This window comes from Vicia villosa, linkage group LG3, assembly GCF_029867415.1.
Source record: "Vicia villosa cultivar HV-30 ecotype Madison, WI linkage group LG3, Vvil1.0, whole genome shotgun sequence".
NCBI classification, from domain to species: domain Eukaryota; kingdom Viridiplantae; phylum Streptophyta; class Magnoliopsida; order Fabales; family Fabaceae; genus Vicia; species Vicia villosa.
Window position 1 is genome coordinate 120,333,594 of NC_081182.1, and position 72,089 is coordinate 120,405,682.

At 35.0% G+C, this 72,089-nt stretch overlaps 1 protein-coding gene and 1 long non-coding RNA gene across 5 annotated transcripts; both read right to left on the reverse strand.

Annotated features, from left to right (window-relative positions):
• Window positions 1-50,502: 50,502 nt before the first annotated feature.
• Window positions 50,503-55,607, reverse strand: LOC131658881 (protein FAR1-RELATED SEQUENCE 5-like). Its single transcript, XM_058928131.1, has 2 exons — window positions 55,584-55,607; window positions 50,503-52,671 (listed from the first exon to the last, which is right to left on the reverse strand). Exons 1-2 carry the CDS (start codon window positions 55,605-55,607, stop codon window positions 50,503-50,505), a joined length of 2,193 nt encoding a protein of 730 aa, XP_058784114.1.
• Window positions 55,608-55,919: 312 nt separating this feature from the next.
• Window positions 55,920-57,961, reverse strand: LOC131656598 (uncharacterized). Of its 4 annotated transcripts, XR_009300186.1 has the most exons (5): window positions 57,706-57,806; window positions 57,499-57,589; window positions 57,169-57,219; window positions 56,647-56,890; window positions 55,920-56,552 (listed from the first exon to the last, which is right to left on the reverse strand). It is a non-coding gene; the product is annotated as an uncharacterized LOC131656598 (long non-coding RNA). The 4 variants fall into 4 exon arrangements; XR_009300184.1 differs by having other exon boundaries at window positions 57,499-57,961; XR_009300187.1 differs by having other exon boundaries at window positions 57,165-57,219; window positions 57,499-57,961.
• Window positions 57,962-72,089: the final 14,128 nt, after the last annotated feature.

The following is a 72,089-nucleotide window of genomic DNA, read 5'->3' on the forward strand; positions in this document are numbered from 1 at the left end:
ACCTAACCGATCTACGCCTCATCGAGATACGGCCCACCGACACAATTTCCACACAATGGGAAATATGTCCACCAATGATCCAAACATCACTGGGATCCATCATCAAATGCACATGAATGAATGCACACATATAACATACTTAAAACATCACCGATCCGATGCACCGCATCGTCTTACCATAACTCACATATTATCACCAACAAGTATGTACATGTATCATGCATCATTCAAAACAAATCAATCATCATCATACGATCAAAACAATCACCACATGATCAAAATGAACAACGTCATCACCAATAACTCACCAAAACAACATCGAATGATATATTCGGTTTCAACACCATATACAATTATATCAATATGATTCACACCACATATAACGTCAAATTCACCGTTATATCATTACAACCTCACCACATTGTTACATTAACCAAATCATGCACAATCATTAAACTATTAAAACAATCATCCCAGTAATAATAAATACAATTCTTCCATCATCACCCGAAATAAGGTCATATTCACACAATTCCACATATGCACAATATTTCATTTTACAAGCAATTAAATCAATTTTAAAAATAAGTCAAGCCACCGCTCAATCACCTATTCCTCGTATAAGATATTTAATTAGCTTTACAACGCACAAAACGACACCAAGAAATGATACACGATTCAAAAGATACGCAATTTCTAAGTTTGGAAAATTTTCTGCCCAGCAGGGTCCGCTCAGCGGAGCACCAGCGGGACCAGGCAGAAGCGAACTATGTTGGGACCTCCGCTCAGCGGACCCCCTCCGCTCAGCGGACCTGCGATTTCAGCAATTCGATATTCTGCGACAGATCTGTGATTTCGCACTCCTTTCACCCCAAATGCATTCCCAACATTATATGAAGGTATAAAAAACATAGTAAACATTATCACACATCATCAAGCATCATTAAAACACATTTTCCATTCATAATTTCATGCAATATCATCAATCTCCCCAAATCCAACAATCCCAATCCCAATATACTCAATCGAATCGAATCACATATAAATCTATTCTATTACCTACAATCGCATAATAGAAATTAACTAGAAGAGTCCCCCCTTACCTCGATTCACGGTTGGATTCTATTTCTCTTCGCGTTTTCTATACATATCCCTCCATGTTCTTCGTGCCCTAGCTCTCTCCTTCTGTCTCTTCTCAAAACTTCAACCGTGCATAATGATTCCCTCTTTTTACCCCTAAGACCCCTAATATGGTCTTCCCATATTGCCCTCAATTACTCTTCACAATTGACCACTCTTGCCCTTAATATCTCTAACACTGATATTGTTTTATTTTACTAATTAAAATAATTCCACTCATTATTCTAATTATTCTAAAATACACCAAAATTCATCAATACAGCTAAGCATCACGCTAAAATAATTAGTTTAGAATTTGGGGTGTTACAACTCTCCCCCACTTAGAATATTTTCGTCCTCGAAAATTTATCCGATTCAACTACTCCAACTACTTATTCCATCTGACTAATCAACTATCATCTCCGAAAGGCAACCCATGTATGATACAACAATTCATAACATCAATGGCGAAAACAACACAGATGTCACTCAAGTAACACATTTCATAACTTAACATCACAACACAAAGAGTAACCAACTTAGGAATTCTCCGGTTTAAGATATAGAACACAACAACATAAGAACACACAACTTAAACACGACATCAACGCAACCAACCTACCAACATCACTTTTACTCACGTATGAACAACTGCACTACACCATGCATTCGCTGCGCACTCTGATTACTTGTAAAGTATCCACTCCGCCAAGTTTACTCCAACTTTCAATCACCAAAACCGACATAATAAAGATTTTTGACTTAACTCTTTGAAAGTTCTGTTCCAACAGGTATTCTACGCTCTCGAAGTTACCGAATACTTCAAACTTAGATCCGTAAGACAACACCTCGGAACATTCGACATAAACATACATGCTCGTGTTCATTCATCAATGCACAAATACAGAGATGATAAATGCAAATCATAGAGACAGACTCACGACTCTATGCACATGCAATGCGATACCGACCCAATCATCTCAAGTTCATTCAGGAACTTCTTGGAATCATCGTTTGTTACTTAATGTAACTCACCGTCGAGCATATGATGTTCACCCATTGCTCACACCCCACACGGGCAAACAATGTTTATGGATTGCTCACACCTCACATAGGCACACAATCCGATTGCTCACACCTCGCATAGGCACACAATCGTTTGTAATCATCGCTCACACCCCACATGGGCACACGATGTTACGACGAATTCTCATTAGAATCACACAACACAAGAATGTACATCATGATGCTTCACGTGCAAAAATAACTCAAGACACTCTTGAAATGCATACATATTCACAATATATATTCATGCATTCATCTCATACTATCACATATAATCCACATACATTCCCACCAGTTACGCCAAACTGCAACGAACTCATTCACAATTAACATGCATTCACCTTTAATTTAGACAATGCATTTATTTGCCAAAAGGCCACAATTCACAATGGATTCCACAATCTAGGATTCACTCCGTAAGGCTCCCCCTAACACATCGTATAACAACGCACATAATTCTTTAAAAACGACCATTGATAAATCAAATAATACTCAAGCGCTCGGCTTGACTTCAACCAATTCAACGTACATACTATACTAGTTGTCATGACACATCTATCCATCAATTATGATTCCGTCTACTATCAACAATAGATTAAGGGTTATCAGTTCCTCAATTTGCCAATAGACAGCCGATAACCATAACAGTGGCATAAATAATCATTACCCAACGACAATAGCGTACTTCAACTTGTGCCCAAAGTCCATATGCATAATGTTCTGCCAATTCTCTAAGGCCTACCAAAGTCTTCTTAGTTTCATCAATTCCAACCTCGCCAATGATACAAAAACATTCAAAATCCAATACACATTCTTATACACGCTCGTAGAACCACACAATTATCAATTAAACATCCTTCTAACATCGGGAATCATTACTACATCAAGTACCATCCGATTCGGTTAGCTCCAATTGCACCTTTCATCCAAGTTAAGAATTTCAACCACGCTAACCAACCAATCGTCTTTCTTTTATTCTCAGAAACTTTATAATCCACCTAGTTTCACACTTGGCCTCATTCAATTCATAACTCAACATTATTATCGCGATCTCTCTTGAGTTCCTTCTCCTCTCAACATTACCATCTCATAACATTGCTACTATAATCATTCTCATTCTACATAAATTACATCTCTATGCATTTCTCTATACCGTCGCATTCTTACAAATACCAATGTTTCATTACTTATCAATATTTTACATTCTTCTTCACCTTTTCAGTTTTCAGCAAGAATCACCCAACTTCAAACACAATTTTCTCTTCCAATATAGACCTCCTAAGTACAAAATTATATTCCAAAATGAAGGGAAATTCGTGTAGATTCCAGAGCATCAAGAATTGCTCAAATACGGGTTACGAGCAAAAGTTATCATCCTTTCAATGGGACTGGTTCATAATTCTCATATGCAGAATTTTCGAAAAAGTAAGCATCATACCCAAATGTTAAAACGCACTTTTCTCCCTCTTTACAAACTTCCTAATAACCAATCTTATATGCAAACTGTAGGAAATTTTGTAAGCTTTCCAAAAAGTCCAGAATCGCTTCAATCTGAATCACAAGTAAAAAAGTTATGCCCCTTTTACTGACAGCTGCTCCATAATTGCAAAAATCAGAATTTGAGATTGATGAACATAAGTTCCATCTCTCTCGTTTGCTCCCAAGATCTACCAACATCCTTTCTTTTCATCCAACTACGAAAATCACCCGACTATAATCCAACTATACTCAAGACATACCATCTACATAATTAATCCATCCACTATCATTTACATTGGAATAATTCCTCATTCTCAATCAATTCACCGTCCATAATCTACGCACATCTCAAACTCGACTGATACAAATTCATGAGTCCATACTCTCACCGGTTCGCAACAACATTGCTTCAATAACGTTTGCACTCTTACCATTAAGATCACCTTGAACCAACTTCTACATACTAACAACATGTCCAAGAGACAAACCTTTCGATTATTTCTTCCATTCGTTTAACTCTGACACTAACATCCCGTGCAGTACCAACAAACAAGTCTAGTTCTAAGAACAAGTGTAACCGCAACTTCACCTCTTTCCAACAATATCCTCTCACAATTAAATATGCTACAGCTGCTCTGATACCACTATTGTAACACCCTTCTAAACCCCGCGGCAATTTTTAAAACAATTATATCAGAGTAAAACATAAAACACAAGGGTGCCACAATTATATGAAATAAATAAACCAATCATGGTCAAGTCATGCTTCATTAGGAAACGGTTCACCAAATCGTAATTATGTTTATCACAGCGGAATAAGAAACATTATCAAATACATCCAATGGAATCATAATCCAACATCAATAAAGTAGATTAATTTCATAAAACTCTATAACTATCGTTCCCCAGTGTTACAGATCAGAGCATGACCGACATGACCCAACATAAACGGATAAACTCTATGAGTCATCCTCACCGAGCACTAATATCGCTACTTCTCAAATCTGAAAAATGTCAACAAGTAAGGGTGAGTCTCATTCTCAATTAATCAATGTTATGCAATCATAAGCAATAAAACATCATAACATACCATTCATCCAATTTGACATATATTCAGATATTCAATTATCATTCATCTATCACAACAAATACAACACCAAACATAACACAAAAATCAACTTAATCATGTTATGACAAAGATGCATATGACCGACTGACACTATGCATGTGGTACCAATAATCCGTGGAATCAATCCACCTAACCGATCTACGCCTCATCGAGATACGGCCCACCGACACAATTTCCACACAATGGGAAATATGTCCACCAATGATCCAAACATCACCGGGATCCATCATCAAATGCACATGAATGAATGCACACATATAACATACTTAAAACATCACCGATCCGATGCACCGCATCGTCTCACCATAACTCACATAGTTATCACCAACAAGTATGTACATGTATCATGCATCATTCAAAACAAATCAATCATCATCATACGATCAAAACAATCACCACATGATCAAAATGAACAACGTCATCACCAATAACTCACCAAAACAACATCGAATGATATATTCGGTTTCAACACCATATACAATTATATCAATATGATTCACACCACATATAACGTCAAATTCACCGTTATATCATTACAACCTCACCACATTGTTACATTAACCAAATCATGCACAATCATTAAACTATTAAAACAATCATCCCAGTAATAATAATTACAATTCTTCCATCATCACCCGAAATAAGGTCATATTCACACAATTCCACATATGCACAATATTTCATTTTACAAGCAATTAAATCAATTTTAAAAATAAGTCAAGCCACCGCTCAATCACCTATTCCTCATATAAGATATTTAATTAGCTTTACAACGCCCAAAACGGAACCAAGAAATGATACACGAATCAAAAGATACGCAATTTCTAAGTTTGGAAAATTTTCTGCCCAGCAGGGTCCGCTCAGCGGAGCACCAGCGGGACCAGGCAGAAGCGAACTATGTTGGGACCTCCGCTCAGCGGACCCCCTCCGCTCAGCGGACCTGCGATTTCAGCAATTCATTATTCTGCGACAGACCTGCGATTTCGCACTCCTTTCACCCCAAATGCATTCCCAACATCATATAAAGGTATAAAAACATAGTAGACATTATCACACATCATCAAGCATCATTAAAACACATTTTCCAATCATAATTTCATGCAATATCATCAATCTCCCCAAATCCAACAATCCCAATCCCAATATACTCAATCGAATCGAATCACATATCAATCTATTCTATTACCTACAATCGCATAATAGAAATTAACTAGAAGAGTCCCCCCTTACCTTGATTCACGGTTGGATTCTATTTCTCTTCGCGTTCTCTATACGTATCCCTCCATGTTCTTCGTGCCCTAGCTCTCTCCTTCTGTCTCTTCTCAAAACTTTAACCGTGCAGAATGATTCCCTCTTTTCTCTTTTCTCTTTTTACCCGTAAGACCCCTAATATGGTCTTCCCATATTGCCCTCAATTACTCTTCACAATTGACCACTCTTGCCCTTAATATCTCTAACACTGATATTGTTTTATTTTACTAATTAAAATAATTCCACTCATTATTCTAATTATTCTAAAATACACCAAAATTCATCAATACAGCTAAGCATCACGCTAAAATAATTAGTTTAGAATTTGGGGTGTTACATATAGTCCTTGGGATTTTAGCACTCTTCAGGCCCAATTAACTATTTGTTGGATTCCCTCCTGGTCGACTGCAGCTGCGGTCGATTTAAGTAATTCTATTTTTCCAAAGGGTTTTTTTAGATTCCTTTCTCCTGGCTGGATAAAATCCCAGCCAACACCCTGTCTATGAGGTCCGTGACTCCAAGTTTCATTATTCTCAAGTGGTCTTCTATTAGGACTTTAAGCCTACACATAATAGGGATCCAATTATCTTCCCAGATATTGATGTTGTTACCATTCCCTACATATCAAATGCTACCATTATTGATTATCCAAATATTGCTTTGGATGATTTTTCATAGATAGATAAGATTCCTACCTATTTTAGCTTATAAGATATGTGACTTAGGATAATATTTAGCTTTCGTAACCTTAGCCACCATAGCATGAGGGTCGGTGTGTAACCTCTAAACTTGCTTAACTAACATAGCCTTGTTCAATTCTTCAAAATTCCTGGATCCTAACCCACCATTGCTTTTAGGGGTACATAAGTCCTTCCACTTCTTCCAATAAATCTTAGAATCCCCCACCAAAAGCCAGCTATAAGAGTATTCATTTTTTGCCTTAGGTATTTGGGGATAGCCTAAGCAACATTTTTAATAAGGGTACCCTCTCAACAATGGACCGACATTTTGGTTTCCAAACCTTGAGTTTACTTATGATTCTATCCAATAGATAGGAAATACAAAGTTTCTTGGATTGACCAATCTGATTAGGAAGCCCAAGGTAGGACTGGATTTTATTAATGATAACACTACTAAAAAATTCGCTTTTAGTGACCGATTTAGTGACCGAAAAATTTGGTCACTGTAGTGACCGAATTAGCCACCAAAATTTTATATTCATGAACAAATTTTAAGAGGTCACTAAACCGGTCACTAAAATAAATCAGCCACTGATTTAGAGACCAATATTTTGTGACCGAAATTTTGGTCACCATAGTGACCGAATTAGCCACCAAAATTTAATATTCATGAGCCAATTTTAAGTGGTCACTAAATCGGTCACAAAAAATAATTTTATATACAATTTAATTTTTATATATAAATTAGAGACCGAAATTTTGGTCACTAATATTTTTTATTTTCTTTTTCTATTTTTAATCCTCTTTATTATTTTACTATTTCCTTTCCATTTTTTTAAAGATTTTAATTCTCTTTCAAATTTAAATTTTTACTAAAATTTTCATATTTTTATTGTTTTAACATATAATATATTTATAAAAAATTGTATGTATATATGTTTAAATATAAAATATAACAATAGTTGATAAGTGGTGTAGTGGCAAGTTGTTAATAAAATACACGGAGGTCCCAAGCTCGATTCCTAGGTATCATAATTTTTAACGACTAGCACTTTTTCATTCCTAGTAAGTATTAATAATGTCAAGGAGAGTCCTAGCCTCTTGCCTGTAAGCTTTGCAGAATAGCAGAATATAGTATGCAAACAAGATACGAGAAATAGGTGAATTCTTATCTACCCAACTCAAAAAGTTGGGTAAGTTACATTCGGTGTAAATTGTCTTGGAAACAACAAACAATTACATTATTTTATAAATAATTAAGTTTGTTAAAATTAAATGGGATCTTGTGATTGATTCAAGGCATACTATCCAACTTTTTGTGATGGGTAGAGAAGTTGTCACCCGAGAAATATTTGAAGTTTTTTTTGGCTATAGATATACCCTTAATTTTTTTCCTTTTTTAGCATTATTAAAGGTTTAAAAAAACAAATTACATAATAATAAAAGACAAGAGAATAAGAGGTCTCCCTGTCAAATTCCTATAATTATAAGTGGCAGATTCAGGTACATGATCTCAAATGAACACATTGAATTTTACACACACACACACATATGTATATATATATATATATATATATATATATATATATATATATATATTCAATTAATATATTATTAATAGGAAAACAAATGGATGTATCCAGATGCCAAAGAAACACTACAAAAAAGATGCTCTGCAGCGACGTGGGCCAACACGTCGCAGGAGCTAAAGTGGCAACTATGTAGCGACGTGGATACCACGTCAGAAAGTAGCAACGTGACTCCAACGTCGCAATAGGAATACATGGGAAACAGCTCCCTGCACACACAGCAGATGTGGCAGGTGTGAAAAAGTGTGTTTGTTGACCAATGTAGCGACGTGGTTTCCACTTCGCTACATTAAATGCTTTTTTTTTTAAAAAATTTAATACGCAGGATGTATTTGGTTTTATATAATTAATTTATTTATTTATATAATAAAATTTATATATAATAAAATTTATATATAATAAAATTTATATAATAAAATATAAAAAATATAATTTATATAATAAAATCTATAAAATATAATTTATATAATAAAATTTATATAATAAAATTTTATAAAATAAATTCATATAATAAACTTTATATAATTAATTCAATTAAATAAAACTAAAAATTTAAAACTAATATTTTAATGAATTAAAATGTAGAATAAGTTACACAAATGCGGTCATTTAGGCTTGTGCGAACCCGTTTAACCGTCTTGCAGTGTGCTTGTACAAGTCCCTTGACAATAGGCAGGAGGTTACTCATCGATGATGCATTTATTCCATAATCTAGCCGAGGTTTTATTACACTTCTGGATTCCCCGTATATGGATGCGGGTTTGCATACTTGTTTGTTATACAATGTGTATTTGTTTAAGGCAAGTCCAATGGTGGGCGAGTCACTGTGTTTTCTCCGTACTTGTACCGGAAGTGAGGATAAACCCCGGATCAATGATGTATTCGGTTTTGTTGATGCATGTACCCTGTAGAACCGAGTGGACCCATAGGATAGGAGGACTCACTGAGATTTAGTAATCTCACCCCAATCAACTTATATTTTTTTCAGGTGCAGTTTAATAGCGTTTGGTCAGTAACAGGTTTGGACTGGAGACTTGGAAGTGGTGATGGCTCGGAGACCTCGTCAGATCTCATTTTCCGCTGTGCAGATCCATTGAAGACACATGTTTTGTTATTCCTAGTAGAATTTCATGTTGTACTCAATATGGATCTTTCTATAACTATAGCTTTTGTATGTACTACCACTTAGTTGGAGGATAAGAGAGACCATAAACATCACTTGCATGTGAACATAAGGCCATGTTTGGTGGAAGACTTACAAAAATCAGAATTTATGAGAAAAGAGCTTAAGAGCATGGAGGAGAAAGAAGAGCTTATGTTCATCAGAGTCATTTTCGCAACTCTTGATACATCTCCAGTAAATCAGATATAACTCTCTGCTTGTAACTCTGATCGTAGCGATTCTGGTCTCGTTGGAAAGCTAACAAAATTCTCTTCGATTTGCACATATGGTTCGCGTTCACAGCTTCTGTTTTGAAGGAGAAAAGCAAGCTTGAAGTTGGGACATGCATGTTGATTGTGTGTTAAAGAGTGGATACGGGTTTGATGAATTTGGAGTTGGAGTTTTGGTCGAGTTAGGAGCTCAATTGCAGCATGTTCACCATCCAAAGCTCCATTGATGCAAGGTGAGTCCTTAGTTAGAGACTTGGGGAAAATTTGTGGGAAATTGCATGTTGGGGTTTTGGGTGTGAGTGATAACTCCATGAATCCATAATGATAAATGTGATTAATTGCTAATTGGTGATTTTATGTAATGCATGCTTGCTTTAATGCTTAGCTGGTGTTTTATGTATGTAATGTGTACTTTAGATCACTATTGCATGTTGGAAATTCGTTTAGAATTGAATCATGATGATTGGAATTGATTATAGGGCAATTGGGACTGGTTTAGAACCCTTAAAAATGCAGAAAATTGATTCTGCTTCAGGGTAATCGGTTACTAGCATTTGGGTAACTGGTTACTCTGTAGAAAATTGTGTTACTGGGCATTTTGCATGCCAGTAACCGGTTACTGGACTCTGGGTAATCGGATACCCTGGGCGCAGAGGAAAAAAATCAGCAAACTTCAGAAATTCGTAACTTTCGGCTTGGGTATCGGAATTGCGCAAACTTTATATCGTTGGAAGCTAGCGGTGTGTACTTTCTAATAAAATTGGTCCCCAAACCAGAATTTTTGATTTAACAATAGTGAAACCCCACTTAGTGAATCAATGAATTAGTATGGGAACTTATGTCTCTACCAATTGATTAATAATTCTTATGTTAAGCATGGCATAGTTTGTTTATTGCTTATGGGAAGTGAAATGGTTAGATTAATAGACAATGTAGCGACGTGACAAGCACATCGCTATTTTCCACGTGAGATACACGTCGCAACATGGCAACGGTAACATTCATTAATGCCTCTGCCTGCAAAGCTGCCACTGTTTCACTTCAGTGGAACGTTGTTTTTTATTTCTAAAGGTAGCGACGTGTTACTAACGTCACAACCAAATTTTGCAAAAATTTGAATATTCCCCCCATTTGAACGTTATGGCTTTTAATGAATTAATTTATGTGTTTAATGTAGCGACGTGTATCCCACGTCGCAACTGTTTTTCACATTACCCCATGTCTGACTTCTAATTACATTAAGGCTGTAAAGTGATTTAATATTAAAATACAGGTTGCGATGTTAAACTCACGTCGCAACAAGTATTTTGGAGCCACGTGTTTTCCACGTCGCTAAATATGTCGCTGGGGAGGAGTTTTCTTGTAGTGAAATGAATAATTTGATTTTGGAAGTTGAGTCTCAACATTAATATAGATAACAGTGACTTAGTGAGATAACTGTGGCACATGTTAACATGATGCGAGATGTGTTGATGTGCATAAAGTATATCCTTATGCACGGTGCATAATAGTTAAATATTGTTTATATTATTCTAAGTATTATATTTATTACTCAAAATAATATACAGATTACTCAAAATAGTATAAATATTAGTCAGAACAATGAATATATTACTCAAAATAGTTAAAATTTGATATTACTCAAAATGGTGTAAATATTACTCGGAATAGTGTACTCATTGCTCACAATTAACAATCACTCATAATTAATAGATGTGTACAAATAATGCATATATTATTCATGGATTATAATATTATTATTCGTTTCTAACTAAAATGTTACTCAGAACAATTTAAATATTACTCGTACGAGACTTATGCACCGTGCATAAGGATATACTTTATGCATCAATCTGACCCGGAAAATGCTAACATATGCCCTAATGGTATATGTTAATGATACTTTAATTAGAAATATTCTCTTGAAATGATTTTATTCAATTTTTTTAAATTTTAAATATGATTTTTATACACTTAAAATTTTCTAATTATAGTATATTAACATGTGTCCTTATGGCACATGGTAGCATGACTAGAGCTGTCAAAATGGGCTAGCCCATATGGGCCGGCCGGCCAGGCCCGAAAAATCATAGGTCTTGGGCCTTAACATTAGAGTACATATTTTCAGGGCGTTTTTAGCCCAGCCCTGAAAAGCCCGCTATCCATTAGGGCTAGCCCATATGGGCCGTGGGTAGCCCATCAGGCCCGCATAATTATAAATTTTAAAAAAATATATTAATATTTATATTATCTTACTCCAAAATAGCATATTAATTTTTCTCACTTCACTAAATTTTATCTCTATTTTATTCAATCTTTCTCATTTAAATATTATACATTAATATAATAACCATTTTTTCATCATATTATATTAGTTTTTCTCTTATAATAAATATTCAAGTATTATTTTATACAATTTAGACATATATTGTATTTAGAAACATATTATAGTATTTATAAGAGATAGTATAGTACTTAAAAATATATTATGTTTAAAATAACATAATTTTTAATTTTATTTATAATAAATATTATGGAATTTTTATTTTAATTTTTTTAAATAAAAATGCCCATTTAGGGTCGGGTAGCCCGAAGCCCATCTAGGACCGAGCTCGGGTAGTAAATCTCGAGCCCATTTTATACAGGGCCTTTTTGGCCCAACCCTGAAAAGCCCATAGTCCGCTAGGGCCGGTCCGTTTAGAGCCGGGTAGCCCATATTGACAGCTCTAAGCATAACCCTAATAATAATGGGTTTGTAACTATTCCCTAATAATAATAATAATGGGTTTGTAATTATTTAACAATAGTTTGAAGTTGTTTTTTTTAACAAATATGTTATAACAATCCCATAAAGCTAACTCAACAGATAAACTTAGATGGATTATTTCCATAGGGTAAGTTGCTGAAATGCCGAGATATAATATCTCTTATTAGTAGGTTTGGTGTTTTTTTTTTGGTAATCAAGAAATTATATTAAAGAACCAAAAGTTTTAAACAACGATTACAAAAAGACGAGGCGAAGCTCGGAGAAAAGGAAAATTATGCACCAAATACAAACTAAGAAAGATATAACAAAGGTAGTTTGCTAAACTCATATAAGTTATATTTGGTTTGCTTAATTTTCCCAATAAAAGACCACCGCCAAATAAGCGCCTTAATGTTCCAAACCGTGTCGAAAATATTCCAACAATCATTCCGATAGATTATCCCATTCCTAAGCATCCAAATAGACCAACACGTTGCCAACCAAATAGTCCCTTGTTTCCCCGCACTCACCTTCTTGCGCTTACAAAAACCAATCCAACCCATAAAGCTACTCAAGGAACTATCCAAAGAAAAATCATCGAAACCAATCCAAGAGGCCAAGTCTTTCCAAATTAACATGGATGCCCGACAATGAAACAAAAGATGAGATGACGTTTCCTCCTCCGTTCCACACAACACACAAAAATTACCGGAAGAGAAGGATATACCCCTTTTGAGAAGAAGATCCATAGTCGGCATTCTATTAATAAAACACCGCCACCCAAAAGATTTTATCTTCGAAGGAATATCCAACTTCCAAATGATGTTAAGAGCTAAAGAAAAATTCACATCCGGACCCAACGGCACATGAAAAACATTAGATAAAGCATAAAAACTACTAACCGTAAAACCATGGTCCCCTTCCGGAAGCCAAACGATACCGTCCCGGCGAGTAGGATCCGGCTGCCAGCCACTCAAAAGAGAGTGCAGCCGCTGCAACTCACAGACAACAGCAACGGGGCTGTTTTGCCGCCTCACACCGAGGTCCCCCCAAGTCCAACCACCATTAATCCAACCTCCCATACAAGCTACCGACACAAATTTCAAAAGAGAAAGCTCATACACCGCCGGAAATAAATCCCTCAAACACATTTCCTCCATCCATGTTGAGTGACAAAAAGAGGTGTTGAAACCTCCTCCAACAATAAACCTACAATTATCACAAAAAAATTATCGGAATAACTTTTTTCCAAAGACAAAATATCCAACCACCAAGATGATTTTAAAGACCTCTTAGAGTTCTTAACATCAAAGGAAATCACATGAAGATTAATATCTCCATATCTAGCTTTCAACACATGGTACCATAAAGCATCCGACCCACCAAGAATTCGCCACCGCCATTTATTAAGAAGTGCTAAGTTAAAGTCTTTAATTCTTCTTAATCCGAGACCCCCCTTCTCCACGGGTAAACAAATCGACTTCCAACTAACCCAATGAATTTTTCTACCTCCACACACCCCACCCCAAAGGAAATTACTTTGCAACTTCGTGATATCCTTTAACACCTTCTTCGGGGCCTTATAAAAAGAGAGCATAAAAATGGAAAGACTACAAAGAACGGATTTAAGAAGGGTTAACCTACCACCAAAACTAAGCAACCGGGATTTCCAATCCAAAAGACGAGATTTTAACTTTAACAATAAACCGTTCCAAGAAGAAATCCTTCTAGGATTAATTCCTATCGGAATGCCAAGAAAAGTAAAGTGATTATCCTCCTTCCTACAAGACAAAAAGTTTGAAGCAAAATCCAAGAAGTGATCGCTCAAATTGATTCCAATAAGTTTACTTTTGTGGTAATTAATCCCTAGGCCCGAGACCATTTCAAAACCTCTTAAAATAGCCTTTGTCACCCAAACTTGCTTCCAACTCCCCTCACCTATTAAAAGAGTATCATCCACAAATTGAAGAATGTCCATACTACACCCTCTCGAAATATTAAAACCCCCATATTCTCCAATTTCCACCGCCTTACTTACTAACCCCTTAAGACCTTCCGCCGCAATGACAAAGAGAAAAGGAGAGAGAGGATCTCCTTGCCTCAAACCTTTCTCCACCACAAACTCCTTAGTGGGACTCCCATTAACTAACACCGACATTTTGCTTGTGAAAATCAAGGCCTCCATCCATTTTATCCAAATCTCCCCGAAACCCATCTTTCTAAGCATAAATCTAAGAAAGTCCCAAGACACATTATCATAAGCTTTCTCAAAATCCACTTTAAAAAGTAAGAATCTCCTCCCTTCCTTCGTCGCCAAATCCACCACCTCATTAGCCACCAACACCCCATCCAAGAGTTGTCTACCCGGAACAAACGCGCTTTGACAATTCGAAACAATCGACCCTAGCACCTTCTTAATTCTCGAAGCTAAAAGCTTAGAGATTGCTTTGTACACACATCCCACCAAACAAATTGGTCTATACTCGTCCAACCCCATAGGATTTGAGGTTTTAGGAATCAAGGTCAAGAATGACGAAGTAATAGCCTTGGATAACAAAGCTTCCCTATGGAAACACTCAAAGCACTTTAGAAAATCCTCTTTCAAGAAAAACCAACACTTCTTGATAAAAGAAAAAGAAAACCCATCGGGCCCCGGACTTTTAGATCCCTCGCAACTCCAAATTGCTTCTTTAATTTCTTCCTCCAAGAATGGCTTCTCAAGAGATTCTTTCTCATCCCTACTCAACACCCCAAAAGAAATCCCCTCCAAAGTCGGTCTCCCCCTCCCATCTTCCTTAAATTTATTCGCAAAATGAGACAAGACTTCCTCCTTCACTTCCGCCACCGACTCAACAATACCACTCTCCGTCAATAAAGGGCCAATATGGTTCCGGCTTCTCCTAGCTTTCATAACCCTATGAAAATATCTACTATTCGCATCTCCATCATTCAACCACTTCAATCTCGATTTTTGAATGAGCATATTCTCTTTAATATTCAAATTCATCAAAACCTCTTTTGATGCCCTCCTTCTCCTATCCGCATCTAACAAGGAAACCTCCACGTCCTCCTCATCCACCAATTCATCCCCTTCATTTAAAATCCGGACCCCTTCCTCTACCTCCAAATCTATCTTCCCGAACACATTGATATTCCACCATCTCAACCTCTCTTTCAAAAGTCTTAATTTCTCTTTAAGGACAAAATCACCCCTCCCTTCTATCAATAATAACTTCCACTCCTTCTCCACAAAAGACAAGAACTCCTTATTAGCAAACCACTCGTTGTTAAATTTAAAAGGCTTTGGTCCCCAATTATAATTATCACTAACCAACCACACCGGACAATGATCCGATATGTCTCGATCCCCCACAAATTGGCCAATCACTCCCCATCTACTAACCACATTTTCCGTCACCAAAAACCGATCGAGTCTACTACAAACTCTTCCATCCCCGCTATACCAAGAATATTTCTTCCCTTTGCAAGGAATATCAATCAAATTGGACAAAACAATAAAATCCTCGAACTCCCTCCATTCACCCCTAGATCGAATCACCGTACTCCCTTTTCTTTCATTACAAGACCTGATAGAGTTAAAATCACCACCAATCACCCACTCTCCATCATTAAATCTATTCTTTAACGAGATTAGAGATTCCCACAACAAACGCTTCTCCGCCAAAGAACCGGGCGAATAAACATTAACAAAATAATACATCTCATCCTTCCAAACCGCCTTTACCCCTAAATAACCCCTTCCACAAAAACTGCTAACCACCCGAACAGACCTTGTGTTCCACAAAGATAAAATTCCCCCCGAAGCTCCAATTGACGGCGTAAACGAAAAATCAATATCGCAATTCCTCCAAAAACTACCAGCTAAACAAACAGAAATCGATTGCAATTTCGTCTCTTGGATAAAAAAGAAATCCGCATTACCTTTGTTAATTATGTGACTGACCCTCCGTCTCTTTGCACTACTCCCGCCTCCTCTAATGTTGAGAGAACCAATAATTATGGAACCACTGTAAAATTCTCCTTCCTCTTCAGCTTTCTGTCTTTGACACTAGACTCCATTTCATCAATTCTGGCTGCACACCGGACATTAGAATCAGCCGTTTCCACTCCCAAATCAGATAGCATCTTCCACAGTTTCTCCCCTATGTTGGATCCTAACTTCTCCTTTAATCTGTTGTTATTACTGCTAATCACCCCATCCTCCGATTGGCCACCGTAAACAGGAACAGAACCCATAGAATTGGAATCGGCAACTACCCTATTGGTGCAGAACGGAGACTCAGAGATCGAGTTCGACAAACCCATGCTCCCCTGCGACTGCTTCGAGACTTTAGAGCAAGGAAAATAGATTTCTTTCCCCTGCTGCTGCTTTACGACTTCAGAACAAGGGCCAACGATTTTTTTCCTTGAAGTGGACTTGGGCCTACTTCTTTTACCTTTGATAAGCCCAAGAGAAACATTTAATTTTTTATATTTGATTTTTTTTGCCAAAGGAGGTTTCAACAAAACCGTGGGTCCCACATGCACATTAATAACCTTGCGTATAGGTGGCACATTTCCCGTATCATCCTTACCAATAAAATCCAAACTTTTGCTTTCACAATCCCCTTCCTGACACCTTTTACTCCTAGCTGCCACTAAAGCCTGGTCAAAGCATAAAGTACCCTTACTTTTTGCTTCTAAAACGGATATGTCAACCTCACACCTTTCTGCATCACCCCCTGCTTTGTCCAACGGTTCCTTCGGTATCCCATCCAAAAAATCCTCCTCCAACATCTGGCGCCTCATTCGTCGTCCCCCATCAACGCCGTCAATGGAAGAAGCCCCTTCCCGGGAAGAAGGCCGCTCTTCAGGAGACTCAGCAACCCCTTCCTCCTCCGACTCAGCAATCCCTTCCTCCTCCGATACATCAAGGGACACGGAATCCTCCGATTCTGAAACAGGATCCACACTTTGTTTGGAGAAAACGTTCGCCAGATTCGCGACCTCCTCTCTTAATCTCAAAGTGAATACCACCCCATCAATCCTAACATCCAGTGAAACTGGAACCACAAAATCCACCGGAACACGAATTAAAACTCTTGCCACATCAAAACCAGACCTGTTCACAATAGATTCGTCTGAACAAAGATACACCCCGAAAGAGTTCGCAATCTTCTCAAAGAAATTCACACATCAAGCGTGACACAGTACCCCAATGAAGCGAAACCACGAGACTCGTTCAGAATCAACATCCTCCACTCTCCAAGGTCTAATGGCTTCAAACCACTGTTTCCACCATGATTTGGCTTCGCAGATGAGGCATTCGATCTCTCCTTCTTCTGACTCTTCTAAAAGACACATATTTGCACCCATTGGAGTCACCTTTATCTGAAAGTATCCTTCAGAATAGAAGCATTCCTGAATGTTATAGGAAGTCCCTGAAGAGTTCACCAACCCGACATAAGCTTTCCTCAGCCTTTCCCTGATCACCACATCCGAAGAGAAGTCAATCCCGTGAAAAGATTGTTCTCCCTCACCCGCTTGACCCCTTACAGCCTCCACAAAGGAACGCCCAGGCTTCCGGTAAACGTTTCGCATGCCACCTGCTCCCAGTCCAACCTTGGGAAAATGCGAGCTTCCCTCTGCAGAAACCAAACTTCCCGAAAACCCCTTCATAATCTTCACCTCCTTACGTTCGATCCGCGGTAGATTAGCGTGAATCTTCACGCCGTCGATCAGAATCGCATCGAGTTTCATAGCAAGGATCCTAGCGTCACCCTCTTCCCTAAACCTCCCGAATCCAAAACGCTTCCCCCATTTGTTTCTCCTTGGAGAAATCACCACCTCCACGCATTTCCCCACACAACCAAATAACCCAAACAGGTCTTTCGCTCTAATTCTATCTGGGAAATCAGAACAAAAGATTGAAACGGCCCTCCCCTCCGAAGCCTTGTTGTCACGCCAGTTAAAAGGGAAGACATCCCACCTGGGTTTAATCGATTTGAATGAACTCCTAACCACCTTCTTCCACACCTGCCCATGCTTCATCTCCATTGAACACGCACGAAAAAAAAGTATTTATTTAACTCACACACCATTTATGGTAATATTTTTTCACAGTTTCAGAAGTTTCATCATCAATCATGTTCGTTTTCTAAATTCATGTTATATTCATTTACGATAACCATATCTGGGAATATATTGATTCGTAATGTTGGTGTAGTAGGTTTGGTGTTAATATATTATAAAAGATAGATGTATATACAAATTTTAAAATCTAAACTACATCTAGTATTTGAAGTGATGTCTGGTCACAATCTACTCATATTTGGTTACGAAATTTTTTCGAGTGATGTTACTTTTAGTTTTAAGCTACTCATATGTTGAAGTCCGATTGATATGAATTTTTGCAGTTAGGGTTCCTATAATGTATGGAGGTTGTTTAACAAGTTTCATGTCCAAGCAAACCACCCTTAATTGGATCATTTTTAAGTGTTAAATTGCAACTTAGGGTCCAATTTGATCTACACTTGTTCAATTAAGATGAAATTTGGTATCCAAATTTCTTGTTTAGATTGTGAATCCTTGCAATGAGTTGAAACTGATTCATATTATTTGTTGTTTATCTGCTTTGATCATATTATAATATAATGAATTTAAGGTCATAGAAATTAAAATGTTTTATCTTGGTTTGTGTAGGAAAAATATGTGAATCGTCTAAAACAAATGACACAAACCAATGATGATGCCACTGATCAGGCTCAAGTGGATGGATTTCAAAGACTGAAAAGAGGTTGTCGGGGGTAAGGCTCAAGGGCGGTGTTACAGAACCGGATAAGTTTCAAAGACGCATGATGGCTTTGGTGACAGTTTCTTCTGGTGCTCGTCAAGCACTCATCCTCATTGTGACAGTGAATTTAATGAGCATTGGTGGATGTAAACAAACATGAGTGATCCATTCAATCATTTGTTTTATGTTTTGACATATTTTGATTGTTTATGTGACTTTATGGTTGTAGATAATAATTTGATGTATTTGTTGAATACCTTGTTTATTTTGATGGTTTTTTGTGAATTTTCTGATATATATATATATATATATATATATATATATATATATATATATATATATATATATATATATATATATATATATATATTTGCTACCCGCTCTGGTTAGTAAATATGATACACGTATCTGTCTCATATCCATCTGGGTATCTGTTAATTTTGAGATACCAACAAATATTTACGAATATCTATGGATACCATTATTTAAATACTTTTAAAAATATATATAAACAAAAAATAGTTTCAAATTTAACACATAATAATAATAATAATAATAATAATAATAATAATAATAATAATAATAATAATAATAATAATAATAACAAAAATTAATCACATTCATTTTATTTCTTCTTTTATCAAATGATTATACTAAATTGATCAACAAAATAATAATAATAATAATAATAATAATAATAATAATAATAGTTTATGTTTACCAAAATAATAATATTATTAATAATTTTAGATTAAAAAGTTGATATTTATGTAATTTGGCTAATTATTAACGAATACAAATATTCGTAGGTACAAGTACCATTAAATATGTATTTGTGCCCGTAAGGATACATGTAGCTAAATTTTCTTTAATATTACCCATTGATAGTCATTAAGATATCCAACTCATGTCTATGACGGGTTTTACCCGTGAGTATCCCAGATACGAGTTTTTTTTGCCATATCCCTACATATGGATTAGTCGAACTATGGGAATTATATTTTTCAAACCATAAATGTGCAATATATATTGTCATATGTATGAGAATGTGAAAACTGTAAGAAGTAATTCATGTTTAGAAGTTTTTGTTTCTATGTGTTTCAGAACCTTGCTCAGCGTAGCTTAGGGGATGCATGTTCAGAACCTTAGCTCATTTTTCTGAGTTTTATTAGCGTAGTAAGTTTTGCTTACGCTGCATTTGAAGTTGTGTATTTAAAAAACTTTGTAACTAGTTTTTCATTATGAATGCATCAATTGAGTTTTTTTCCAAAATTTATTATATCCATTTTCCCCCTTCTCTCTTTTCTTTCATCCTCATTTTCAACATTGTGCACCAACAATTGATATCTAGAGCTCCGGTTCGATTCACATGGAAACACGAGTGTACGTAAAACATGTGTGATTGATTTCGTTTCTTGTATTCACATTGAATTCATGTTCAGAATCGTAACAAAACTGCATTAATTGATTTTGAGGGATCGGGAAAAACATGTGTTTGGTGAGATCTGGGTGAGTTTCAGTGTGTCATACCCCAATTTTTGACCCTAAGATTACACATCATTTGTATACCAATCATCAATCAAGAGTTTCATCTTAGAGATCTACTTGTGATGTTGTGCTCAATTCAACTGCAAAGGAATCATCGAGCACCCATGTTTTAGTCTTGTATATATTGTTTTACTAACCAAAATACCAAAAATATTGCATTGTGCTTTTGTGTGTTTGTGTTTTGTAGGTACCAAGTCAAAATATCCCTCAAAAAGGCATTTTCAGCATTCTTCAGGAAGCAATCGATTTGCATAATGGAGCAATCGATTGCACCAACTTGATTTTCACCAGATTTGCATTCTGCTTTCTGTGCAATCGATTGCACCAAAACAGCAATCGATTGCACCAACTATTTTTTCACTAAATTCAGGCAGTGCAATCGGTTGCACCAAAACAGCAATCAATTGCATCAATGCGAAATTTTGAAGAATGAAGGCAAAATTCAGCTTTTGAAAGTGTTGACATCATTTGCAAGCATGGGAAGCATGACTTAGTTCTTACATTTGATTTCCTACATCATCTAATCATAAACCCTCATGTGATTGCATCAAGACCATTGGATCTCATTTTTGGCTCCAAATCCTTTTTCCAAGCCTAATTCTATTTTCCAATCCTAACTCCAAGCCACAAAATTTCCCAAGCCTAAGTGCTATAAATTAAGGCATTCCCCTCTTCATTTTTCAAGCTTTTGATAGCCAAGAAAACTCTTGCTCTTTCTCTCCTCACCTCTTCCAAACCCCTCACTCAAAGCTCATTTTCTTCCACACAAATTAGTGAGTCACATCTTGAACCTCACTAATTTAGAGCTAAACCTCAACATAAACACTACTTTCTTCATCAATTGTGAGAGATCAAGGCTTGTGGTTGTGTGTTCTTGAAGAAGATTCAAAGTTTGTGAAAGATTTGGTACAATTCTAGATCCTTTCCATAATTCAAGATGTGATCCATTGTTGTTTATGTTTGATGCACCTTTGGTGCTATATTGATGAGTTTTGCTTGCTTACTTGATACATTTTCGTGCACAAATTGAGCCAAGATCTCAAGGTGTTTGATTTTATGTTTAAACTAGTTTTACTCCTTTTGATTGCTGTTTTTTTTGAAAAATTGCCTAGTGCAATCGATTGCTCTCTTGCTGCAATCGATTGCACAATTGAAAAACTGCGCAGATTTTGAAAATTGAAGAAGGAGCAATCGATTGCACTCCTAGAGCAATCGATTGCTTGCTCAGCAGAATGTGTTTTTTGCCTTTTTGTGACTTGTTTTTGGTTCCAATTCATCTTCTACTCCATTCTTTTGATATTTTCTTTGAATCACAAGTTAAAGGCCTAATTTCTCTCTAATTTCAATGGACTTAGGGCGTCGATAGGATGAGAATCCAAATCCGCAATATTAAGTGATTGAAATTATGGATGAAAGGAGCCTTTGATGTGGTTCCATCTTTTATCTCTTTTTATTTTGATCGATGAAAGTCTTAATGCCTTGGGGATTCTTATGGATTCTTGGTAAAGACGAGATCGCTCCCTATTTTTCTTTTCGTGCGGTATTGCTTTCGGAAAACGATCTACATATCGTTTTTCTCGCATGCATTAGCACATAAAGTTTTGACCGGCCTCGTTGTAGGGTGATTTCTACATAAATCACTTGGCGATCTGCTTAACATAGCGCAATATTTCGTGTCCCGAATCAAAAAGATCAAACATGGAAGAGAATTGTATGCGGTTGATTTAAGACTTATGGAGGTTTATCGTGTAGTCGCTATGATTTTATCAAGCTTCTGATAAATTTCTATTGAATTTAAATCCGAGTACGTCCTTCACTCACCATCGATCTTTATTACTAACTTTGACAACATACTTGACAAGTTTCAAGATGGTTATCTTTAACATCTAACAATTGACTTTAATTTCCGCAATTTATTATACCGCTCTTTATATTTCTCGCTTTATCGCTTTATTTTATCATTTCATCATATTTACATTCCGCCATTTTCTCTTTGTCCATTTGGACGTTTATATTCCGCTATTTTCTCTTTGTCCATTTGGACATATGTTTATGTTTCCGCTATTTTTCTTTTGTCCACTTGGACCATACTTTACTTTTATGCTAAAACACTAATAAATAACAAAATCTAAAAAAACACCTAAGGCTCTCTTTTGGACTATTGGTTACTATCCCTAGCATTTTGGAGATTCGGACTTATGGACTTAGTACTTATGGACCCTCATTCTGTTATTACTCTGCTGTTATTCTGTCTGTCTGGCATTGGATTGTTGTCTGTTTATGTGTGCAGGTATTTCCTTGAAAGCCCTTGATGGTTAATTCCAAGGCATTGAAATAAGGATTTTACCCGAAAACAGCCGTTACTCTGCCCGATCTTCGTCAGAATTTTAATGTGCTTAATGCAAAGTGGTGTTAAAATAATAAGTTCATCTGGATCCCCAAGTGATAATATGTTGGTTTAGTATTGATAGTCCAAAGGATGGAAATCTACCTTGACTCATAAATGTCAAGTGTTGGCTTCTTATTTCGGTTAGACCGTTCTTTTCCTTAGCTTTTATTTTACGCAATAGGATAGCCTCTTCATCTCCTCCCCTTCTTTAATTTTCAAAATCTTCTCTCTTTTTACAAAACCTTCTTATGTTTGCAAATCTTTTCAAAACCTTTTCTTAAAAAAAATATATCTTTTGCCCTTAGTGGCCCTTTTTCTTCAAAAGTTTAGACACGACTAATTGTTGAACCGAGTGGCGATACCCCTATGATTTTGCAATTGATTGATATAATGAGATCTTTTCCGCGTGAGAGAGCTAGTGGCATGCTCGTCGATTTCTATCCGAGTTAGAGCCCTTCTTTCATTTGCGATGCAAAGAATTCATTTGTTCTCATGCTCAAAATCCACGGCTGAGTATTTCTCTCCGACGACGATAAAGTGTTTATTCATTTTTAAAATGTTTTCCCTTTAAGCGGAACTACATTAGCTCTGACTTCTCCATTGCACTGAGGAGGTATGTAGGCCCAAGGCTTAACGTCTTGCCGAGCTTATTTTAAAAATAAAACAAACCGTTTTTTAGCACACACACAACACAGATTTTCAAAAAGGTTCCTGTGGAATACCACAGATATGAGGGGTGCTTAAAACCTTCCCCTTGTATAAACAACACCCGTACCTAAGATCTCTTCTCTTTGTTTTAAAAAAACAAACTTTGGGTTTTATTCGTTCTTTTCCCTTTTCCTTTGGAAACAATAAAGCGCGGTGGCGACTTTCACTGAAATATTGATTCGAGTCTATCCTATGGCTTCGATATCATATTTTCCCCGCTACACAGTGCACATGAATGAAGATGAACGGCGAAATAACTTGAATACAAAGCTTTTAGTGTTTCATGGAAAAAATTATAATGGATGGATGATTCAGATGTGTGTGTTATTTGATGCTCAAGATGTTTTTGATCTCATCACCGACGATTATGTTCTGGTTGCAGCGGATGTGACGAAGGAACAGAGAAATGCACAAAGGGATACGCGGAAGAAAGATCATAAGGCGTTGTTCTACATCCATTAGTATGTGGATGCGAATGTGTTACGACAGCGAAGGTTACGTGGGACATATTAGCAAGGTGCTACGGCGGTGATGTATCAGTGAAGAAGGTCAAGCTTCATTCACTATGTAAGCAATATGAGAATCTCAACATGAAGGACAATGAGAAGGTACTATATTACATCTCCAAAGTGATTTTGATCACAAATGAGATGAAATGTTGTGGAGAAACTCTTTCTGATCAAGTAATCATTGAGAAGGTATTGAGATCTCCTACTCCTCAATTTGATTACATTGTTGTAGAGATTGAATATTCTAAAGATCTCAGAACCATGTGAATTGAAGAGCAGCAGAGTAGTCTAGAGGCACAAGAGTTACGTTTTACTGAGAGAACCTCAGAAATAGAGGTAGATCAGGCTCTAAAGGCGTCTTTTGGTAACAAGAGTCAGAAGAAGTCTTGGTCAGAGGCCATGAAGAGACATGGTAGTTCTAAGAAGTCAGAAGCCTCCAACTCTGATGAGAAGAAACATCATAAGGAAAAGGAGAAGCTTGACAGGAGGAAGCTTCAGTGTTACAATTGTAATAGGTTTGGTCATTTTTCTAAGGAGTTTTGGTCAAACACTACAAAAGAATAGGTCATCTACCACGACCAGAAAACCGCAACAATATGCAAAATAACCATGGTTTTACGCTTTGGCCACGGAAACGTGGCTGTGGGATATGCAGGCGTGGCTTAAAGTATAAGCCACGGTTTTCTTGTTTGGGCCATGTTTTATATACATTTGTGGCTTGTATAGGCCACGATTTAGATATCTAGATTAAGGTCGCATTTACCTTGGGCCTCAGTTCAAAACAGTGGCCAGATTGTAAGACCGCAATTCTTATTTAATGTATAGCATAATGTTTAGTTACCTAGGTCTTGCCACAGTTTGATTATGGCCACTAGTTAAAACCGCGGCTAAGTTTTGCACAAGGTTTTACACCATTTAAGTAGGCCACTGTTTGGAACTAACATACCTAAACGTTGATCTAAACCTTATGATCAAAATATAACATAAACAAGAATTGTATACATGCGTTGATAACAAATTAAAAAAGTTTAATATTTCAATGCTAGCATTAGCTTCTGCTATAGTCCTGAACATAGCTATAATTAGGACACTATAATAGATTTGGTAAGTAATACTTGTACGTACACCATTGAAACCATAACTTTCTAATATGCAGAATAAAGTCTCACAAGCATGCTTGGTCCTTGTACTTCACCATTGAAACCATAACTTTCTCATTTCTTCACAAACAAGTAAAGAGGTACAAGTATCACATGTGAACTTAAAACTCTGAGATTCTTCCCTCCACAAACCCTAAATTGTGCCTATAAATAGAGGCCCTTGCCTCTTGCATCAAACACACCAGAATTCTCCAAGTCACCGATCACTTGAAATTCTCTTTTTCTTACCTCTTGCATTTTCTAAGTGATTTTGAGTTCCACAAGTTATGAGTGTCAACCAAAGTTTTAGACAACTTTTAAACATCATTTAGAAGCTGTCTATAACTTCCACAACCTCTCAAAAGCTCCCTAACCAAAAATCATCATTTTCACCACCATTAAAGGCTCACCAAGGTCTTGACTTGCCAAAATCCAAACCAAACACAAACCTACCAAGTTAGTCTTTCCAACAGCTTCTATTTATCATATGGAAGCTATCCATAACCTATAAACACTCACCGAAGGCCTCAAACCAAAAATCACTCTTCAAACCTCCATTAAAGAACCTCTTTGAACCAAAGTTGCTATTTTCAAATTGGCTCGTGCGTTTTCAGGCTTTTTGTGGTAGCGCCTTGGTTTCCTTGACTTGATCATTTCCTTCATGAGTCATTCTGAGAGAGTCAAATATAGACTTAATTGAGTCTTTATTTGTGATCTTCTCATACTCAGTGTAAGAGATAGTATTCAACAAGATGGTTCTTACCTTATGATGATTCTTATGATCTTTCTTTTGTTGATCAGTTATAGCTTTTCTTTCAAGCTACTTTCCATTTCAATCTATGTGATGTTTGCAGCCTTCTACTACAATTTTCCAGAGATCAAAGTTGAGATTTAGAAAGAAACTTTCTAGTCCATCTTTCCAATATTAAAAAATTTTCACCATCAAATATGGGAGGTTTGGAATTATAGCTTTCATTTGAAACTGCAGGAAAGGGTGTTGGAGTGGGACCAACCATAGTATTTCTTAACCTTGTCTAGATATTTATCTGACACGGTTAAGTGTATTAAACCAGAACTGAAGCTCTGATGTCAATTGAAGGTGCGAGAAACACAAGAAAGGGGGGATTGAATTGGGTTACACCAAATATAAATTTTTTCACAAATCAAAAACAAGGTTAACAAGTGAATAAAAATATATGAACACAATTATTTTTATCCTAGTTCACTATTAACGAAGTTACTCTAGTCCACCCGCCAAGGTGATTTTGCCTTCTCAATAAGAACTTAATCCACTATAAGCAATCTGATTACAGACAATCACACTGACCGCAACCAATGCCTTCTTGAGACTCCTGACTAGCACCTAGCTTCTAAAGGAAACAACCACAATAAGCTTCTGATCAACCTTGCTGAAATTCCCAACAAGTTGAGTTGATTATTATCGTGAAACCACTATGACTGCAAACACAGTATTCTTAGGGCTTCTGACTAGCATTTAGTGTAACACCCTTCTAATCCCCCGCAGAATATAAATTAAATTCAGAGTAAACATGTAAAAGGATGCTCCAACTAAAAATAAATAAAATCCATCTGTCATGCTAATCCGAGGAACATAAATCACATATTTCAACCAAACATGTTTAACACATCAGAAAAGAATTTCATGATTGGATAATGTAGAACATCAAATATTCAGCACCAAAAATATCACCGTTTCAATCCAACTAAACTTATACAAATAAATAAACAAGAGTTTATTAAAATAACTCTAAAACAAATGTTCCCTCAGTGTTACAAGACCAGATCATGACACCAGCACGACTGAAAACTAAACGGATTAGCTTTACGAGCTACCATCACCAAGCACAACGCCGCTACTCCTTAATCTGAAAATGATCAACAGTAAGGGTGAGACATATTCACAATAAAACTATATTATGAGTTCATAAACAATAAAATATCATAAATAAATTGTTCACCCTATTGCAACATATTATAGGTTTCAGAAATTATTAACGCAACAATCAACCGATACAATTAACACAATCACACCACCACGTTATAGCACTTGAATTCATCCATTCATGTTATAACGAACCTATATACTAATTCAATGAGACACTATGCATGTGGTACCAATTATGGGATTAACCCACCTCACCGATCCAAACACCACCGAGATATGGCCACCAGCGAATCACTAATTCCACTCAATGGGAATTAGCCACCACTGATCTAAACACCACCAGGATACAGCAACAATTTGATTATAAATGCATGCACAACATATAACATACTAATCATCAACACTGATTACGATGAATAACATCATCTCAACATAACTCACCGATAACAACACTGAATGTATTACATTCAAGCTTCAGCACAATCAAATAATCACCATACATAGCTCACACCAAACATAACATCAATATCACAGTTATGTTATTACAACATCACAAAATTGTTATATTTATTAAAATATGCACACAATGTACAAACACACCATAATGAATTAAATCTGGAGTTTCAAAATAAAATTGAGTTACTGCTCATTAACCCAATTCATTAGATAGAACACTCAATTACCTTTCCAACACTCAAAACAGCGACTAAAACGGACTTATGGTTTGGGATATATGAATTTTAGAAATTAAAGTATTGTTCAAAAAGCATCAGGTGTAACCGGTTACCGTCCATGCCGTACCCGGTTACATAACGATGTCAAAGTTTTATTTTTCAAAAAGGCATCAATATAACCGGTTACCATTGTTAGAACAAGATTTGTTCTGATCAATTATCTTAGTTTTGATGATAACAATAATATGAATTTTGCTTAAGATAATATGGTACTCTAATCCAATGCAATTTCCTTTTCAGGAAATATATAAAGAGTACGCATAATTCAGCGCTCAGAAGCTTTGTCTCAAAGGGTTCAGCATGCAACATCAGAACATGGTCTGGCAAGACATCAGAAGATGGTCGAAGCAGAATCAGAACATGGGTCTATGGAAGCATCAGAAGAACAAGAGAACAGAAGCACTGAAGTTCTGATGGTATCACGCTCAGAAGCACTTCAAGGTCAGAAGATCAGAAGATGCTATGCACCAAGCTGTTTGACTCTGATGATATTCAAACGTTGTATTCACAAACATCAGATCAGAAGAAAGTACAAGTGGCAAGCTACGCTGACTGACAAAAGGAACGTTAAAAGCTATTCTAGGCTACGTCAGTAGACACAGCGTGAACAAGGCTCGAGGTAGTTGACAAAAGCGTATAACATTAAATGCGATGCTGTACGGAACACGCAAAGCATTAAATGCTCTCAACGGTCATCTTCTCCAACGCCTATAAATATGAAGTTCTGATGAGAAGCAAGGTTAACGATTCTGCACCAAAACAACTCATATTAAACTTGCTCAAACGCTGTTCAAATCAAAACTCAGAATCTTCATCTTCATCAAAGCTCACTACATTGCTGTTGTAATATATTAGTGAGATTAAGCTTAAACGATTAAGAGAAATATCACAGTTTGTGATTATCGCTTTTAAGAAGCAATTGTAATACTCTTAGAATTGATTACATTAAGTTGTAAGGAACTAGAGTGATCGTGTGGATCAGAATACTCTAGGAAGTCTTAGAGGTTATCTAAGCAGTTGTAACTAGAGTGATCGTGTGGATCAGTAGACTCTAGAAAAGTCTTAGAGGGTGTCTAAGCAGTTGTTCCTGGAGTGATCAGTGTGTGATCAGAAGACTCTGGAAGACTTAGTTGCTGACTAAGTGGAGAACCATTGTAATCCGTGCGATTAGTGGATTAAATCCTCAGTTGAGGTAAATCATCTCTGCGGGGGTGGACTGGAGTAGTTTAGTTAACAACGAACCAGGATAAAAATAACTGTGCAATTTATTTTTATCTGTCAAGTTTTTAAAGCTACACTTATTCAAACCCCCCCCTTTCTAAGTGTTTTTCTATCCTTCAATTGGTATCAGAGCGCCGGTTCTAAGGTGCAAGCACTTAACCGTGTTTAGAAAAGATTCAGGAAGAGAAAAACGCTTCAGTAAAAGATGGTTGATGAAAGTGAAAAGTCTACACCTGTATCTACATCTGGCTCTGCTGAGCAATACAACGGTAACAATGGTTATACCAGACCGCCGGTATTTGATGGTGAAAACTTTGAATACTGGAAAGATAAACTGGAAAGTTACTTTCTTGGTCTAGATGGTGATCTATGGGATCTTCTGATGGATGGTTACAAACATCCAGTAAATGCCAGAGGCGTAAAGCTGACAAGGCAAGAAATGAATGATGATCAGAAGAAGCTTTTCAGGAATCATCATAAATGCAGAACTGTTTTGCTGAATGCTATCTCTCATGCTGAGTATGAGAAGATATCTAACAGGGAAACGGCCTATGACATATATGAGTCCTTGAAAATGACTCATGAAGGAAATGCTCAAGTCAAAGAGACTAAAGCTCTAGCTTTAATCCAGAAGTATGAAGCCTTCAAGATGGAGGATGATGAAGACATTGAAAAGATGTTTTCAAGATTTCAAACTCTTACTGCTGGATTGAGAGTTCTTGACAAGGGATACACCAAGGCTGATCACGTGAAGAAGATTATCAGAAGCTTACCCAGAAGATGGGGTCCTATGGTGACTGCATTCAAGATTGCAAAGAATCTGAATGAAGTTTCTCTGGAAGAGCTTATCAGTGCCTTGAGAAGTCATGAAATAGAGCTGGACGCAAATGAGCCTCAAAAGAAAGGTAAGTCTATTGCATTAAAATCAAATATCAAGAAATGCACTAACGCTTTTCAGGCTAGAGAAGAAGATCCTGAAGAATCAGAATCTGAAGAAGAAGATGAACTGTCCCTGATCTCCAGAAGGCTAAATCAACTCTGGAAGACCAAGCAAAGGAAGTTCAGAGGCTTCAGAAGTTCAAAGAAATTTGAACGTGGAGAATCTTCTGATGACAGAAGATTTGACAAGAAGAAGGTCATGTGCTATGAATGCAATGAGCCTGGACACTTCAAGAATGAATGTCCAAAACTTCAGAAGGAAAATCCCAAGAAGAAGTTTCATAAGAAGAAAAGTCTTATGGCAACCTGGGATGAGTCAGAAGACGATTCAGACTCTGAAGATGAGCAGGCCAACTGTGCGCTGATGGCGACAGAAGATGACGAATCAGAATCTACATCAGAATCAGATTCTGAAGAGGTATTTTCTGAACTTACTAGAGATGAGTTAGTTTCCGGTCTAACTGAACTTCTGGAACTCAAGTCTCAGATTAGTCTCAAATACAAAAAGCTGAAAAAGCTATTTGAATTTGAAACAAAGAAGCTTGAGTTGGAGAATTCTGAATTAAAAGAAAAACTTTTAAAATTATCCAATAATGTTGGATCTCCTTCTGATTCAGAACAATCCACTCCTAGTCTAAACCATATTCTGAAAGAATATGATTTAAGTTTCAGGAAGTTCTTATCTAGAAGTATTGGCAGAAGTCAGCTAGCTTCTATGATATATGCTGTGTCTGGAAACAAAAGAGTTGGCATTGGTTTTGAGGGTGAAACCCCATACAAACTTGAACCTGTTGATGAAATGAAACTCACATACAAGCCATTGTATGATCAGTTCAAGTATGGCCACTCCCATGATATTAGGCACACTTCACATGCTCAAAGTTTTCACATAACACACACCAAAAAGCATGTGACACAACCTAGGAAATATCATGAAACTCACATTAAAAATTATCATGTTGTTCCTCCTATTGCTTACAATGTTAAACCCAAGTTCAATCAGAACTTGAGAAAATCTAACAAGAAAGGACCCAAAAAGATGTGGGTACCTAAGGATAAGATTATTCCTATTGCAGATATCCTTGACTGCAAAAAGGACAAAGCACAACATGTCATGGTACCTGGACTCTGGATGCTCACGACACATGACAGGAAGAAGGTCTATGTTCCAAGACCTGGTGCTTAAGTCTGGAGGAGAAGTCAAGTTTGGAGGAGATCAGAAGGGCAAGATAATTGGCTCTGGAACTATAAAGTCTGGTAACTCTCCTTCCATTTCTAATGTTCTTCTGGTAGAAGGATTAACACATAACCTCTTATCTATCAGTCAATTGAGTGACAATGGTTATGATATAATATTTAATCAAGAGTCTTGCAAGGCTGTAAATCAGAAGGATGGCTCAATCCTATTTACAGGCAAGAGGAAGAACAACATTTATAAGACAGATCTGCAAGATCTTATGAGTCAGAAGGTGACTTGTCTTATGTCTGTTTCTGAAGAGCAGTGGGTCTGGCACAGAAGATTAGGTCATGCTAGTTTGAGAAAGATTTCTCAGATTAACAAACTGAATCTTGTCAGAGGACTCCCTAATCTGAAATTCAAATCAGATGCTCTTTGTGAAGCATGTTAGAAGGGCAAGTTCTCCAAACCTGCATTCAAGTCCAAGAATGTTGTTTCTACCTCAAGGCCATTAGAACTCTTGCACATTGATCTGTTTGGCCCAGTCAAAACAGCATCTGTCAGAGGGAAGAAATATGGATTAGTCATCGTAGATGATTATAGCCGCTGGACATGGGTAAAATTCTTGAAACACAAGGATGAGACTCATTCAGTGTTCTTTGATTTCTGCATTCAGATTCAATCTGAAAAAGAGTGTAAAATCATAAAGGTCAGAAGTGATCATGGTGGTGAATTTGAGAACAGATCCTTTGAAGAATTCTTCAAAGAAAATGGTATTGCCCATGATTTCTCTTGTCCTAGAACTCCACAGCAAAATGGAGTTGTAGAACGAAAGAATAGGACTCTACAAGAAATGGCCAGAACCATGATCAATGAAACCAATATGGCTAAGCATTTCTGGGCAGAAGCAATAAACACTGCATGCTATATTCAGAATAGAATCTCTATCAGACCTATTCTAAATAAGACTCCCTATGAATTGTGGAAGAATAGAAAGCCCAACATTTCATATTTCCATCCTTTTGGATGTGTATGCTTTATTCTGAACACTAAAGATCATCTTGGTAAGTTTGATTCAAAAGCACAAAAATGTTTCCTTCTTGGATATTCCGAACGCTCAAAAGGCTACAGAGTATACAATACTGAAACATTGATTGTAGAAGAATCAATCAATATCAGGTTTGATGATAAGCTTGGTTCTTAAAAACCAAAGCAGTTTGATAATTTTGCAGATTGTGATATTGATATATCAGAAGTTGTTGAGCCAAGAAGCAACGCATCAGAAGCAGAGCTTCTCAGAAGCAAAGAATCGGAAGATCAAGTATCAGCTTCTCTGGAGAATCTAAGCATATCTGAAGAACCATCTGTCAGAAGATCATCCAGACTCATCTCTGGTCATTCAGAAGATGTCATTCTTGGAAAGAAGGATGATCCAATCAGAACAAGAGCATTCCTTAAGAACAATGCAGATTGTCAATTAGGTCTTGTATCTTTGATCGAGCCAACTTCTGTTGATCATGCTCTAGAAGATCCAGACTGGATAATTGCTATGCAAGAAGAATTGAATCAGTTTACAAGGAATGATGTTTGGGATCTTGTTTCTAGACCAGATGGATTCAATATAATAGGTACAAAATGGGTCTTCAGAAACAAGCTCAGTGAGAAAGGTGAAGTGGTAAGAAACAAAGCCAGACTGGTGGCTCAGGGTTATAGTCAGCAAGAATGGATTGACTATACAGAAACCTTTGCACCAGTGGCCAGGTTAGAATCTATTCGTCTATTAATTTCATTTGCCACTCAACATAACATCACTCTCTATCAGATGGATGTTAAGAGTGCCTTCTTAAATGGTTATATAGATGAAGAAGTTTATGTCCATCAACCTCCTGGTTTTGAAGACTCTATGTCTCCTAATCATGTTTTTAAATTAAAGAAATCGTTATATGGATTGAAACAAGCTCCCAGAGCTTGGTATGAACGCTTAAGTTCTTTCCTTCTGGATAATGGTTTCACTAGAGGAAAAGTGGACACTACTCTCTTTTGTAAAACCTTTAAAAGGGATATTTTAATTTGCAAATATATGTAGATGATATCATTTTTAGAACATCTAATGCTACACTTGGAAAGGAGTTTGCTGAGTCTATGCAGGCTGAGTTTGAAATGAGCATGATGGGAGAACTTAAGTATTTCCTTGGAATACAAATAAATCAAACATCAGAAGGAACGTATGTTCACCAAACCAAGTATGTGAAGGAACTTCTGAAGAAGTTTAATCTTCTAGACTGCAAAGAAGCCAAAACTCCTATGCATCCAACATGCATCCTAGGTAAGGATGAGGTAAGTAAGAAGGTAGACCAGAAGTTATACAGAGGTATGATTGGATCTCTTCTATATCTGACTGCTTCTAGACCTGACATTCTGTTCAGTGTTTGTTTGTGTGCTAGATTCCAATCAGATCCTAGAGAATCTCATTTAACTGCTGTTAAGAGAATTCTAAGGTATCTGAAAGGTACTACTAATGTTGGCTTAGTTTACAGAAAATCTAAAGAATACAACTTAGTAGGATTCTGCGATGCTGATTATGCTGGAGACAGAATTGAAAGAAAAAGTACTTCAGGAAGTTGCCAATTTCTTGGAAGTCATTTGATCTCCTGGTACAGCAAGAAGCAAGCAACTATTGCTCTATCAACAACAGAAGCAGAATATGTCGCTGCTGCTGGTTGCAGTACACAGATGCTCTGGATGAAGAGTCAGTTAGAAGATTATCAGATATTTGAGAGTAACATTCCTATATTCTGTGATAATACTTCTGCTATATGTTTATCTAAGAATCCTATTCTTCATTCAAAAGCTAAACATATTGAGATTAAACATCATTTCATAAGGGACTATGTTCAGAAGGGTGTTATATCTTTAAACTTTGTTGATACAGACCATCAATGGGCTGACATCTTTACAAAACCCCTGGCTGAAGATAGGTTTAAGTTCATTCTGAAGAACATCAGTATGGATTTATGCCCAGAATGAGAAGATGAGAAGTTCTTATGTATGAGTATCTTCTGAAATGAAAATGGATTTCTTTTTAAATCAAAAGTTCTGATTGAAATCTTTTAGAAATTATGATTCGGTTATTACTGACGTTTCATTGTCTAAGTTGATTTAGAACCTCTTTTAAAGCAAAACAGCTGTAACGTTTTATCTCGGGATGGTAAACCTGTCGTTACTATTCATAGATAAGCGCGCGTGCAGTTGAAGGGACGCCGACCATAGGTAACTGTGCTAGTCACCTCATTCGTCTTTATTATCTCTCCTCACGTCACGTAACATTAAATGCTTTTCATCATTTACTCTCTTTCAGTTTTTCTTTATATTCTTCAAACACTTCTCCTTCCCTCTCATATTTTCTCTATTCACTCTATCCTTTTGCATTCATATCAAACCTTAGCTGTTCATTATCTGCAAATCCATCATGAACTCTTCATCAAGCCCAGGAAACCATGGAAAAGATCAAAACAACAAAAGAAAAGCTGTTGAAACATCTCCTTCCAAACCTAAAAAGATAAAAATCACCTATGATCCTCTCAAGGTGAATCCATTCGAAGCAATGTTATCTGGAAACTATTCTAGACGTGTGTTTCAACCTCCTGGTGAAAGCCCTCCATCATCTCCATCTTCTTCCTCATCTTGTTTCCTTCTAGACTCAACTTCCTCTTCATCTAACCTTTCCTCTCCCTCAACCCATTCCGAAGAAATCTCTTCATCTTCACCCGCTGAGAATGTTGTCTCTGATAAAGATTGTGGAAGATCTGCATCAGAACCAAGTCTCCCTGACCCCTCGCCTGGAAGCCCAAGAAGCAGTCAATGAGGCGTTTCACTCCTTCATGGCATGCTGGCACAGACTTTGTCTTAGCTAGGGTCTTAGGTTTTGGTCTTAGTAGTTCTATTTTTTTCTTGTTGCATCTGCTTGTTAAAACATCTTCATGTAATATCTTTTGATTATCAATAAAAAGTTTTCTTTGATTTTCATTCCTGTAATTTTATTTGTCGTTTTTTTTCATCTGAATCTTTTGAAACATTCTTTTTGATGTTATGACAAAAAGGGGGAGAAGATAAATGATAAATGATTTGATTAATCTATCAGTTGCTGGGTAAAGCGCCCACACATTTACTAACAAGAACTGCAAGTTCTATATGGTTTAAGTGTTTTGCAGGTATAAAGAAGTGAAGAAAATCTTCAAAGCAAACACAAGAAGCAAAACCATGGAAACTGAAGCAAGCCGAGTGCTATCAAGCTTCAGAGATCAGAAGCACTGATAATAGAATTTGATCCATATTTGTCTATTTGTTCTGACAAAATTCTATTTGCTCTGATACATTATTTTAGCCTAAATGGCTCTGATACATATAATGTGTTCGAATATACATTTTATGTTCTAACTCGTTCATGCTGACTTTTGTCGTTTAGTTTTTTGTTCTGTAACATTTCAGGATGTAGAGATGCTCAGATGATGCTCTGGTACATTCAACAATGTTCTGATACAAATCTAGCATGAAGTGATGCTGGTAGGAATTCAAAGCTCTGAAGCTATCCGAGGGAAGCAGAAATCAGAAGCTGTGAATGTTCTAAAGATCCAGAAAACTCAAGTTCTGAAGCTGTCCTAAATGGAAGCAGAAAGGGGGGATTGAATTGGGTTACACCAAATATAAATTTTTTCACAAATCAAAAACAAGGTTAACAAGTGAATAAAAATATATGAACACAATTATTTTTATCCTAGTTCACTATTAACGAAGTTACTCTAGTCCACCCGCCAAGGTGATTTTGCCTTCTCAATAAGAACTTAATCCACTATAAGCAATCTGATTACAGACAATCACACTGACCGCAACCAATGCCTTCTTGAGACTCCTGACAAGCACCTAGCTTCTAAAGGAAACAACCACAATAAGCTTCTGATCAACCTTGCTGAAATTCCCAACAAGTTGAGTTGATTATTATCGTGAAACCACTATGACTGCAAACACAGTATTCTTAGGGCTTCTGACTAGCATTTAGTGTAACACCCTTCTAATCCCCCGCAGAATATAAATTAAATTCAGAGTAAACATGTAAAAGGATGCTCCAACTAAAAATAAATAAAATCCATCTGTCATGCTAATCCGAGGAACATAAATCACATATTTCAACCAAACATGTTTAACACATCAGAAAAGAATTTCATGATTGGATAATGTAGAACATCAAATATTCAGCACCAAAAATATCACCGTTTCAATCCAACTAAACTTATACAAATAAATAAACAAGAGTTTATTAAAATAACTCTAAAACAAATGTTCCCTCAGTGTTACAAGACCAGATCATGACACCAGCACGACTGAAAACTAAACGGATTAGCTTTACGAGCTACCATCACCAAGCACAACGCCGCTACTCCTTAATCTGAAAATGATCAACAGTAAGGGTGAGACATATTCACAATAAAACTATATTATGAGTTCATAAACAATAAAATATCATAAATAAATTGTTCACCCTATTGCAACATATTATAGGTTTCAGAAATTATTAACGCAACAATCAACCGATACAATTAACACAATCACACCACCACGTTATAGCACTTGAATTCATCCATTCATGTTATAACGAACCTATATACTAATTCAATGAGACACTATGCATGTGGTACCAATTATGGGATTAACCCACCTCACCGATCCAAACACCACCGAGATATGGCCACCAGCGAATCACTAATTCCACTCAATGGGAATTAGCCACCACTGATCTAAACACCACCAGGATACAGCAACAATTTGATTATAAATGCATGCACAACATATAACATACTAATCATCAACACTGATTACGATGAATAACATCATCTCAACATAACTCACCGATAACAACACTGAATGTATTACATTCAAGCTTCAGCACAATCAAATAATCACCATACATAGCTCACACCAAACATAACATCAATATCACAGTTATGTTATTACAACATCACAAAATTGTTATATTTATTAAAATATGCACACAATGTACAAACACACCATAATGAATTAAATCTGGAGTTTCAAAATAAAATTGAGTTACTGCTCATTAACCCAATTCATTAGATAGAACACTCAATTACCTTTCCAACACTCAAAACAGCGACTAAAACGGACTTATGGTTTGGGATATATGAATTTTAGAAATTAAAGTATTGTTCAAAAAGCATCAGGTGTAACCGGTTACCGTCCATGCCGTACCCGGTTACATAACGATGTCAAAGTTTTATTTTTCAAAAAGGCATCAATATAACCGGTTACCATTGTTAGAACAAGATTTGTTCTGATCAATTATCTTAGTTTTGATGATAACAATAATATGAATTTTGCTTAAGATAATATGGTACTCTAATCCAATGCAATTTCCTTTTCAGGAAATATATAAAGAGTACGCATAATTCAGCGCTCAGAAGCTTTGTCTCAAAGGGTTCAGCATGCAACATCAGAACATGGTCTGGCAAGACATCAGAAGATGGTCGAAGCAGAATCAGAACATGGGTCTATGGAAGCATCAGAAGAACAAGAGAACAGAAGCACTGAAGTTCTGATGGTATCACGCTCAGAAGCACTTCAAGGTCAGAAGATCAGAAGATGCTATGCACCAAGCTGTTTGACTCTGATGATATTCAAACGTTGTATTCACAAACATCAGATCAGAAGAAAGTACAAGTGGCAAGCTACGCTGACTGACAAAAGGAACGTTAAAAGCTATTCTAGGCTACGTCAGTAGACACAGCGTGAACAAGGCTCGAGGTAGTTGACAAAAGCGTATAACATTAAATGCGATGCTGTACGGAACACGCAAAGCATTAAATGCTCTCAACGGTCATCTTCTCCAACGCCTATAAATATGAAGTTCTGATGAGAAGCAAGGTTAACGATTCTGCACCAAAACAACTCATATTAAACTTGCTCAAACGCTGTTCAAATCAAAACTCAGAATCTTCATCTTCATCAAAGCTCACTACATTGCTGTTGTAATATATTAGTGAGATTAAGCTTAAACGATTAAGAGAAATATCACAGTTTGTGATTATCGCTTTTAAGAAGCAATTGTAATACTCTTAGAATTGATTACATTAAGTTGTAAGGAACTAGAGTGATCGTGTGGATCAGAATACTCTAGGAAGTCTTAGAGGTTATCTAAGCAGTTGTAACTAGAGTGATCGTGTGGATCAGTAGACTCTAGAAAAGTCTTAGAGGGTGTCTAAGCAGTTGTTCCTGGAGTGATCAGTGTGTGATCAGAAGACTCTGGAAGACTTAGTTGCTGACTAAGTGGAGAACCATTGTAATCCGTGCGATTAGTGGATTAAATCCTCAGTTGAGGTAAATCATCTCTGCGGGGGTGGACTGGAGTAGTTTAGTTAACAACGAACCAGGATAAAAATAACTGTGCAATTTATTTTTATCTGTCAAGTTTTTAAAGCTACACTTATTCAAACCCCCCCCCCTTTCTAAGTGTTTTTCTATCCTTCAACCATCCAGGGCGTACCCGGTTACACGTTAACGTAACTCAATTCGCTATTTCTCAAACTAACCTGTAATTTGTTATAGCATAGAGTGTACCCGGTTACAGCACCCAAAAATCCCCAATTTAACTATTTTTCATCGCTGTAATCGGTTACAGCCCCGTTGTTACCCGGTTACAGCGTACCCAGTAGCATAAAATCCTCTTTTTGACAGCACTTTCTCTTCTCCAATTCAAACCAAATTATACCAAAACGATTATAACATCAAAACATAACCAATTCACATCTTCTAACACCTTTATAACATACTTAGGGGTTATTTAATATCAGGTACATTCCATAATCATCCAATTTCATCAATCGCATCCAATATACACCATATATTCCAAAACCCAAAAACCTAACATACATTCAATTGGAACAAACAACCTACATATTCAGTTCTATCATCCACAACTAATAATATAGGCTAAAAGGATTAGCCACCCCTTAGCTTAGCCAAAAGTTCTTGAGAGCCTCTTCCTCTTCCTCTACATTTCACGTACTCTTGGTTCTTCTCCTTTCTCCTCTTCTTTTTCTAATTTTCCTTTCTTTCTAAAATTCTGAATATATGAAAATGAAAACCAACTTAGTAGTGGCTACTTGTTCTAACTCCCTTTTACTAACCAACTTATTTTAAATTCAAATTAAATTAAATAATATAAATTATGGAGTGTTACACTTAGTCCCCCAAAGGAACAATTAACCAATTTGATTACAAGTGTGTATTACAAGATGCTTCGAGTAAACAGATTACACAATGTTTAAGTACAACAACACAAAAGTGTATACAAGCAAGATACGAACAAAATCTCCTTGCTTAAAATATAAAGCTATACAAATATTTCTCTAACAGAGTTCGTGCGAAGTTTTGGTTTAGTTTTGTAGAACTGATTTGTTGATTTCTAATTCTTCCAATGGCTTCCTTCATAGAGAATGATAGATCCGTTGGAAGGTAGAATAGGAAATGCAAAGTATAGCTGTAAAGTCTCCAACGGTCCTGATGGGGATGGTAGATAACAAGTACATGTTAGATTGTCCTTACGCCACCCTATAAGAGTAGAGGTCACAATTTACTTTACTACTTTTATGCTCACTATCACACGCAAGTCGTACTTAATCTTCTAAGTCTTTAGAGGCTTATGATTGTAATTTGATTGAAGCATGTTTTAGATGATCAGCACTTGAATCTTCAAACCTACGTCTTTGAGTCTTCAGAGCTTGTTCCGCAGAACCTTTGTGTTCAGAGTCTTCAGCACTTGGCCTTCAGAAGCAATGTCTTCAAATCTTCATAACTCGTTCTGCAGAACCTCGTCTTCAGCATCTTCATAACATGGGACACAATAGTAAAGCTTTAGAAGGCTTTCAAAGCTTCCTTTACAAAGTCACAATCAGAAGCTCATGTACTAACTTTCCTTGGAACCATGGCATAAGTAGCATTCCAGAATCATAACTTCCATTGTAACACAACACTAATATTCTTCTACCGTGTTGAGTTCATAACCTGATGATGTCACACGCCTTCTTACTAGAGTCAGAACCTACAAGAAAAAAGACACACACTAGAAAGAAAACCTTTAGTGTATAAAGAACCATTCTTGTTCTTACAACATTAAGGAGACATTTGTAGAGAGGTGGCATTTAGAGACGTCATCTTTCCACCTTCCTATATACGATATGACCATCACCTTAGTTGAGGTCCCATGTCTCCTGCATCTTCCCATTTAGGGAAAATTACTTGGCCAATGAATGGTTGGTAAAGAGGAAATCATCGGGATGATAGCCCCCCATTTGGGGGTTGAACCAACTAGTGCAACAAATGAGGTAGTTGACACCAGAGGTGCTCATTCTAGATTTAATTTCTTTGAACAACTTTATAAAAACCATCAATAGTAGGATGAGGATGCAGAATATGATGATCTTCAAGTTGACTACCATCAGACATGTGCATTGAGGTGTTACCTTTTGTTCTTAGTTGGTACATCGATTTTTATTTAAAAAAGTGAAACCTAAATCGATGTGGTCTACCTTAATTACTTCATCGACTTGACTGCGATTCACGATTATAAAAAGGGAGTCGTCTGTTTGTCTACCTATACTCAAAGTTGGACAAGGGTTGTCTTTGGAAGAGAAAGTAGATGACAGGGAGCTGCACGCTGCTTACGGTAACTTATTGTTAGTAATATTTTCATAATTTATTTGTTACACTTGTTATTAATATTAAATCTGAACCATTTTGAGGGATGGATCATCTCCACTTCTCTCGCGTCATCTGGTGGGAAGTTGTGTCTGCCTACACTAAGGATTGGCCACGTGCTGTTGCCTTTACCCTGTATAAGATGAACAATGTGATCGAGCCATTCAAAGTGTATCTTTATCATCATGTACCAGATGACATTTCCTTCTGCCCATACGGCTGTCATCGTGAGACGCGTCTGCTAGACCTCATTTCTTTATATTACGAATAATTTTAGTGTAGGTCATCTATTATGTATCCTTATCTTCTCAATGGAGTGATGTGCTAGTTTAACTATTTGAAAATTATCCTGAGACCCTCCTCAAAGTCCATTCCTCCCACCGTTTTCCGCAGAAATCTTGATGTGATAGTTGAGGATTTTGAGAGTCACTTGCTACTGAAGGAGTATCGCAAAGTGTCAGCTCCTTTATAGCGGGCTTGTGCTCACGGTTACATAACATGGTTCTATAGCATGTCACACCTATCATGACACTAGTCACTCTAGGAATACCACCTAGGCTAGCTAATCAGGCGGTACTTAAGGCTAGGAATGACCACACCAAGCACATGTTGGCGGTTTATCGGTGTATTATGGAGATGTGGAGATAATCCATAAATGCAAGACTTTTTGAGGTGGAAGTCCCCGGTTGGACCTCGTAGAAAGTATGATTGTCGAGGCACGAAATTTCTTGCTGTATAGTTAGAGGAGAAGGAAGAGGTTAGATATACCCAATAGGTTTTTATTTGGTTGTATTATTTTGTGTTTTCGAAATAATTAATATATGGATAGAACATTTTGATAATTGTATCACTTTTTCATAATTGTGTAATATGTTTGAATCAATTCGTATATGTATTTTTCTTCTAATTCATGGCCTAAAATGACCTAAAATATATTGGCTTAAAATGACCCACAATATGCCCGTCTAACAAAACAATGGAATACAAATGATATTTCGAAGATACATCTCTGAATACACCCAAATAACGTACGAAGATGCTTCCCTAGACCATGTTTTGTTCAAAATGGGATAGATATCAGAAAGCCAAAGATTTGTATAATTTTAGGTGCCTTCGAAGATGCATCTCTTAACGCATTAAAAAAACTAGTACTTAGAATGTGCGACGCACGAGTTAAATATTTTCTAAGTAATTTTTAAATAAAAAAAAAACACTTTTAATTTACAAATTTTACTTATAGTAAGATTAAATGTTATATAGATAAAATGTTATTGTTATTAATAGTATACATAAAGAAGTTTGTATGTGGAGATTCAAAGTAAAGAAATATATCGATCTATTATTCATGTATAAAACTTTAGATGTATGGTTGTATTTTATTGGTATAAACAATTTACATATCTTATGTCTTGTTGCAATATAACTTTATTTTGGATTTCCAAAAAAATTTGATATTACTCCTTCCATTACTCGTTTCGTGCTTTCGCAATGGTGACTTAATATGATGAGAAATAGTAATTCATATATATGCAAAGTTGGATAATTATAATTCAAGTAAAATTAAAAAAACAAAATATATATTCTAAAATTAAGTACATAAATATAATGGATTTATTTGAATTAACCACTATTATATTTGGATAATATAAATAATTAGTAGTAAACTAATTTTAAAATAATTTATTTATTTATTAAAATTAAATTTTATTATAACTAAACCATTATAGTTAGAGAATTTGAATAAATAATTTTTGTTGAGTTTATGCGGTTTTATCTTATTATTTGTAAATTTACAATGTATCACAACTCGTTAATAATTGCGAACACAATAACTTGGACAATTTGATCTGCTAATTTATGCGGATCGAGTTAAAATTATAATTAGAGAAGTTAGATAATTATTATTCAAGATCAAATTAAAATAATAAAATAATTTTTTTAAATAAAATAAAATTATAATTAACATTTATTGTAATAGATCCGTTATAATATAGAAATATTTTGTGTTGAGTTTAAGGTGGGTTTTTTTTTTTTATTTCCTAAATGCTACTCACAACCCGTTAATAATTGCAGATAAACAGAGCTAAGGCCAATTAAATTTTGGATTTATGCGGAGCAAGTTAAACAGGAGGGATTTGCCCGCATACTCAGCTCTATTTATATTTGGAGAAGTTGATAATTATTGTTCCAATTAAAATAAAATAAAAGATATTTCCAAAATTAAGTCCAAAAACATTAAGGTAGATTTTTTTTAATTGATCATTATAATTAAAGAATTTAAATAATTTGAAGTAAATAATGGTAAAATAATAAATTATTTATAAAATTAATCTTTAATAATTATATATTTATTTTTATTCATATCACAGATAAAATGTAACTCATATTAAATTGTAATCATGATTTATTGAAATTCATTAAATACTTATACAAATTTAAAAAGTTAAAAAGTTAATATTGAATTATAAATAAATAATTTATTGTTACATATTTATTTCTATTCATATCACATATAAAAATAAATTTTTAATATTTATATCATTCAATATCAAATTAGAATGATAAAATAATTTCTAAAATTAAATATAATTTTAGTTAGCGTTTATTGTAATTAAAGTTAAGTACTTAAATAATAAAATGGATTTATTTGAATTAACCAGCATTATTATATTTGAATATAAATAATTAGAAGTCAACTAATATTAAAATAATTAAATTATTTATAATAATTAACCTATTATAACTTGAATAAATATTTTTGTTCAATTTATGCCGTTTTATCCTATTCTTTGTAATGTTACAACGTGTCCTATTCTTTGAATTTATGTCATTTTATCCCATTTAAAATATTAAATCATATTATAATTAGTATTTATTATAATTAAGCTATTATATTAAAGAGGTTTAATAATAAAAGTAAGCAGTTAATAAAAAAATTGAAAATTTTAAAATCGTATTTCTTCTTCAATATTTAATTTTATTTCCCTTTATAATATCCTAATAACTGATACTAAAAATTAACACAATTTTTATTTTGTTGTGAATTGAGGTAGGAATCGAATTTGGTATTTCCCGAGTGTTGTCCTTTGCAGGAACTCCTTTACCACTAGAACCTAAGTGCTTGGTTAATAACACAACTTAGTCTTCACCCAAATATTACACTATTTTTGAAATATAAACAAATCAGCTAATATCAAAGACAGTACTTTACACTATATTTCTGTCAAAAACAGTACTTTAAATCTTTGTCTTCATTTTGAATAAACCTTAAAAAATACATAAAAAGATAGACATTCAATGCAACAGATGTTAGAAAATTATAGAACAAAAGTCATTCTAAAAAAATAGACATAGAAGAAATGTTAGGAAACTCACTTGAAATAAGTATTGAAAGCATTCACAGTTTTTTATATGTAATTTCAAAATACGAGAGAGAAACTGTTAAAATTTGTAAATAATGCAGAAATTTTCCAAATAATTTTAAAAGATAATAGATGTAAATTAAGCGTATTTTAAAATCAGAAAGTTTACATTTGAACATAAAATACAGTTATGGACCAACAAATAAATACGTTGAAATGATAATGTTTACCTTTTGAAAGAAAATTGTGTATGCATTGCAAGTTGATAGAGGAAATGGTTCGTTGCCATTAGGTTTAGTTGTTGTCATTGCCTTTGCCAATCTTAATGAGATGTCTTGACCATATAAATATTTGCAGCAACAATATTGATCTCTCAAAACAAAGTTATATATTAATTTCAAGAACTTAACGATAAACAATTTAATACCAAAGTAGGGACCTCAAATATTATAGTTTTTAGAAATCCATAGTATTAAATCATGAAAAGATTCACATTGCCTTTGATGAAACCATGAAAACATAGATATTAAAACTAACGATAATAGTAAATCACAACAATGAAACCATTAGAACGGTTTCGTATGTGTCATTAACACTCAGAAAAGGGAGGATGAAAACACACTGAGTTTATAGTACAGAAAAAATTAGTTCCATAGAAATGGAAGTAATTTCATACGTGAAAAGAATTAGAGAATTGTAAATGAATATATTCTAAGATTGATAAAACAAAATCTTACCTTTTTTAACTAAAATTTCGAAATATTTTAGATTCAGAAATGGAAATCAAATAAAAACAGATTGAATGAAATTGAAACAATGGAAATTAAAGCAATGAATGTTGGAAAGAAAAGATACAATATAATGGAAAGGGGAAAGAAATGAAATATTTGAAAAGGGAAGAAATGAAATATTTGTTGGAAATCCACCAAGACCTATGATGAATTTCTATCAATCTTAATGAACAAGATTGTTATCACCACACGATAACAATGAAAAGAGAAAAGAAATTTAAAGAAGAAAAGAGATTAGGGTTTCTGCAGAAACTCTCTGCCCACAAACTGTGGAAAACTTTATTTATTCACTTGCAACTACAAATTCTGTGAATACAATCTTTTGACTTGATTACAAAATAATGAGGGCTACTCCCTATTTATAGATTTAGGTTAACTTTCTCCCTAAGCCAAAGCCCAAAACTATAATAGCCCAAAATACCTATTTTGGAACTAAATCAAATCTAATCTATTTTAAATCTAAATTAAATCTATCTAGATCTAAAACAAATCTGTGTGTAACAAATTGTTTCCACACTTCTAAACAAAATCAAATCTTTTCGACACAAGGAATTATAATTTAACACACCACCTAATTCATTGTGTCTAAGATATCTATGTTCATCATAGCTCTTAGTCTTCTAAACACTTTGACCAGCACTCCCTTTGTCATGATATCTGTAATCTGATTCTCAATTCTGTAGTGTTCCAAGTTCATCTTCCCATCTCCTACCTTCTTTCGAAGATAATGGAACCTCATTTCGATGTGCTTGCTTCGACTATGTGCTATCGGGTTCTTCGCCAGGTTGATAGAAGACATGCTGTCAATCTTCATGGTAATTGCTCCATGATCTTTACCTGTTATCTCTTCGACCAAGTTCACCATCCATGTTGCTTGACATGTACAAAGAGAATCAGCTACGTACTCTACTTCGCATGATGATAATGCCACTATTGGTTCCTTTCTCGAACTCTAAGCAACTGGTGCACCACCTAGCATGAACACGTAACATGTAACACCTCAATTCTACCCGATAAATTAATCGGTAATTATAACGAAAAATCAGAGTTATTCAAAATGTTCATCAACAATTGAGATGTCACATTTCGTCATTTAAATCATATATAACATTCACGCCTTCACGTAGATACATAACATATACAATTAAAACAGACAGGTTATAACATTTATTTTAATCCTCAAAATCACTTCATTAAGCCAAAGTATTTTATCTCGCAGCGGAACTCACAAAACTTCACAATTTTCCAATTTAATCATTACATCTTCGCAATATAACTTTAAGCTACAATTCAACAAAAAACATCATTAAGTTTCAGCAAGTAATAAATAATTAAAACACGCGTTTATCCCCCCGAGTGCTACGTATCAGAGCGACCACTGACTCGACTCACAGCTTCTAAATCTTCATCAAAGCTATCAACTGCACGTTACCAGTATAAAGGTAACGACAAAACAAATAAAAGGGGTGAGATATCATACAATATAAACAAGGTGATGATAAATAGTATATTTACGGTTCAAGTCATAATAATCATCACTTTGCAGTATAATCATTACCGTCTAATTTACTTCGCTATTTCTACCAAAATAACATACGTCACAATATCTCACATGAATTCATGTTCAAATCACCACAATTCACATAAGCTCACACATCAAATCACATACACTCATAATCACATAAATGAAATGCGACTCTAACAAATGCACATGCATGTGGTACCCAGGGCTTCAGCCCCCATCGTGAATTGCCAATAAATAGAGGCATCAAAACAGGCATAAGCCTTTGTCACTGTTTCCCAATCCAGGTCGTCCCAAAAATGCAATAATGAGACTCAATGAATGCATCATCACAAAACAAATCACAACAACATTGTCACGAGGCATACGCCTATATCACAAATGTTACCAGTAATTAGAGGTAACTCAACGTCACTTTATTTCCTGCATTTCGCAATAATCACAAAGTCATAGAATTACATCGTCATTGGCCATAGGCCTACAACTTAATATCATTGCGTCACAACAGCACGCCGACCAAATGCATACACAACCAGCCAACAACTATAATCAACAATCATCAAAAATCGTCACGAATAATACAATGGTAATCACAAAATTCATAACGTTCATCACATCACAACATCGCCGAAACGTCACCAAAAATAAGGATACCAAAATCATTTTTCAGACACGCCTAATTTATTCTACTCGGTTAAATTAGTTCCGATCTACCATTTATTTATTTTCTGCTCACTAATCATTTTATTAAGCTACTGTTTTATATATATATATATATATATATATATATATATATATATATATATATATATATATATATATATATATATATATATATATATATATATATATATATATATATATATATATATATATAGGGAGCGTATCCGGTGAGAACTGATATCTATTGTGAGAAATGAGAACTAATAATATTAACCTTCTGATTTAATTAACGCTTCAGATTTCTTTATTTCATATAAAGAGCATCTCACTGAATTATTTCCATGATACTTAATATTTAAAAATTCCATAAATAGAGAATCTTATCATAGTTATTTTTTATTTATTATACTAATATTTTAAATAAAGATTAATATTGTTCGATTCATTTTATTTTTAAAATATTAAATAAATAATAATATTGAAATTTCTAGTTTGCCAATATTCAGTAGACATCATAATTATTATAATATTATCACTATCGTGAAATTTAGATTAAATGGTCACAATTGTAGAATTTGTAAATATAATTTTTTTTCTGAAATTGCAAATAAATAAAACAAAATAAAATTTAGATAATAATCTCATTTTTTTAAATATTTTTAATGGAATGAATATGTAGATGTAAATCAATATTGTGTTTTAAATCAAATGAACATTCCAAATTATTTATAATATATTTATTTTATACTTTAAAATAAATATAATTCTATTCATTATTTATTTTTGAATAATCTATATACATAGTCTTTATTTTGTGCTTTAGACTTAGTGTAATTGTATTCATTACATAATTATAAATATATTGATCTATAATTTATTTTGATGGAAAAAAAGTAACGTTCTAATATATTGATCTATAATTTTCAATATAAACAAATCTATTATAAATAAAAGTAATTTTCTATTTTTGAATGTTTTACTATTGTGACAATTTTAAATAAAAATATATTATTGATTTATTAGTTATATTTTTATTTGATATTAAATATTAAAAAATGGACCGTATATTTTTTACTTATATCTTTCAATGTTTTACTTTGAATGTTTTACTATTCTGACCATTTCAAGTTAATAAATATTTTATTTTTCATCTTTAACTATTGTGACCGTTTAAAATAAATGTTATTGATTTATTACATATATATTAATTTGATAAGAATTTAAAATTATCAACTATATTTTAATTGAGTTGATTTATTTATTAGCAAATTGAAAAAATTTACTTTTACATATTTATAAGTTACTAACATTTTAAATAAATTTTACTATTCTAATAATAATATAATAATTATGGTGCTTATTATATATTGGCAAACTAAAAATTTATTATTTATTTAATTTTTTGAAATTAAAAAATATATATTAGTCTTTATTTATTAGCATAAGAAAAATATTAATCTTTATTTATACCAAATATTAGGATAATAAATAAAAAATAACTATGATAAGATTCTCTATTTATGGAATTTTTAAATATTAAGTATCATGGAAATAATTCAGTGAGATGCTCTTTATATGAAATAAAGAAATCTGAAGCGTTAATTAAATCAGAAGGTTAATATTATTAGTTCTCATTTCTCACAATAGATATCAGTTCTCACCGGATACGCTCCCTATATATATATATATATATATATATATATATATAGGGAGCGTATCCGGTGAGAACTAATATCTTTATGAGAAACGAGAACTATAAATATTAACCGTTTGATTTAATTAATGGATGAGATTTAAAATTTTCAATTAAGGAGCACATTAATATTTGCCCACCGGAAAATATTTTTTAATAAGCAAATTGATTACCCCTATCTCTACTACTTAATGCGTCATCTATAGTTTCAAAATTAAACATGTTAAATAAATAATTATTAAAAACTATTTGTTCTTCATATCTTCATTTTCATCCTGATAGCTATACTGCAAATCAAAACCACTACTACCACCACCAAAATCCCAATTCTCCATTAATTCAACTCTAGTTTCAATTTTGTACTATAAAAAATTCTACAAACCCACTCACATATCTTCTAAACTCTCCAAACCCAATACTGTACAAACTCCCACTCACATATTCTTGAATTTTAAATATTTTGGAGAATTGGAATTTTGGCTAAAATACGATAAGTATGGAACAGATGATATTTTCGCTTCCAAACAAACATTTTTCTTATAGAGTACCAAAATATCAAGATTTTTATTATGATTATAATCCAAAATATTTAGAATTCAAGAATATGTGCATCACTAAATTAAAAGAAATTCTATCTCGAAACAAATAATAAGAGGTTGTGAAACAGATAAGAGTTATGCGTCCAGAAATATTGATCGGTATTAGTTATATATTTTTTCATAATATTCAAACAAAAAATGCACAACCAGCTGTAGGAAACATTGCTGAAAGGTGTTTCTTTAAATATTTGAATTTCTGATGTTAAATTTTTAAAACATTAGTCTTGAATTTATTCTAATCTCTAAACTATTGATTGCATTCCACCTTGTATAAAAACCATTGATTTAAATAAAATGACTAACTTTATTTTAAGGATTAGTTCAAATTTTCTTTACTGCAACATGAAGCTAATATGTTATGATAGCTTAGGGACTAGTCTAAATTTTTTTACTGCATCATGAAACCGATATGCTATGATTGCTTTAGGGACTAGTCCAAATTTTCTTTACTGCAACATAAAATAAAACAAAAAATATTTCCAAACAAGTAATCAAACAAAACATTTAAATTGTCTTTACTGCAACAAAGAACAAGAAAGAAACATTTCCAAACTAGAAATCAAACAAAACAGTGGATTGTTTTTACCAAGATTAAGGAGATGATTTCGATGGACAATTACGAGTGTCATGAGATGCATATTGGCCACATGATTTACAAAGTCTGGATCTTTTCTGTTGTTGTTCAATAGCCTTCTCTTTTCCTCCTTTAATTCGTTTACCACTTCCTTTTGTCTTTGAAATTTGTGGGGGATGAATTTTCACTTCTTTAGAAAGATCAAAACCAATAAAAGACTCTAGCTCATTTGTTTTGGTGGGTAAAGAATCATCTTCAAATTCAGATAATTGTTTTTTAATGTTAGCAAATCCATTTGTTATAAGAAGCAACTTCTCCTTACACTGCCCAGCCATATGCATGCACATATATAAATGATCCCATACCTCTGAAATGAGTTGTCTCTCATTTTTTGTTTCGGACAAACCTTCTAAGTCCTTTCCATCAACATTAAAAACAGACTTGTTGGTCGCCATTTTGGTCCATCTATTTAGAATATACTTGTTCGGTATTTCATTTAAACCTTTTCCTCTTAAAACACAGAGTATGTGTCTACATGGTATGCCTTGTGATTGAAACATATTGCACGAACAAGTCAAGCTATAATCAGAAACATTATAAACCACCTCGCTTACTTTACCATTTGTCACACTATTATCAATTATGTGTAAAACATCCACACCATCATTTTGATTTATATTTTCTACTCCGCAGTCTATACATCCAATCCATAATTCATTTTGAAATATATAAAAGTTTTCACGAGTGTAAATATCCCTACCATGCCTCTCTAATCCACGGTCTAATTTTAGCATTGGTAAAGAATGAAGTGAAGTATTATCAGCAAGTAACTCTTTATGCCTTTGAGCTTCTATAGCAGACTCAAATCTCATCCAAAACTCTACCAAGCCAATAGTAGGATTTAAAAAGTTACCATAGAAGGAATTTTCACTCTCTGATCTTGAGGTTGTTCTCAATACGCCAGCCAAAAATATATCTCTGAAGTAAGCCGGGATCCACATATTTCGAATATTATACATGTGTGACAACCATTCATTCTTTTTCAATCCAAACTCAATCATGATGGATTTCCATGATGCTTCAAAATTTTCAGAAGTGTCTGATCCCCAAACACATGACTTAAATTTATTATTGAACTCCTCATTAGAATTCAAGGAAACACCCACCTTTTCAGAAACTTTTTTCATGATGTGCCACATACAAAACCTATGTGCAGAAGAATCAAAGACCTTCTCAATTGCAATTTTCATGGCAGGGTCTTGATCTGTTATTATAAGATTTGGTTTATTCCCCCCCATAGCTTCCAAAAACTTTTCAAATAACCAAATGAATGAATCAGCTTTCTCATTTGCTAAGAAGGCAGCTCCAAAAGTAACAGACTGTCTATGATGGTTCACTCCAGTAAATGGTGCAAATATCATGGAATATTTATTTGTTTCATATGTAGTGTCGAACGACATTACATCTCCAAATAAGAAGTAATTTTTTCTACAAATTCCATCTGCCCAGAAAACGTGTTTCAGTCGATCTTCAACATCAACCTCGTATGCAAAATAAAACGAGGGATTCACTTCTTGCTTCCTTTTAAAGTTATCAATGAAGACATATGCATCTGAATCTTTGATTAAGGTCTTTAAATCTCTAAACGAATTTTGTAGATCTCTCTGTGTGCACCCAATATTTTCATAACCACCTAGTTGTTCCTTCAACAAATGGTATGTTTTTGAAGGACCAATATTTGCTCTACTATTTGCAAACATTATACTCTTATGAATATTATTCACTTTTCTTGCAGATCTAAGAAATTGTCTCTTTTTAGGTGAGGCAAGTGCATGTGTATGACTCTCTTGAAATCGAGTTAGCTCATATTTTCCTCCCTCTAACAACTTGAAAGCAACTTTTGCATCACATCCTTCTCTAGTAAGACTCCTCCTCTTGACTTTAACTCCCAATTCACTCACTTCGTTCTCTTTTGATACATTTGGTTTGTAACCCTCTTTAGAGCAAACAAAGTACTTCCAACGTATGACACCATCTTTATTTTTATTTTCCGATGAACAACGCACACTAAAACCAACACTATGTGCATATCTTTTGTAAAAAAATTCACCATCTTCGAGTGAATCAAAAATTTGTCCAACCTTAGGCTTTATTTCTTCATCACAATATAGAACCTCATGATTTGTCTAAAAAAAAAACAAATAAAAAAATTAAAATTGAAATATAACTCGTTTATGTAAAGATTTAATAATTATAATTACCTCAACTGATTCAGGTATATGAGCATCTTGTGAAGTATCAAGTGTCGGTTCATCATCTTTGTTCGACTCCAAACTTTAGTTAAAAATATATAAAATATATGTATTATAATTTTTAATTTAAATAAAATATGAAACAAATAATAACTTAAAGATATAATTAAAAGATAAAAAAAATACATGTTTTATAATTTATAATTTAATAAAATATAAAACAAATAATGACTTAAAGATAAAATAAAGCATATAACTTTAGATGATATAACTTTAATTGAATATAACTTAAATACAAATAAAATTATTAAAAAAATTTATACTTCTTATTATTTAAAAGTTTATATTATTTTGTAGTATTTTTTTAGTCTTGAAAATGTATATATAGCTTAGAGAATTTTAATTTAAAATAAAAATATTAAATACATTTTAATTATAATAAATATATTTCAAAATATATTTATAACAATTTAATCAAATAAAAATATTTTTGGTAAGAATATCTTTAAATGATTTTCTTTAAAATATTAACCATTCTAGAAAAAATCAAGTAAAGTGTTCTTTATATGAAATTTTTAAATCATATCCGTTAATTAAATCAAACGATCGGTATAGATAGTTCTCGTTTCTCACATAAGATAGGTCAAGAACACGAAAGTAAAATAGGACCAAATATTGAATTAAATAATTGACAGCCCAACAATAATATAGAATAACATGACCCATTATATAATTCAACATTATTAGCAATAAATGGCTCAGGTTAGCATAAAAATAAATTAAAAAAAATGCACCATAGAAAATTATTTGATATACATGTGAGTCCGCACGGGTAAATTTATTTAATATGATATAAAATTATTTAAATTCACATGTAAATTTGAAATAAGTTATTTAATTGTAAAATGGGACAAAAATGGACATGTGAGATGGAAGAAAAAAGAGAAAATTTTGCAATTTGAAAATAAGAATTTTATCTCTCAAATAAATATAGTTGATGATTGAAATAAAATAAATATTATATAGATAGTGACCCGTGAGATGGAAAGCTAATTCTCTATATAATTATTGGAAGCTCCTCTACATTATTTTTTTAAGACGCTGTCATCATTTTTATTCATCCAAAACATAAATTAAAATGAACCTAACAGAAATTTAAGTATAATGATACATGAATATTCAATATTTTTATCAATAACCTTATGTTTCCGTTAATATTCAATATTCTTAACAGTAATTTCACATTCGCGTTAATATACAATAAGTAATTTCATGTTCCCGTAGAATACTTTAAAAATAAACATTTTCACTAATATTTATATTTATATAAATGTAAACTTAGCCATATATAATTAAAAATAATTTTTACAATGAAATTATATATATATATATATATATATATATATATATATATATATATATATATATATATATATATATATATATATATATATATATATATATATATATATATATATATATATCATAATAAATTATGTATATATTGCAAGTGAAATGGTTGACATTGACATTAGACTTTTCACATATGTCGGTGATACTGAATAAAAAATGTGTCATATAATAATAAATAGAGTTTATGTTTAAATTACAAAAAAAAAAATGAGTGTGATATAGTAATGAATATTCAATTGATGTTGAATATATATAATAGAGTTTAAGTTTAATTAATATATAACAGATATTATACTAATAATAAGTTACGAAAAAGAAATTTAATTTCTTATATAATTATTGAATATTATTTAATTTAATAAAATGAATTTAGAATCATATATGATTTTTTTTTAAATAACCATGTATTAAAAAAATATTACGCAAATAACCACGTTTCAAAAAAAATTACGCAAATAACCAGGTTTCTGAAACCCTTAACTCCAAGGCGCCATCTCACATGGCTTATTCCCCTTTTTTTTAGTCCTAGGCGCCATCTGACATGGCACACTCAGTCCCAATAAGCCATGTCAAATGGCGCCTCCCTTCAACTTTTAGGAGGAGGAGCCATCTCATATGGCGCCTCCTTGTATATTTTTGTTCAATTTTCCATTTGAAAATGCACCAAGGCGCCATCTGAGATGGCTTATTGCAGAAAAGTTGTACATGGCGCCTTGGTGTCAATGTTTTCTGAAACTTGGTTATTTGCGTAATTTTTTCCGAAATATGGTTATTTGCGTAATTTTTTTCTAATACATGGTTATTTAAAAAAAAATTCTCATATTATCATCGTACTAAATTACAATCTTATAATTTATTCTATCGAAACTTTCCGCCAAATTTTCTACCAGTTTATTTTTTATTAATTAATAATTAAATTAAAATCAAATTTTCTTTTTAACTAATTAATTTAATAATGATTTATTAATTAAATTAATATAATATAATATGTCATTCCACTAAATCAATTTAAGTAGTACACATGACTCCCCATTAAATCAATTTAAGTAAATAATTGAGCTTAAAAAATGGTAGATGGATCCTATCATATTTCGTTGTCATATTTATTTATAAAACAGTTTGATAGCGCATTGCATGCATGTTGTTTGAACAGTTATCTAAATATATAAAGTGGGGGTATCTGAACAGTTATTATTCAAATGAAAACAAAAGTTATGCATAACTCAATAGACTACTTCATAAATTCACAGGTTGGATCTTGGTTTATTAGACTTCTTTAACTTTCAATTTTCTATGCATAATCTCTTTCAATTTTCTTTGCATAACCTCTTCCAATAAATTTTAACTTTGGAAGTTGGTATACATAGAGCATCTTAACACAGACACAGACCACCATTAGATCTAGGACAGTGACTAACAACTTTAAGTAGTACCTGTAAAATAGATCTTTTAGTCATTTCCTTCCAATAGAATGTAGAATGCAAATAGTAGAAAACAAATACAAGTATACAACTTTGGTCAGTTGATAAAATACATAGTTGTTTGAAAGCAAAAGGGATATTAAGATCAAAACTTGTGTCATTTCATTAACTCAGCAAGTAGAAAGAAAAATGGTTCTTCAAAAATATATGTTGCAGTCATTTCTTTCAATTATAATGTAGAAAGCAATACAGTAAAACGAATACAACTTCGGTGAATAGATAAAATACAAAGTTTCATTGAAGGCACTATAGTATAATTGTTTACCACTAACATGGAGGGTTGTCGAGTTTCATTGAAGGTTGTGAAGTTGGATTCAAAACTGATAAATGCAGGAAGTACACATCATTTACATAGTTGGTTTGTTATAATATTGAAAACTCTTTTAACAGTAAGTAAAATTAGAAAAATATGAGTAATGCAAAGTACAATATGGCATGTATCATTTTACAAAACTTGACATAGAAGTATACATGGATGTGAATGTTTTGCACAGCTGGATTCAAGTTATTGAGATGATTCATCCGTTCAGAAAGATCCTAGAAATGCTCATCTATGGAACTTATTATTCTTCCCTCCCTTCAACGGCCACCAAAAAAATTGAATAGAGTTTTGGCTTCAATCACATGTTTCAAAAATGAAGGAAAACTTCAAGGTTTGAGATCAATGGCCAAACCAAGCTTGGGATCAACCTCACCAAAAATAGTCAACACTGACTTGGGGAAAATCTCATGTTGTAGCAATCCCCCAAGCTTTCCATAATTGTTGAACGTTACTTTGGCCTGTGTCAGAGGGTTAATAGCAAAAGACCCGCCAACCGTAATAGTATTCTGATTTGCTGAGAACTTTCTTGTAATATCCACAACAACAACATTGTTAGATGGTGGAGGTACGATACTTTAATGTCGTCACCCTTGTCGCCACTGATACAAAATAACATGTTCAGTTTCAATTTAGCGCTCGTATGAGCTAATGAAAGAGATTTGTAACATAAATCTGAGTAAAACAAAATCTTACATGATTATTGTTGTAGATGATTCGACTTTGGTCTTTGTGGATGGAAAAAGGTCGGTGAATGTGAGGATTGTGTTGATCCGGTAAAGATAGAAACAAATAAGATATTATAATCTAAAAAGACAAAGAAACCCACAGTTGATGATGTGTCAAGTTTGACATCTATAAGGGTGTTCTTATACCTGTACAGTGCTGCCACATCTCCAGTTGAGAGTCCTCCTTTCTGCAGAGCAGTTGAAGTGAAGGCCTGAAAGAAAAAAAAGGAAAAGCCATTATTGAAGTGAATATTGGACATCCAACCAAATGATCATAGACATGCCCAAACCACTGGAAACAATGAATTTAATATCAGAACAAAATTTTCAGCTATAGAGGTAACACTGACTCTCATCAAGAGATATCATAAAATTGCAAAAAAAGTATTCTACACGAAACTAATCACTACACTATTTGAATACAATACATAGTTGTAATTACATTTTAAGACCCAACATTCATACATTCAGAAGTAGGAAAAGTACTTACACAAGAGACAAGTGGGATGCTCATGAGGCAGCTCAAACAGCTTCATCGGTTCTATGACAATAAGAAACTTAAAGTAAGATTTAATCAGAAAAGCAAAATGGAAGAAATGTGTATAAACCACCAAATCAACTTTGACATTATACCCAAATCAATCTTTTCATCATTAGTTTATCAACAATAAGAAACATTGGATCATCAACAACAATGAGCAGAAAACAAAAATATCTCAGTAGAAAAATATAACAGCATTGTTCTTCTTTAATGTACATCAAACCAAATTCATACAACGAAACAAAAAGGAAAAGAAGTGAACAAAAACAGCAAACTAACCACTGTACGTTCTTCCGACCGCCGCTCATCACTGAACCGATTCTGGCTTCCACTCTACAAATCCGACCACCAAACTCGCCTCTGCAACCCTCTAAAAAGTAGCTTATTTGTTATTTGAGAAAAAAAGAACTTATTCACATAAGTTATATAATAAAACAACTTATTCATAGAAGTGAAACAACTTAAAGAAACTTATTAGATTCAAACATCATTTTCATGGAAGATTCAACTTAGTTGTTGTGGATGAATGAAAGCAGCATTTTCATGGAAGATTTAGCTTAGTTGTGGATGAGTGAAGCAGCGGGGGGGGGGGGGGGGGGGGGGGGGGGTTAGTCCCGACGCGATGGGTTTCTGACGGCGGGAATGAGAGTCTGTGGTTTTTTTCCAGACATTTTTAGGGTTTGAGGAGAGAGATGAGAGAAGAGGGAAGGAGAGAAAGAGAGAGACGAGAGAAAACGGGAAAAACAATTTAAAATGAGAGAGAGAAAAGAGTGTAAAAAGGTGTAGGTTTATTTGGAATGGAGAAAGGATTTTAATTGCCAAGTGTCAAATAGTTATTGGAAGGTAGAAAAGTTGTAATGTTAATTTGTTAGTTACTAAAATATCCTTTTCGTAGTGTAATTTTTTTTTGAGGAAAGGGTATTATTGGTAGTTTGGTCAATTCATTAATAATGGGTAGATAGTAGAAGTAGATAGATTGCTACTTAATTCCACAGGTGTCAGTTATATCAGTGGCTATTCTTTTTCTTTTGAGTCTGCTATATATTTATTACTCCTGCAATTCACTACTAATTCACACTGAACCCACTATTAAGAAGTACTAGTTATAATCCAAATTTATCTTTCTGTTATTTTACCCGGTCACTGCTAAACCAATTATTTTTACAACTAATCCTACTGATTGTTATATTCACATAATTTAAATAAATGCTAGAATACTGTTCATGCGATTTCTAAAATTTTCCCTATCCCTGCTCACTAGTCCTGTGATATATGTTATGAATGCATATTTTTACTAATCCATATTATTATATTTTACTATTAATCCATTCCTGATATCATTATAATTCATCCTAATATATATACATATAATATATGCAAAGGTTACAGTAAAACAAAATTCACCCTAATATATACATATACATGTACATGTAGTACATACTGAGGTTATTGTAAAACAAAAGAAGAAAAAGTAAGATAATTGGAAAACAGGGCTATGGCGCCCACCCCACCAACATAGGGCGCCTACCCCACCAACATAGGGCGCCCCTAATTGCTTCTTCTTCTCCTCTGTTCATTAATTCCTTCACTTCCCGAATTAGTTCCCAGCAATCGATCAACACCCAATTCCAGGAATAATTTAACAATACAAAATCATCAAGCACATGATTATCAATTAAATTAATCAAGACATCAACATTTCCAGAGTCAAGAATCAACACAGTCTTTCGTTATTCATCAGCAGACACGATTCATCATGATTTTTCAAAAAAATCACACAGCAGAGAAAACACTAAAACACACAAAACATAAAGATAATGTTATAACCCAAACCCCACATACGGTCCATCATATCCCCGTTTATAGAGCAAGAACCCCACCCTTACCTTGTATTCGGAGTCTATTAGGAGTTTATATTTTAATACGTGTCAGTTTCCTATAGGGTAGATATATTTTCTTTTTCATTCTATAGCTTTTCATTGGATATATATATATAGATAGAATGTAATTGTTTGGGGTAACAGAATCACAACAAACTGTAACCACTTGATAATGAAGAGAGCTTTATCTTCATCTTCTTCTTTGCTCTGCAATTTTCTTATCTTTCACATGGTTCAGATCATGAATCTTTGATATATTCAATATGGTATCAGTAGACTTTATCTGCAGATCTTCTTTCGTCAAGATCTGATTTCCGTTTCCGCTTCCGGATCTTGTTGTCAAGCTCTCTCTTTTTTTCTCTTTCGCATTGCCATGGAAGATCAACAGCAGAATCCCTTCTTCATTCATCATTCGGAGCATCCCGGTCTCGTTCTCGTATCCCACCTTTTGACGGAGGAAAACTATCCGTCATGGTGTCGTGCCATGCTCATTGCACTTCGCGCGAAGAACAAGATTGGCTTCGTTGATGGAACGATTCCGCGACCTCCAGACGGCGATCCTCAGTTTCATCTCTGGCAACGCAACGACAATATCGTTGCTTCATGGCTTTTGAATTCAGTTTCAAAAGAACTCACATCAAGCATCATTTACGCCTCCACTGCGGCGGCGATTTGGAACGATCTTCAGGAACGTTTCTTGCAAAACAACGGTCCACGATTGTTTCAACTTCGCAAGGATTTCATTACGTGCACTCAAGGTACACTCTCAGTCGGCGCGTACTACTCCAAAATCAAAGGTCTTTGGGAAGAGCTCGTCGAGTTTCGTCCCATTCATCAATGTGTTTGTGGTGGCGTAAACCCTTTGATCGAACACATCAACCATGAGTATGTGCTCACATTCTTGCTGGGATTGAATGAAAGTTTCAATTCAATTCGTGGACAAATATTGCTCATGGATCCTTTGCCATCGGTTAGTCGAGTTTTTTCATTGGTTATGCAAGAAGAAAAGCAGCGTGTGGTTAATGCTATCACTAGTAGCAACAGTGAGAACCTTGCCTATGCTATTGCTGACTCTAATGGATCCAAGTCTAAGAATGGGAGAAGGGATAGACCTCTGTGCTCACATTGTAATGTTCTTGGTCACACCAAAGATAAGTGTTTCAAGCTCCACGGTTATCCACCAGGTTTTAAGAAAGGAAAAGTGTTCACCCCTTCACAACCAAATGCCAATGCTGTAAACACAGAGAACATGGATGTAGAAACGCCTTTGAACACCAAGCAGTATCAGCAGCTCATAGCATATATTCAAGGACAAATGGCCAGACAATCTAACACAGACCCTACACCAAGTGATTCAGTTGGTATGGTTTTTTCTTCTACATATCAACATAAATATCCTACTTGCAATACTTGGGTAGTTGATTCAGGTGCAACCTCCCACATTGTGCATTCTTTAAACATGTTCACTTCATATAAGTTTTTATCCCACAGATTTGTGACTTTACCCAACAATAGCAAAGTCCCTGTTTCTGCTATTGGTACAGTTGTTCTTAATCCCCATTTAACTTTGCATAATGTGTTGTACATTCCTCTTTTTCGCATCAATCTTTTGTCTGTTGGTCAGTTATTACAGGATTCTAAACTCTCTGTCATTTTTTCTAAAATTGGATTCCTGATTCAGGACACTCAGCAGGGGAAGGTGACTGGTTCGGGTGATTACACTCATGGCCTCTACTTCCTCAAGTCTGCTCATAAGGAGGATTCTATTTCCCTTAATGTCCATTCAAATAAAAGTTCTCTATCTGAACCTAGCTGTAATGTTGTTGGAAATGTTTCTTTCAATACTTGGCATGCTAGATTAGGACATTTATCTGATCATGTTTTACATTCTATGCATAAATCTGTTCCAAATCTATTCTCCTTTAATAAAAATAGTCATGAATTCTGTAAAGTTTGTCCCCTTGCAAAATTTCATCGTTTACCTTTTATTGCACACAATAATCACACTACATCACCCTTTGATCTCATCCACTGTGATGTACGAGAGCTATTTGCCAAAGCCACATATGATGGTTTTCATTATTTTCTAACCATTGTTGATGATAATACAAGGTACACTTGGATTCATCTAATGAAATACAAGTCTGAAGCTCCTATGTTGATTAAACAGTTTTTTAAGTTCATTAAAACACAGTTCAACACTACCATAAAAGGAATTCGAAGTGATAATGCCAAAGAGCTCGACTTGACTAGTTTTTTACGAGATGAAGGAGCTACACATCAGCTGTCTTGTCCACATAGGCCTCAACAAAACTCAGTTGTAGAGCGAAAACATCAGCATTTGCTAAATGTTGCTAGAGCACTTTTGTTTCAGTCTAAGTTCCTTTGAGATTTTGGGGAGATTGTGTCAGTACAAGTGCATGCTTAATCAATAGAGTTCCTTCTTCTGGATTGGATAACAAGTCACCATATGAGCTGATACAAGGTAAATTACCTGACTATGAATCTCTAAGAGTATTTGGTTGTCTTTGCTATGCCTCTACGATTCCTGCATATAGGTCTAAGTTCACCCCTCGTGCATCCCCCTGTGTTTTTCTAGGATATCCTCATGGTGTTAAAGGTTATAAGCTCCTTAACTTAGACACCAGAAAAATCTTAGTCAGTAGAGATGTCACATTCCAAGAGACCATTTTTCCATTCAATTCTATAGCTGACGATACAGTCCTGTCTAATTTTTTTTCTGACACTGTATTGCCAAAGGCAATCACAGATTCCTTTTCTTATCAAGAACCAAACCCTTTGATCCATAATGATGATGAAGCACCACAGCTTGATGTGGATGCTGAAATGCCAAATTCACCTACTGCAGCTCAAAATGACAACCAAATCTTCCCTGTTGAGAATAATCAGCCACCTCAAAGGCCCATTAGAATACATAGGCCTCCAGCTTATCTTCAAAATTATCAATGCAGTGTCCAATATCCCATACAAAATCACCTAAACTATGATAACTTGCATCCCACTTATAAACAGTTTATAGGGCAAGTGTCCAACATTTATGAGCCCTCTTTCTATCATCAAGCTGTATCTAGTCCTGAGTGGAGACATGCTATGGCAGAAGAAATTGCTGCCCTAGAGGCAAACAATACATGGACCATTCAAAGTCTTCCTAAAGATAAGAAAGCTGTGGGTTGTAGGTGGGTCTACAAAGTGAAGTATAGAGCTGATGGATATTTGGACAAGTACAAAGCACGTTTAGTAGCTCAGGGATTCACACAACAGGCTGGTATAGATTTTCTGGATACATTTTCTCCTGTAGCAAAAATGACTACAGTAAGAATCTTACTTTCTATTGCTGCACAAAAACAGTGGAGTTTCATTCAATTAGACATTAATAATGCATTCTTGAATGGAGATTTATCTGAAGAGGTGTTTATGCAGCTACCTAAAGGTTATCCAATCAAGGGGAGAACCTAGTTTGCAAATTAAACAAGTCTTTGTATGGCTTAAGACAAGCATCTAGGCAGTGGTATCAAAAGTTCAGTGACACCCTCACATCTTTAGGTTTTGAGCAATCTTCAGCTGATAATTCTTTGTTTACATGTGGCAAGGAATCTTCTCTTGTCATTCTACTGGTGTATGTAGATGACATTGTGCTTGCAGGACCAGATTCAAAGAGGTTAAAAGAAGTTGAGATTCTCTTGCAACAACATTTTAAGCTGAAAGTTCTGGGAGATCTTCACTACTTCCTAGGCTTAGAAATTGCAAAATCAACTAGAGGGATCCATCTTTGTCAAAGTAAATATACCCTACAACTTCTTAAAGATACAGGCTATCTTGCCTCCAAACCTATGACCGTTCCTCTAGATTCTACAATGACATTTAACGATACTGATGGGGAAAGCCTTGAGGATGTCTCTGCTTATCGAAGGCTGATAGGGAAACTAATGTATTTGACAATCTCTAGGCCTGACATCGCCTATGCAGTAAATAAATTAAGTCAATTCATGCAGAAACCTCGCACCACTCACTTGACAGGGGTACATCATGTTTTGCAATATCTTAAAGGCACACCAGGAAAAGGTTTATTTTTCCCAACCAAGTCTTCTTTTAGAATCACAGCTTTTGATGATGCTGACTGCGGGAGTTGCAAAGTGACACGCAAATCCATCACAGGTTTCTGTGTTTTTTTAGGTGATGCCTTGATTTCGTGGAAGTCAAAAAAAAGCCTACAGTAGCAAGATCATCAGCAGAAGTAGAGTATCGAGCTCTAGCCTCCCTTACTTCTGAACTGCTATGGCTGAGGCAACTGTTACGAGCTTTTGAAGTCAATTTGCAGTCGGTTATGGTGTTTTGTGATAGCATGTCAGTTGTCCAGCTCGCATCAAATCCTTTGAGCCATGAAAGATCTAAACATGTGGATATAGACTGTCATTTCATTCGCCAGCATGTGCAGAACAAGTTTCTCAAATTAATTCATGTGAAGTCCTCACAACAGCTAGCAGATCCCCTTACCAAAGCTCTTCCACGGCCACTGTATGAATTCCTAACATCCAAGTGGGGAATGGTGGACATATATCTTTCCACTTGAGGGGGAGTATTAGGAGTTTATATTTTAATACGTGTCAGTTTCCTATAGGGTAGATATATTTTCTTTTTCATTCTATAGCTTTTCATTGGATATATATATATATATAGATAGAATGTAATTGTTTGGGGTAACAGAATCACAACAAACTGTAACCACTTGATAATGAAGAGAGCTTTATCTTCATCTTCTTCTTTGCTCTGCAATTTTCTTATCTTTCACATGGTTCAGATCATGAATCTTTGATATATTCAATAGAGTCCACTCTATAATTTCTGGTCGAATTCCAAGCTTCCGGCTCTGCAAAATCCTTCCATTTTCTCCTTCACGGCAAACTCATCCTATTGCTCCCAAATGTCATGCTTCCGGTTTTCTAAAAACCTAGGTGTATACCTCACTTCTCCATTTCAATCGGGCCTATAAAATCACACGTGCAACACTTACCTCTAACCCATTTAATTATTTCAGTATACTCCCTTTTACTCAATGTCTCATATTTTCCGGTCTAATCTTAATTACTCGGAAAATTCCCAAAACTTCTAATATTGCTCTAATAATATTACTAATACTAAAAATATTAAAATTCTTGATTAAATATTAATCCGCTATCCCGAACTAATACTAACTAAATCGTCCCAAAATACGAAAAAATTAATAAATATCCCAAATGACTACATTAAGCAAATAATCATTTTTCCGGGCGTTACATAACCTGTTGTACATTTTTCGATCCTCAGCATCACTACACCAACTCGAATCAGTGTATCCCACTAATTTGCATTCTTTTCCTTTATCAGCTGCAAGAAACAAAATGCCATAGTTGAGCGTTCCTTTTAGATACCTCAATATCCTCGTCACCGCTGCTAGGTGTGATACCTTTGGCTTTTGCATGAATCTACTTACCACACCTATACTGTATGCTAAGTCAGGCCTTGTATGATAAAGGTATCTTAATGACCTAATAAGTCTTCAGTATTGGGTTGGGTCGAAATCATCTTTATCTGGGTTCTTCATCAATTGCAATCTTGTTTCAGCAGGTGTCAAAGTCGAATTGCATTCTTCCATCTCAAATCTCATGAGAATTTCACTTGCATATCTTCGTTGGTGCATCATCAAACCTCTACTACTCTTGTAGAATTCGATGCCAAGGAAATATGAAATGTCACCCAGATCAGACATTTCGAACTTCTTGCTGAGATCACCTTTGAAGTCTTCGATCTCTTTCATGCAGCTTCCAGTTATCAACAAATCATCGACATAGAGGCATAGTATAAGCAATTCACTCTTGCTTCGTCTTACATATACTCCATGTTCAGTTGTGCACTTCACAAATCCCTTCTCCCTTAGGAAACCGTCGATCTTCTTATTCCAAAGTCTTGGAGCTTGTTTCAATCCATACAGAGCTTTGTGAAGTCTATACACCTTTCTCTCTTCTCCATGTTTCACAAACCCAACAGGTTGTGCAACATAGACTTTTTCGTCTAAGGGTCCATTTAGGAATGCACACTTCACATCCATCTGACATATGTGCCAACTATTTATTTCTGCTAGACCAACAACCAACCTGATTATTTTGATCCTGGCTACAGGTGCAAAAACTTCATCGAAGTCAATTCCTTCTTTCTGAAGAAATCCTTTCGCCACAAGCCTTGCCTTGTGTTGAGTCACTTCTCCTTTGGGGTTACACTTCACCTTGTATACCCACTTCCCATCAATTGCCTTCTTTCCTTGAGGCAATTCGACAAGTGACCAAGTATTGTTGTCTTCGATGGACTTTACTTCCTCATTCATAGTTTTCACCCACATCAAATCCTTCAATGCCTTAGTTGCATTAACGGGTTTGACATCTGCGTAGAAAACGTAATGTACCAGCTCACCTTCATCATTGACTACATCATATGATGTAATCACACATTCTTGTAACCTTGCAGGCATGTGTCTAGTTCTCTGAGGTCTGCGTGTATCTGGTTGATCTCTAACCTCCTCTCGTCGAACATCTCTTTAGATTTGATTTTATGGTTCTTTGAGTAAGATTCCCACTGAATATTTCTTGGTATTTTCAGTCCAATCCCATTCTTTAAGTTCATCTATGATCACGTCTCTGCTGATCACTATTTTCTTATTCACTGGGTCGAACAACTTGTAACCTCCATTCAAATGATATCCTATTAGGATCATCTGACTTGACTTGCCATCAAGTTTTCTTCTCAACTGATTTGGCACATGTCTATGTGTTATAGATCCAAATACCTTCAGATGACTCAAGCTAGGCTTTACACCAGACCAAAATTCTTCTGGAGTAATTCCTTCCAACTTCTTTGTCGGACATCTGTTCAGAATATATGTTGCGGTCGATACAGCTTCACCCCAAAACTCTTTAGGTAAATGCTTTCCATTCAATATACTTCTCACCATATTCATGATGGTTTGATTCTTCCTTTCTACAATTCCATTCTGCTGTGGAGTTTAGGGTGGCACCACCTCATGCACAATCCCGTCTTTCTCACATAACATGTCGAAGTCTTTCGACACATATTCTCCACCACCATCAGTTCTCAAAACTTTGAGCTTTTGACCACTTTGTCTTTCCACCAATGATTTAAACTTTGCAAATACCTCGATCACTTCACTTTTCTTCTTGATCAGGTAAGTCCATAGTTTTCGACTGAAATCATCTATGAATTTAACAAAGTATTTGTTACCTCCATTCGAATCCACCTGGATAGGACCACCTACATCAGAGTATATGATTTCTAGAATAGCCTTCAACTAACTTCCTGCATCCTTGTTGAAGCTATTCTTGTGTTGCTTCGCCTACACACATTCCTCACATATCTCGTTTGGAATGTAAATTTCTGGCAGTCCTGAAACCTTATTCTTTCTTTTCAAGTCTCTAATGTCTTTGAAGTTCAGATGACCTAGTCGATAGTGCCACATCCATTCATCTCTGCTAGCTGCAGTTGAAAGGCACTTGTGCTCCATCACATCGAGTTCGATTTTGAAGGTTCTATTTTGAGACATAGGAACCTTCAAGATTAACCTTCCACCTGCATTGACGACTCTCATAATCTTGTCTTCCACCGACACTTTGTAGTTTTTTTCGACCAACTGCCCAATGCTGAGCAAGTTGCTATTTATGCCTGGTATGTACAACACATTGTAAATTACTGAACTTTTTCCATCTTTCCTTATAATTAGAATGTCTCCAATACCTTCAGCCGCTAGAGTATTGTCATTTGCGAATTTCACCATGTTCTTCATTGAGGGCTTTATGTTGACAAACCAATCTTTCCTTCTAGACATGTGTGATGAGCATCCTGAATCCAAGTACCATTTTGTACTTGAATTTATCTTCATCTTTTGTTGTGACCATCAGCATCGTCTCTTCTTCTTCTTCTTCTTATTCTTCTTCTTGTTTTGCAAACTTAATTTTCTTGGTCCTTATTCTTTTTTGGACACTTTGTAGAATAGTAACCATACTTCTGACAAAGGAAACACTGAATGTGACTCTTGTCAGAATTTCGACCACCACCTCTTCCTCTACGTGCAGCACCACCTCTTTGGTTGCTTCAGTATGAGGATTTTGTTAGACGATAGGAATGGTCTAGAGGGGGGTGAATAGACCACCTTTTTCCAACTTAAGAAAATTTTAGCTTTTGAAGCGTGACTTCCCTGAATCACTTAATCGTCTAAGAGCGATTATGTTATCGGGGACCGAATATGTGCACTAAACCGAACTTATGAAAATGTCAATTTTTGAATTACGTTTTAACGGATATATCAATTGTCTCGATTGCACACTATTTGGTATATTACTCACAATGATCGTTTTCACTAAAACTTGAACAAAAATTTGATTGAGTAATTTTATCGAACACTTGGTGAACGATATTTACCTAACCTTAGTTTTTGTTCAACAATGGAAATAAACGAAAACAAATGAAAGCAAGATAAAGTAAAGACGATAAAGAACACGATATTTGTTTAGGCAGTTCCTCTATCGTTCTCGCAGGAGTACGTCTGCCCCTAATTTCAAATGAAATTAGGAAAGTTTTATTAGATTGCAAAATGTTTAACAAGGATAGAAAGTACCAATCACCAACTACACACATGCAGTAAAATTGAATACAATTCGATCCTCCCCTTGATTCAAGTTGAATCAAGTCAATGTCTATGATCTTCACCGATCAAGACCCCGATCGTTCCTTTCTCAATCCTCCGGTTGTAGAAACTTTGTTGAGCGGATCTTTAATCCCTCAATCCCTTATGCACGGCTGAATTGATTACCAAAGCGACACGATCGTAAAAAACCTTCGAACAAAATCTTTGATGAAGAAGGAAAAACCCTAAGGTTTTATACAAGAAACACCTGCAAAAATCTTCACTCGAACAAGATGAATGTCTACCGTCGAATCTCGAACAAGACAAATATCTACCGTCGAACCTTATCAACACACGTTCCTTACTTCGATCGAGAAAGATGATTATATGTGATTCTCGATCAATAAGCGAAAGGTTGAAGATGAGAAGAAGCTTGAGTATATTTTCACGTTTCTTGTTGAAATGCTTAAGAATGATCACTTGAGTATTTATACCACATACAATGCATAGGCCAACTTGAAAACAGCAGAAAACCAGATTTGTTAGCGACAGGTCGACCTGCTCTCGGCATAGGTCGACCTATTGAGTGTTTTGCACTTGAAAATGAGCAAAGTGTGACACTTGCGTCGACCTAAAGGGTCGGCGTGCGCATTCCCGTGAGTTCCTCAAAATACCATGCGTCGACCTAAGAAGGTAATGCGTCGACGCATTTTGTTCTTCCACCTGAGTAACCAAAAATTTGATGCGTCGACCTGAAGGGTCGGCGTGCGCATTCCCGTGAGTTCCTCAAATTTCCAATGCGTCGACCTAAGGAAGCAATGCGTCGACGCATTCAGCTTTTACTTGAATTCCTTCACAAGGGGCTTGCAGTAGGTCGACATATAATATGTGTGAGTCGACCTATTGGGGTCTTGTAGCCAAAAGTGCTGCTCTTGGTTGCATTTGCTCGATTTCTATGATTCCACTTAAGTTGTAGTTGATTCACAATGTTTTGACATCATGAAAACTACACCTTGCCCCACATACTCCCCCTTTTTGATGATGGCAAAAATTGTGAATCTTGTCGAGGCGTTGCTTAACCGAAATGCTTGCTCCCCCTTTCTGTATGCTCCCCCTTTCTTGGTGCGTGTGTTTTCCATTGCTTACGTGTTGATTCACTTAGTTTTCTCCCCCTTTGACAACATCAAAAAGAGATGGCGATATTATACATATATGGTGGAATAACATAATTCAATTTTGATCATTACTAAGCCCTTTTGCAATCATAATCATAAAGCAAACATTCACATAAAACATTGCTTAATGATAAAATGAATAATAGGGCAACATAACATAAATAACCAAACATGTAATGAGCACATAGCTCAATTAATATCCTTACATAACCACGGAGTACGGTAGAACGATGTTCAGCATAGAATAAAATAAGGACACAAAATACAATAAAATTGTTCATGAAAGTGTGTAAATGGTGAATGCATAAAAAAACAAAAGAGAACACTAGGCATCAGCATCATCATCTCCTTCTTGAGCCGGTGGTGGTGGTTGAGCCGTATGAACTGGAGGGGATGGGTAGTGTTGCATGAAGGCACTTGTGAAGGAGTATATTTGGTTGCTTTGTGCATCCAACATACCATAGAGCGTGTTGTACCTTTGCTCTTGAAGTGTTGAGTATGTTGTAAATTGAGCACCTTGCTCAGTGACACGAGTGGTCAGAGTAGTGAGGCGCTCATTCATCAAATTTTGATTTTCAATTTGTTGAAGACGCATAGCCTCCATCAAATGTGTAATGTTTGAGCCGGCAGTTTCAGCACCCACATCTTCATCTTCATCTTCACCTTCATTTTCTTCCTCTTCATCAATGTTCATTTCATCCTCATCTTCTCTATTGAGGTCAGGATTGTTTCCTCGTAGAACAGCTCCATAGGCACCCGTGGCTCTATTGAGGAAGAAGCCCATCATGTTCAGTGTCTTCTCTGTGAATTCTTGGTCAATTGAGATGGACTTCTTGGGAAGCCGCTGAGATGGAATATTAACTTTATTGAGCACCCATTTGATGAAGGAGGCATATCCAATAGCAGTGCCTCTACCTGATTCCTTCAATTCAAACATATGTTTCACAATAAAATGAGGCCAGTTTACCGAAATTCTGCTCTTGATCAACCAAACCAAATACACTTCTTGTTGGTCAACACGTGAGTATCTGTAACACCCCAAATTCTAAACTAATTATTTTAGCGTGATGCTTAGCTGTATTGATGAATTTTGGTGTACTTTAGAATAATTAGAATAATGAGTGGAATTATTTTAATTAGTAAAATAAAACAATATCAGTGTTAGAGATATTAAGGGCAAGAGTGGTCAATTGTGAAGAATAATTGAGGGCAATATGGGAAGACCATATTAGGGGTCTTAGGGGTAAAAAGAGGGAATCATTATGCACGATTAAAGTTTTGAGAAGAGACAGAAGGAGAGAGCTAGGGCACGAAGAACATGGAGGGATACATATAGAAAACGCGAAGAGAAATAGAATCCAACCGTGAATCGAGGTAAGGGGGGACTCTTCTAGTTAATTTCTATTATGCGATTGTAGGTAATAGAATAGATTGATATGTGATTCGATTCGATTGAGTATATTGGGATTGGGATTGTTGGATTTGGGGAGATTGATGATATTGCATGAAATTATGATTGGAAAATGTGTTTTAATGATGCTTGATGATCTGTGATAATGTCTACTATGTTTTTATACCTTCATATGATGTTGGGAATGCATTTGGGGTGAAAGGAGTGCGAAATCACAGATCTGTCGCAGAATAGCGAATTGCTGAAATCGCAGGTCCGCTGAGCGGAGGGGGTCCGCTGAGCGGAGGTCCCAACATAGTTCGCTTCTGCCTGGTCCTGCTGGTGCTCCGCTGAGCGGACCTTGCTGGGCATAAAATTTTCCAAACTTAGAAATTGCGTATCTTTTGATTCGTGTATCATTTCTTGGTGCCGTTTTGGGCGTTGTAAAGCTAATTAAATATCTTATATGAGGAATAGGTGATTGAGCGGTGGCTTGACTTATTTTTAAAATTGATTAAATTTCTTGTAAAATGAAATATTATGCATATGTGGAATTGTGTGAATATGACCTTATTTCGGGTGATGATGGAAGAATTGTAATTATTATTACTGGGATGATTGTTTTAATAGTTTAATGATTGTGCATGATTTGGTTAATGTAACAAAGTGGTGAGGTTGTAATGATATAACGGTGATTTTGACGTTATATGTGGTGTGAATCATATTGATATAATTGTATATGGTGTTGAAACCGAATATATCATTCGATGTTGTTTTGGTGAGTTATTGGTGATGACGTTGTTCATTTTGATCATGTGGTGATTGTTTTGATCGTATGATGATGATTGATTTGTTTTGAATGATGCATGATACATGTACATACTTGTTGGTGATAACTATGTGAGTTATGGTGAGACGATGCGGTGCATCGGATCGGTGATGTTTTAAGTATGTTATATGTGTGCATTCATTCATGTGCATTTGATGATGGATCCCGGTGATGTTTGGATCGTTGGTGGACATATTTCCCATTGTGTGGAAATTGTGTCGGTGGGCCGTATCTCGATGAGGCGTAGATCGGTTAGGTGGATTGATTCCACGGATTATTGGTACCACATGCATAGTGTCAGTCGGTCATATGCATCTTTGTCATAACATGATTAAGTTGATTTTTGTGTTATGTTTGGTGTTGTATTTGTTGTGATAGATGAATGATAATTGAATATCTGAATATATGTCAAATTGGATGAATGATATGTTATGATGTTTTATTGCTTATGATTGCATAACATTGATTAATTGAGAATGAGACTCACCCTTACTTGTTGACATTTTTCAGATTTGAGAAGTAGCGGCATTAGTACTCGGTGAGGATGACTCATAGAGTTTATCCGTTTATGTTGGGTCGTGTCGGTCATGCTCTGATCTGTAACACTGGGGAACGATAGTTATAGAGTTTTTATGAAATTATCCATTTTATTTGGTGTTGAATTATGATTTCATTTGGTTGTATTTGATGATGTTTAGTATTCCGCTGTGATAAACATGATTATGTTTTGGTGAACCGTTTCCTAATGAAGCATGACGTTGACCTTAGTTGGTTTAATTGTTTTGAATAATTGTGGCACCCTTGTGCATATGTTTTTACTCTAATTAATTATTAAAATTGCCGCGGGGTTTAGAAGGGTGTTACAATAGTGGTATCAGAGCAGGTCGGTCCGTCCGGCCAATTGTCG

Excerpts from the sequence above, each read along its gene's own strand:
- LOC131658881 (XM_058928131.1), bottom strand. The coding sequence starts at position 55,607 with ATGACTAAAAGATCTATTTTACAG. Across the intron at positions 52,672-55,583 it reads CTAAAAGATCTATTTTACAG|ACAAATCATGAGGTTCTATA; the intron begins GTACTACTTAAA and ends TTTTTTTTTTAG.